Raw genomic sequence first — 60,948 nt, forward strand, 5'->3', positions numbered from 1 at the left:
GTGGACTGAAAAGGGACTAACTAAATAAGAAGAGTTCCAAAGCAAGTCAAGACCTAGCAAGACCGGGCAAGTTTGGTCTTCCTTGAAAGTCTTTGCTCTATTATCGTTGCACGACAATGAGCAAAGAGGGGCAGCTGTAGAAGCCCAAATTGCCCGGGCCCGATTATATCAAAATCCAACCAAACCTCTAAACCCACTAAAACCCTTAACCCATGACCGATTTACATCTACCCAAACCCATTACAAAACCCAAATATTAAACCCAATTCAAAAGCCTATTAAGCCCCCCCCAAAAAAACCTAACCCAAAAAAAAAACCTAACCCAAAAAAAAAACCAAGAAACCCTAGCCACCTAGCCACTTTCCCACTTATCCCATTTTTCCTCCCATTTTTGATATCCATTGTCTACCACCACCACCTACAAAATAGAAAAAGAAATAATAGAAAATCATGTAAAAGATGGCTATAAAAAGCCATTCAAAAATCGTATAAGGGAAGGGGGAATTTTGATCAATACAAAGAATTTATCTTCAAAAAATACCTAAAGGTGATTTTATCTTCTTTATTTTACTCTTTTTTTATTTTTTTTATTTTTTTCCTTTTTTTCGAATCTATTAATCTATATATATACATCATAATAAAAAATATAATAAAAATATATATACAAAACAAATATAAAAAAAATTACCTTTTCGGGCCACCACGTGCGGTGGCCGGCGCCGGCGACGGACGGCGGCCGATGGTTGGCCGGTGACCGGCCCCTGGCCGGATTTCCCTTCCCCCCTCCCTTCTCTCTTCCCTCTCTCTTCTTTTTCATTTATTTTTCGTATTTACCTTGGATTTCATATTATTTTGCTATTTAATTTAGCTTTAAATATTAATCATGTTATATATGTAATATTGTTATCACTATTATTTTTATATATTGTTATTATTATATTATATTTAGCTATATATATATTTTCTTTATGTTCCGTTTCTTACTATTATATGCATATATATCTATTATTATATTTATTATTAATATTGTTAGCATTAGTACTTTTACTTAATGTGTATGTAGATATACATGTACATATTAATAGTTTTTTATCATATGTGTATATTGTATATATTATATTTATATTAAATATATATTCTTAATGTTATTAGTTGTATACTTCTTGTATATTTCCATGTATATATTTTATATTGTCTCATGTACATACTCCGAAATATTATTATACATATACGTATTTTTAATACCATATTGAGTATATATTATTGTATTTATTTTTATTCCGATTATACTTATTATTAATGTTAGTACATATATTTCACCATAAGTGTATATATACCTTTTTGTGTATATAATATTATTTTCGTATATTTAATTATTATTCTAAAAAAGGGTTATAATATGTACATATTTATGAAGTATTATTAATAGTATTATTTTTAAACATCATTGTTATTTCTAATATATATATATTATGTACACTTTTTATTTCTATTTTATTTTTTTATTTGTCAATATTAATTATTATTATTCTAATATTTTGATATTTTAATATTTTATATTATTCACATCACTATTCGCATTTTTTACAATAATATTCTTAGATTTTTTACTATCATTTTAGAAACTTTTTACATTTTAATTTTAAGAATAAGGCAATGTACCGATTTTAACATTAAGTCATCGATTTCATCGCTATGTTGGGTGAAATTCGTCGGCTTGTGTTAAAAAACGGGACACTCTTTCTAAAAAAATCGAAAACTAAAAATTCTCATTTTTCAATCGGATCACGATTAAATATTATATTGAACTCGTATTTTTGAAAATCAAGTCAACACATGTTTATGAGATACCAATTTTGGGCGTCGCGAGGGTGCTAATACCTTCCTCGCGCGTAACTGACTCCCGAACCCCAATTTTTCTCTGGACTTTCACGTAGACCTAAATTTGGCCTTCTTTTTGTTTTAAAATAATTTTTTTAGGTGTCCGATCACACCTATAAAAAAGGATCGGTGGCGACTCGCTTTGTTAATAAAATCGAAAGTTGGTTTTCAAATATTTAATAAATCGCCACAATTAGCGACCAAGCGAAACTAAATTTTTTTTACGTCGCTACAATTGGAATTCAATTAAGCATCCAAATTTCAAAGTCTAAGACTTATAAAAGTACAATTGAGTGTAATGTATTTGATTAATTTGCAAGCTATTTAAAATGGATCATCAATTAATCTCGTGTGTTAATCTGATGGTTAAGATGTTCATTGTTTCAGATATAATTTGAGTTCGAATTATGCTAATTGCATTGTTGTTAAGGTTTTACCCTGCTTTTATAATTCACCAAAAAAAAAGGGTCATCAATTAGTGGTTGAGTCTAGTTCAAATTATTTGAATTTTATTTTTTGGATTTCTCAAATCCTCCTTAATAATTTTATATGATTTTTTTATTTCTTTAGACATGAGTTTTAAAATATATTTTAACAAAACAAGCATTTTCTTAGATTTTTAATATTATTTAGTGAAGTTTAGAATTTTTTTTCATAAATATTTCTATAAGAATTAGATTTTCAAGTAATTATTTATTGTTATATCATAACAATTAAAATTAATTATATATTAGATAAAAATTAGAATTCAATTGGTCTAAGGTAATTACAATTTTTTTGAGTACTTAAAAGTTCGAATTTTATTATACAAAATCACTTTGTGTAAATTTCGAGTTTCACGATGTGTAATTACCATACGTGAGATTTATCTAATTATATTGAATTTTTTTTCATTGATTTAAAATTTGTACTAATTTTATTTTATTTTGCAACACCTTTATATAATCTATTCTTCTTTACGCAGATTATGATTTAGGATGGTAGATATTTGTTGGTGAAAAAGAAAATTTAAAATATACAATCTGAAACCATTTGAAATTGAATTATAATATTATTATTTTCTACATAAATTTTGGTCACCATCATTTCATATATTTTCTAATTAGATGATTTTATAAAGGTTTTATTTATGATTTAAATTTGAATATATTTTAATTATTAATTTAATTATATTTTATAAGTATTAATTTTAATTACAGTTATTTAAATTATATTATTTATAATTGAATTATGAATATGATTATTGTACCTGCAATTTATTAAAATAATATCAAATTAACTCTAAATGAGAAGATTTACTAACTACTTTCTTTTCTTCCTTTTTTTTTATCTTTAATTGATAGTGGATATTTAGAGTCACTATCAATCTATACTGTAACATTTGATTTTTCTTTTGGAAAAATTGTGAATCTCAATTACAATTAAAATATATGTTAAAAAGCCACTAGCATGAAAGAAAAAAAAAGAAATTATAATAAATATAATTGTGAATCTCAACTACAATTAAAAAGCTTATTTAATACTAATAATAAAAAATACAGAAAGAAGAGATGTGGTATAATACCTAAATCATCCTCTTTTTATTGTAATGAAAAAATAAAAATTGTGCTACTTCTATAATTAATAGCATTTTCATCTTTTACTTTAATTAGAGTTAATTTGAGCAAACTCAAGAGATTTTTTGCCATCATGTGCGTTTCCGAAAAAGCTATTCATGTAATTTGAAAACACAAATTCTTTATAACGAGCCACTCCATCTTTCTTCACCACTTGAGGCAATGGTGCAACCTTTTGAGTTGGTAGTGGGCTTGTAAATATTGGTATCGACACTCTTGATTTTGTACTTGTGGTGCGGACTCTATGTTCAGCACTTTTGTACCTTCCATTACTCCATATCTGAATAGAAACAAATTTAAAATACAATAATTAGGAATTAGATTAAAGCATACTATCGTTTAAGTTACAAATTCTTAAAATTGAAAGAAGTATCAAAGTAAGTTTTAATTTGCACCTGTAACATATCGCCAACATTAATGACTAAAGCGTCGGGAATAGGAGGAATCTCTACCCATTCCCCTTTCTTTTCCATGTCTACATCTTCCGGAACCTTTACATATAAGCCACCAATTCCATCTTGTAGTAAGATTGTAAGAGTACCCATATCGGAATGACGTCCTACACCAACTGTGAGTTCAGGATTAGGACATGTCGGATAAAAGTTCATGTTAACCATCTTCTTTCCGATGAATGCATCAATTTTAGAGTCATCTAGTTCCTCTCCAAGATTTCCTAACAAAGCTTCGAGCAAATTCCTCACCATCTCATGTGATGTCTTCAAAAATTGAAGAGCAACATCCCTACAAAGAGAATATATATAAATATTTACAACAATCTATCTTAATTAGGTTTCAAAATGGCAAGGGAAAGGGAAAAGAAAATGCAGAGTATATATAGTTCATTACCTGCACTCTATAGGCCACTGTTGAAGAGCTTCATCATCATTGGTGTAAGCCATGCTAATATAATCTTTCCATTCCAATGCTCTCTCCTTCTCAGGCACAAAACTCGTACCATACTTCACCAATGGTGATGGGCTCACCTCTTTGCGATAAACAGCCTTTCTCTCAGCGGGCAGGCTAAAGAAGTTATGTGCAGTTTGCTTAAGGGAGTCGAGTAGTTGTATGGGAACTCCATGGTTGACAACTTGGAAGAATCCAAGTGTCTCAGCAGCTCTAACAAATTGATTGACCACTTCATCATGGTCAGGGCCATTGAGCTTCGACAAATCAATCGGTGGAATCTCACATTTGCTTGCATTTTTCTTATCAATCTGCTCAGCGGTTGGTTGAATGTAAGCCTGGGGCACCTTTGATATGCCAGAATCCACTATTCCTTTGACGCCATTTCCATCTCGAACAACAAAGTTAAAAAGGGAGCTCTCGTTATCGAAACTAGGAGCCATTTGGGTGTAAATGTAAGTATTGTTGTATGTGGTGAGGGGTTTGATTGAAATGAAATTGTGTGGTGGATGGACGAAAGGGAATGGGGTGTATTTATAAAGCATGGATGGGTGATTATTTTATAAGTAATAAAAATTTAATTTTTCAGTTGACCATTATGATGGTCAATAGTTTAGAAATTTTCAACATAAGGAAATGTGCGTTTAGATACAACACTTCGTTTTTTTGAAGAAATTGATCAATCTAATAATACAATTTAAAACATATTACAACTACTTTTGAAAGTGTCTAGAATGTTTAAAAATAATTAATTTTTTATTTAAAATTTTGACGTTATGCTTGTTTGAAAATAATCCAAAAAAAGAGTCTTCATGCATTAATTATTCATAATTTTAAGTCACAATTTAATCAATTTGTGTATTATTACTTTTTTTTATCTGTATTATATATATATTATTTCTGATATGCCTCTTCCATTGCTTACGATAAGCATTTATTTACGTGGGTGTGAAAAGTGTCTTTTGTAGAATTTTGTTGGATAATATTTTCTTATAGAAATTTCAACGATTTTCTAAAATTATTTTAATATTATAAAACGTCTAAACTTTAAATAAATAAGTAATACCAATATATTATAATTTGGAAATATTTAGTAATTTAGAACATACAAATGCATGTGATAAATGCATAATATGAAAATTAATATTAGTAAATCGTGATTTCTTATTATTTTCGGATTTAGCGAATGCCATAATTTCATTGAAAATTATAGTTTTGAAGTTATACAAGCGTTGAATTTTATAATTTGACTTTATTAATAAAATACTTAAACCGAGTTTCAAGGAAAATTGGGAAATTTCAAAACAGATTCGAGAAGTTTGGAGAAAAAATTCAACCAAAGTGAAAAATTATGGTAAAATTCAATATTAATCCATCATATAATGGAAATTTCGACTTTAAATTTTGAATATTTTTCTATTATAGACTTTTCTATAGCTGCTTTAATTTTGAGATTTGGGACAAGACATTGCCTCTCCTGAAACAAACCACCATAGAAACAAAATATCACTTGAAACATAGGATATAGTTAATGGGTGAGTTTTGCTGCGTGCTACTGACACAAGTATTTGTATAAATAACTCCATTGTTTTCTCCAAAAGCAATGGTGGTAATAGTCATGCGTTCTGTTTTCTTTGAAAGTGGTGGTAGTATTAGTAGTAGTAATTTTTAGTGTTTTTTTAATTGATTTCGGGATTTAAAAGAGTTTAGCCCAATTGGATAAATATTTGTTTAGTTTTGAGACTGGTTTTGTGCATCACCATTGTTGTAGTCTTTTGGGGACCTCTCACCTCTAACATTATTATTAACCGAAGTTATGGTCGACGGAATTTGATGGTAATGAGACTAGGGTGCTACTATTAACAATTGATCACGGTTATGCATCCTTACTAGTTTTTTGGTACTCCAATGTCTATCTGATAGCCGCAACATGCAACTTTAGAACAATAGGAACGGACAATTCTGAATGCCTTTGGTCTGCGTGAATCTCTCCTACACTAGGCTGTGAGTGGCACACCGAGTAATTCCAGTGTGTGCTGCTTACCACATAGTGTCTTAGAGGGATTAAAATATTAATTTTCTTCCTTTTTTATTTAAGTAGAACTCTTGTATTTTTTCACTATATAAAAGAACCATGGTAAGTTGAAAAATATATACTCATACAATCGTGGTTACTCTATCAAAATTTAGAGTTTTTTGATTCAGGTAATTGTAGAGAACTAATTTTTTTCACTAGAAAATTAAATTTTAGTAACTAATGATACGATAATAACAAAAAAGATCATTTTTGGTAAAAAATTAAAAGAACAATAAATCTTACTAGATCAAAACAAAAGTATTAAATTTGGTGAAATTATTATCATAGATAATACAAAGAAGGTTTGGTTTTACAAAAAAAAAAATTAAATTTCTGCTACAAAACTCCTTTTTGTAACTAATAGTTCAACATTTCCTTCACTATCAATAAGCTTACTCAGTTCATGCACAAACATACATTGGCATGCACTAAAGCGCTTGCTTTGGTACGGCCTTGGTAGATGATAAAAAAATTGCTGATTATTTATTAGATGTCCAAGAGATTGGGGAGAAACCCAGATAAACAACATAATTGATTGTAGAATTTCTGGGTCACCAACACAGTCATAGTTGGAAACGATAAGCAGACGATAACCATTTTCTTTAACAAGAAGTAATGCATACGTTGCAGTTTGTTTGAGGTGTATAAGGTTGTTGTCGTAGCAATGGTTGAGACTAACTGGATACCTAATATTGAACAACAACTTTGATTTCCTTGCCAAAGATTCTTTAAGACAATGAAACACATTGCATTTGACTTTCATTTTGTTCATGGCCAAGTTCATGCTAATCTGGTGGAAGTTTGACATCAACATGCATCTAACCAGGTTTCGAACTTGTTGAAAAAGCCCTTACCTCATGGTGCGTTTGATGGTCACTTTTTCAAGTTGTCTGTTGTCAATCTCAACAACAACTTGAGGGGACGTAAAACAGATCTCAGCTGATTATTTTAGAAATGTTTTTTTTATTCTAGGTTTTGGAGGTTTTTGTTAGTTTTTTTTTTAATTATGTTGTTGCTTTGGTTAAGATACTTGTTAGTTTGTTTTAATTTTTGAAGACTTTATCTGTGTAGTGGTTAATTTACTTATTAATTTGTTTTAGTTATTGAAGATTTTATGTCTGCATACTCTTTATATATATTGTTCTTTACATGAACAACAATTCAAGGTTTTCGTTTCGCAATCCAGACTTTCTTTACTATTAACAATAGAGAAAGTATTGGATCAAACCACCCAACAGAGCAAATATCCAACTACAACACCTTAAAACTGAAAATCCAGTAGCCTAAATCCTTACACCCAGAAACCGGGCATAGAACATCACAACAAAAAGCATAACAAAAATCCAAAACCAATGGACCATTATCCCATGTATGCCATGAATTGCTTCCTTTTATTGCGTACTCTCCGTGATGAAATTGTTGGTGTCATTTTTCGATATTGGCGAGAGTCTAAAGTTAGTTGAAGAAGAATTTTCTAGATCAATTGGGATACTACTAGTAGACCAAAATCGAAGGGCAATTTAGGTTTTGGAGGACATACATATGTTCAACATGGATTAATTAACAAGCAAAACAAGTATGGTTTTTTCCTGTGGTTTTACGGAAGCTCGTATGGCATCCAACTCCTCTTACATTTGGAGACGTATTTTGCACTCTAAAGAAGTGTTGAGATAGGGCCTAAGACGAGAATTGGAAATGGTTGTAAAGTGATTGTTGAACAATAAGGAAGTGGTGATCAAGGGAAATGCTCCTTATCATTGGAGTTGTTAAAATAGTTTCTGAGATGTTGACCATTTATAGAATGATGTTTATGGTTGTCTTTGAGTATAGTTCATCAATAAAGATCATATCACCTGTGGAAACATATTTTGAAGATTAAATCGAATTTGATCATCCCATCTAATCTCTTGAATAGTAAATATTAAACTAAATTGAAACTCTGATTACTTAACTTTCAAGAATCCATGTTTACGTTACTTGTTAGTATTTTATTATATTTAGTCTATCTTATTACTGTTTTAGTGGGATTGTAATAGATTTTATTATGTTAACAAATCTCGAAATAATCTATCCATCACAACTTACTCTTCTCATATCTCATATATATGATAACGAACAATACAGTAACAAGAATGATCACTTACCAAAAACCAAAGGAGATTCAGCTAAAAATAAACAGTAGGTTCGGCCACAGTAGGGAAGAAAAACAAAGAGATGATGAGAGGAGAAAACACAGGGCGACGACAAAAGTGGTGGAAAACGACAGCAAAGGTGCGGCAATGGAGAAATTAAATGAGAATGGAGAGACTAGAGATTCAGCCTCAATGGAGAAAGAAAAGAAGAAAAATGGAGAAAGAAAAGAAGAACAGAAGGGACGGTACAAGACCAGAAGGGAAAGGATCAGGATTTCAGAGGGAATGAGCGACAACAAGGGAGCAAAAAGAGAGCAAAAGAGGGTGAATAACAAATAAAAATATGCTACATACTAGAGTTTAGAAGCATATGGACGACACACTAGTATTTTTGGCCAAAAATACTGAAAATAAAAAATCAAACTCATATCGCAAAAGTAATTCAATTTTTTTACAACCAAAATAAAAATTTAGGATGTGACACCCTCATTAAATTTTTTTACACTTTCAAGAGCCAAGCCCATATTTCCAATCAATCCCGTCTCTTCACTTGATACTCCCCATGCAAATGTCATAGCCTATCTCCATTCTCAATTGGAGTATTTTCCAATCTTGGCTGCTCAACTCCCCTCTTCTCCAAACAATCCTCATCCGTGCTATCTGACTTGGACGATAAGAAATCATCTGAGTTTGAGTCGTCACCCATGCAGATCGTTTCACCTTTATCAAGAAAAGCATTTCCACTCTTAAGGCGAATAATCTCATCAATTTTTGATGATCATTCCGTAATAATTTGAACATTTTCCCTTACAAAAGAGTTGAAATGCCTAGTAGCAGAATCAACTCCTATGAATTCACCATACCTCTCGGCAATGTTGATAAAGGTTTGAACATTCCATGATTGTAGCGGTACTCCATAGCAAGATATCCAGGCAACCCTATTATGAACTGAAATTTCCTCTGACCATTTGACAATACTCTCAAAAATATTACTTAAACAATTATTTTACTATTGAAGAAATTTAGCAGTATATAAATTCATGGAAGCTGCTACAATTTCCAATTCCGATGATAAAAGTTAAACAAAATTGTCACAATGGAAATTAACGAAAAAAACCGATTATTATTTGAAGAATAATGATATAATCCATTCTTTATTGGAATTACAGATAGAGGCTTCTTTGACGGTGATAGCCGCCGCTATTGTTGAAGACGACCGCTCCAAAGGTTATAAAATTATATTTTTTAAACTTAAAAAAGGAAACCCATTAAACAATTGCTATATATCTCTTCAATAATTGGTTCATGTGAAAACTTTTATAAATATAAATATGTAGTTTGAATTAATCCACAAAATCTTAGAGGTTTGAAGTACTCTAGAAATATAAAGAATGTCAGACTATATATATAAACAGAGTTTTGAATTAACGTTTTTTTATGTATAAAGGTTATATATATATATGAAAATGTTCTTTATTGTAGATTAGTCTTTGATATCTTGTTATATCATTCGTGACTTGAAATTTTAGAAATATTTTTTATAGTTTCAATTCAACCAATATATATTTATGAAACTCTTTTTATGAAGAAAGTGTTAAAAGGATGCAATTTTATAGCCTTTGGAGAGGTCTTGAGTTATAGAGGCTGCTGTCATCTTCAAATAGGCCAACTTCTCTTGAATTCATAAATTGCTAAATTTATTCAAAGCTAAAAATGGTCATACTTTCTCTTCCTGAAATGTTCAAACCATTTGTATCACAAATGTCAACAGAAAAAAAAAAAAGATTTTATAACTTATAATCTTCCATCCATGCACTATAAATAGACCTTGTTGCCTTCGGTTGATGCCATCACACAATTCCATTTCAATCAAATCCTCTGCACATACAAAAGAAATACCACAAAAGCATTACTCACATTTCACACCCAAATGGCTCCAAGTTTGGATGATGAGAGCTCTCTTTTTAACTTTGTCGTCCGAGATGGAAATGGCGTCAAAGGAATAGTGGACTCTGGCATATCAAAGGTGCCTCGGCCTTACATTCAACCACCTGCCGAGCAAATTAATAAGAAAAATGCAAGTAAATGTGAGATACCACCGATCGATTTGTCGAAGCTCGATGGCCCCGAGCATGACGAAGTGGCCAACCAAATTGTTAGAGCTGCTGAGACTCTTGGATTCTTCCAAGTTGTAAACCATGGAGTTCCCATACAACTACTCGACTCCCTTAAGCAGATCGCACATAACTTCTTCGGATTGCCTGCAGAAAGAAAGGCTGTTTATCGCAAAGAGGTGAGTCCATCCCCATTAGTGAAATATGGGACTAGTTTTGTGCCCGAGAAAGAGAAAGCATTGGAATGGAAAGACTATATTAGCATGGGTTACACCAATGAGAATGAAGCTCTTCAACAGTGGCCTATGGAGTGCAGGTAATGAAATATATATGCTCTATATTTTATTTTCCTTTTCCCTTGGAATTTTGAAACCTAATTAATGAGAGATTGATGTAAATATCAATATTCCCTTTGTAGGGATGTTGCTCTTCAATATTTGAAGACGTCGCATGAGATGGTGAAGAAATTGCTTGATGTTTTGATGGCAAATCTAGGAGTGGAACTAGATGACTCAAATATTGATGCATTCATCGGAAAGAAGATGGTTAACATGAATTTTTATCCAACATGTCCTAATCCTGAACTTACAGTCGGAGTAGGACGTCATTCCGATATGGGTACTCTTACAATCTTAATAACAAGATGGAATTGGCGGTTTGCATGTAAAAGTTCCGGAAATTATAGACATGGAAAAGAAAGAGGAGTGGGTAGAGATTCCTCCTATTCCTGGTGCCTTAGTCATCAACATCGGCGATATGTTACAGGTCCAAGTCAATATTTTATTTAACTTTTTTTTTCATATTTATGGAGAAATTTAATAAATGAAACTTTTAAAAAATGGTGCTCTCTAATCTAATACTTAACTAATGCTTTTCTTAATGTTTTTTATTCAGATATGGAGTAATGGAAGATATAAAAGTGCGGAGCATAGAGTACGAACCACAAGTACAAAATCTCGAGTGTCTATACCAATATTTACAAGTCCTCAAGCAACACAAAAGGTTGCACCATTACCTCAAGTGATAGAGAAAGATGGGATAGCTCATTATAGAGAATTTTTATTTTCAGATTACATGAATAGCTTTTTTGGAAATGCACATGATGGTAAAAAATCTCTTGACTTTGCAAAAATTAATTAATTTTCAGATTACATTAATACTATTTTATTCTTTCACAATTAATTTTAAAACAGTATGTTATACCTTCTTTAGTACAATGATTTATTGTAATCTTCATCATATTTTATTTATTTTTGAATAAGAAGATTTACAGTGACGAATAAACTTAATCTGTCAGTATATGAAGTTTTATATTGTCGTTAACAAAATTTGTCTGTATAATTTGTTATATATTGAAAAATAATAATCTGTTGATATAAATGTTCTTATACTAACGGAATTTGGTCGCCGATCAATATAAATATATGGCAGATTTTTTTATAGTGTATTTACACTTTGAACATTTTATTTATAGCCAAATTTATTTGTTCAATACCACCAATGAAATGTGACATGTGACATATAAATATAATATGTTATATTATATAAATGTATAAACACCTCTATATTAAGGGCAGGGAAAAAATTACTCAAACACCATTGAAGAAATTTAGCAGTCTATAAATTGGAGGAAGCTGGTACAATGTCCAATTCTAACAAAAAAAGAAGCAGCAAATTTGAACGAAAACCGATTATTATTGGAAGAGTAATGATATAATTCATTTACTCTTATGGAATTATAGATAGAAGCTTCTTTGACGGTAACAGCAGCCGCTGTTGTTGAAGAAGACCACTCAAAAGTTATAAAATTATCGAGTAAATATAATTATTTTTTGTGTGACGCACATATAAATTTAAAATAATATTATATCAATAATTTTATTAATAATTTATAAAAATTGAATTAAATTAAAATTGTATATGTAAAATTAAAAATATATATAATATTGCATAATAGATTAAAATTAATTTATAATTTTAAGATTTATTCATTTATATTTTAAAATTAAATATTCTATATATCAAATAAGAACCAAATATCAACATTTCTTAAATAAATAATATAACGTACTTTAAAAAAAATTTAAAATTTGGGGCCAAATATAAATAGACTCTTTTTTGGTAAACTCTTTTTTTTGGTAAACACTTTTATTTTGGTCATCAAAATGTTAAATGTCTAATGGCAGTTAACTGTACTCACCACTTCATGTTTACATTTCTTATTTTTGTTATTCAATTTTTAGGTCGCTTTTATTTTAGTCATCTAAAAATAGTTTTTTAAGTTGGGGTAAAAATACAAGAATTATTAAATTGTACTTGTTTATCCTATTGCTGAAAATTTTAATTTTTTTTAATATTAAAAATTTAAATTTGAAAACATCAAAACAAATTGAATACATTGTTGAAAACCTTTTATCCATCGATAATGTAAATTGATTTGTTACTATAATATTAAAATAAATTAATTTAATCTCCTTTTAAATTTTAAATTTTTATTTTATATTTTTCAAATTATATTTAATCAAAACAACTCAAATAAATTATATTTAATAATTGTTTACGAAACTTAAACATCTTTTTATTATATAATATCGAATCTTTCATGCTAAGCTAAAAGTAAACGAAAAGATACTTGCAATTAATTAAATTAATTGTAAACAATTTCCGTCTGCTACCCTAGCAAGGTTTTGTCTGCCGCCGCTGGCAAGAAGTTTTAGGTCTTTGGTGTTTTTTCGTTCGTTTGTTAGTGCTTGTTCTTTGAAGTCTGGCCTCTGCAAGGCGACGTAGGTGCATGCTTAGTGGCTTGGATCTGTTGAAAGGTAGAAAAATTGGGATTCTACACCTGCAAACATGGAGAACGCATTGGCTCAACTCTCAATAAATGAAGAAGAAGACGAAATTATTCAAATTCAACTAGATCTGAGTAGGGAAGAAGAGGGAGAGAGTTTCCTATTAGTGGGTTGTTTTTTGACAGCCAGTATCATACATTTTCCAGCAATGAAAAGTACTTTGGCTAACTTATGGCATCCGGTTAGGGGTGTTCAGATTCGAGATCTGGGGGAAAAAAGGTATTTGTTTCAATTTTTCCATTTTATGGATCTTGATAGGGTTCTCAAAGGTTCTCCTTAGACTTTTAATAATCACTTGCTGCTTCTTTATAAACTACGATTGGGGGAGGATCCATTACAAGTACCTTTAGTTTTGGCACTTTTTTGGGTTCAGATTCATGATGTTCCTGTTGTTTATATTCTGAAAATTGGGCGATCCAGATAGGAAATTTCATTAGTGTTTTTTTGGAATATGATGGATCCAATCTGGGGAAGGAGAATAGGAATTTCATGAGAATCAGAGTTCAAATTGATGTTAGACGCCCATTGAAAAGGAAAAAACAGATTCTATTTTGTGGGAGATGTTCATATGTCAATTTTAAATATGAGCGATTGTCATTATTTTGTTTCTATTGTGGTCGACTGGGTCATAGTGATTCCTTTTGCGAAGATAGGATGATGCTTGGTGTGGAAGCTACTAATATGGGCTGGGATTTAACCTTACGAGCTCAATCCAAAAAAGCTCGAGCTATGAATAGTATCTGGCTACGTGAGGTTGGTGAAGACAAAGTGGATGGTAGTAATGACAGTAATGGACTCATAGTGAATGGAATGTGGCGGGCTGAAAACAGAAAGAGTTGTAGAAGGAAGGTAGACCTAATTCTTAGTTTTAATATAGAGGGGGATTCATCAGCTTCTGGCGAATGATTGAAGAGGGCATGGCCAGGGCAGATGCATACTTTTATGGATCACGACATGGAAGATACAGCTTTAATAGGAGAGGAGGGCAAAAAGAGATCTAGAGTGGAAGAGGATGAGCCAACAGGAACAAATGAGGTGAGCAAGTTAATGCCAAAAAGTTAGAAAACTGGAGATCAAAATCAATTATTATCGGCGGCTACCAGGAGGCAAGCCGACCGATCGCAATGAAAATTCTAAGTTGGAATGTCCGTGGTTTGGGGAAATCACGGACAATTCGGAGGCTTCGGCATATGTTGAAGCTTTATAATCCCCAAGTAGTCTTCTTCATGGAGACTAAATTATGCAGGGTTCAGATGGAGAGAGTAAGGAGGAGTTGTGGTTTTGTATATGGTATCGAAGTAGATGCGGAAGGTACTAGAGGAGGTTTGTGTTTGGCGTGGAGGCATGATATATTCATAGCTCTCTAGAGTTTTTCTAAAAGGCATATTGACGTTCTAATGGAGGATAGTGAAGTTAACGTTAAATGGCAATTTACAGGGTTTTATGGCACTCCGTATGCATAGGACAGAGAAGAATCATGGGCCACTTTGAAAAATCTCTATCATGTAAATGACATTCCTTGGATTGTTGCTGGTGACTTTAATGAGATTATGTATGGGTTCGAAAAGAATAGAGGGCTTCCAAGGGATGAGAACAGGATGGAAGCATTTCGAAAAGCGTTAGAGGACTGCCAGTTGTATGATATGGGTTTTTCTAGGAGGTGGTTTACATGGGAGAGAGGAAATTTGCTAGAGACAAACATTCAAGAACGACTTGACAGAGGAGTAGCAAACACGACATGGATGTTTTTGTTTTCCGAAGCAAAAATTCAGCATCTGGTCCACTCATTTTCAGATCACTGTCCACTTTTAATAGTCACAAAAAAAGAAGTTGAAAGGCGAAAAGAAAACTGCTTTAAATTTAAGGCTTGGTGAATTTTGGAAGATTCATTCGAGGATGAAGTAAAACGGTTATGGGGAATGATTGAAGGAGATTTCCTACAAAAGATGGATATGTTAAGGAAGGGTTTACAAAAGTGGGCACGGCAGCTACTGAAAAATTGGAAAGGGAGGAAAAAGGACTTAATTGAAAGATTATCAGTATTAACAGAAGCTGAAAGGGATGATAGTAATCTGGCTGAGTTGATCGATACGAAGATTCAACTGAACTTCGAGATTGAAAAGGAGGAATATTTCTAGGAGCAAAGGGCTCGTTTGAACTGGCTGAAATTAGGTGATAGGAATACAAGGTTTTTCCATAGCTAGGCTACACAGAGACAGAGGCGTAATCGGATTGAAAAATTGCAAAACGAGAACGGAGGGGAAGCAGAGGATCTGGTGAGCATGGAAGGTATCGCTTGGACTTATTTCCAAAACTTGTTCACAGCAGGGGTTCCAACTAATATGGAATATTTATTATCGGGGATCAATAGATGCATATAGGAGGAAGATAATAGGATGCTGATAGCGTCATATACAGGAGAGGAAATTCATGAAGCGCTGTTTCAAATGGGATCCACAAAAGCTCTAGGGGAGGATAGTTTCTCAGCTCTTTTCTACCAAAGATGCTGGCCTATCGTTGGAAAAGAGGTCGTTGATTTTTGTCTTCACCTACTAATGAAGATATGGAGGTTAGTCTGATCAATTTAACGCGTATTGTACTTATTCTGAAAGTTACCAACCCGACTAATATGACACACTTCTGACCGATTAGTCTATGCAACATCATTTACAAAATAATGGCGAAAGCTATTTCAAACAGATTTATGAGAGTTATCGATAAATGCATTGATGAAGCACAGAATACTTTTGTCTCAAGAAGACTTATATCGGATAATGTTCTATTAGCATATGAAATCCTACACTCGCTAAAACAGAAAAGATTGGGGAAGAAGGGCTTCATGGCAGTTAAGCTAGATATGAGCAATGCTTATGATAGGGTGGAATGGAATTTTGTTGGGGAGGTTTTGAATCGAATGGGTTTTGCGAAAAAATGGATAGATGCCATTATGAAGTGTATGTCTACTGTTTCCTATACAACAGTGGTGAATGGATTTGCGGGAGAAATATTTTATCCGACTAGGGGACTTCGTCAGGGGGATCCACTGAGTCCGTTCTTATTCCTAATTTGCGGAGAGGGTCTATCAAGTCTATTGAGGCTAGCAGTGAGAGATGGGACTTTGAAATGGGTTAAGGTTAGTAGATATAGCCCACAAGTGTCTCATTTACTATTTGCAGATGATTGTATTCTGTTTGGAGAAGCATCGAGAAATGGGGTTCAAGTGATAAAGGAGATTTTAAAGAAATACAAAAAAGGATCGGGACAGTGTGTGAATTTTGACAAATCAGCTATCTTTTTTAGTCGAAATACGTCAGAGGAAGATAGACAATTGGTGGTCCACCAGCTTGAAGTTCGTAGCTCAACAGATTTGGAATGGTATTTAGGACTGCCTAGTTTGGTAGGTAGAAAGAAGAAGGTATCTTTTCAAGCTTTGAAAGATCGTTTGAAGCAGCGTATTGATAACTGGAGTATTAGATATCTGTCACAAAGGGTAAAAAAGTTTTCATTAAGGCCATTTTGCAAGCTATACCGACGTATTCGATGGTCTGTTTTTTATTACCAAAGTCATTTTGTGTAGAATGGAGGGTATTATCGCTAAATTCTGGTGGCAAAAGAGACGTGGGAAAAAGAGATTGCACTGGTGCGCTTGGAAAAATTTGTGCGTTCTAAAAGAATGTGGAGGATTGGGGTTTCAAAATCTTTGCCAAATTAATATTTCGTTATTAGCTAAACAGGGATGACGCATTTTTAGTTGTCTAGATTCTTTAGTTGCCAGGGTTCTAAAAGCAAAATATTTTCCACAATCAGATTTTCTCAAGGCACAGCTAGGGAATTTACCTTCTTTTACCTGGAGGAGCATTTGGGCAGCAAAGGGCCTTCTCCAAGATGGGCTTTGTTGAAGAGTTGGCAGAGGGACTGGGATCTCTATATAGAACGATCGATAGATTCCAGGATGTGATGCAGTAGGTAGGCAAATCAGAACAGAGAACAATGAATTTGAATTAGTTTCGAACTTAATTGATCACTCAACCAGAACATGGAATAAGGACTTAGTGTTCAGTACCTTTCAATTGGAAACTGCTCAAAAGATCTTACAGATTCCTCCTGCCGAAGTGGAGCATGACGATTTCCAAGTATGGAGAGGAGAACCCTCAGGCGTTTTCTCAGTACGGAGCGCCTACAAACTATTACAAAATGCGAGTACGGATCCTACTAGCTCTTTATTATAGACTGAAGCAAAAGTTTTTTTTAGGAAACTATGGGCTATACAACTGCCCTCAAAAATTATTTTAACAATATGGAGGATTTACTGGAATTACATTCCGACTCTCGTTAACCTAAGCTACAGGAGAGTGGTAAACAAATTTATTTGTTCGAGATGTAGTGCTGGCGAAAAGGATAGTTTCCATGTTTTTAAGTAGTGTCCTGCAGTTAGTGAAATATGGTCAAGCCTTAATCTCTCTTGGGCTATAACCTACTCGAATCAAAATATCAGTGAGTGGCTTACTTGGTTTTTTGAAAAAGGAACTAAGGAGCAGTGCCGGGTGTTTTGCTGTACCTTGTGGTTTGTATGGAGCTCTCGGAATCAGTTTGTCCATGAAAGGAAAAATTTGGCAGTTAGGGATCTTGTCAAGAAAATAAGAAGCTATCTAGCAGAATTGGAAGGGATTAGAGATAAGATACCTGTTTCTCCCACCGAAGGTATCCTCAGCCAAGAGAGGGAGGCCACTAGTATAATGGTCCAGTTTGATGCAGCCTTCAACAAACGAAATTTCAGATCGGCATCGGGGTTAGTGGTTCGCGATCAATAAGGTGAGAGATTAGTTGAAAGGGCGATTCTCCATAAAAATATCTCCTCCTCGTTTATAGCAGAAGCTCATGCAGGGTTAGAGGCCGTCAAATTAGCAATTGAAATGAATTTATCTTTAGTAATAATACAAGGATACTCGAGAATAGTTGTCAAAAAATGCCAATCGGAAACAGTTGACAAATCAGTTCTGGGATCAATCATTCGAGATATACAGAGAAAAAGAACCAGCATACCAGAGGTGAGCTTTCAATTTATTTACAGATCGAAAAATGTTCAAGCCCATACTACAAGAAAATAGACTTTTAGCGACGTTTTTTTTAGCCTTTAGCGGCACTTCTAAGCGCCACTAAAACTTTTACGGCGCTTTTTAAAACGCAGAAAACGCCGCTATAGGTAACGCCACAAAAATTTGTGGCGTTTGTGGGAGAAGCGCCGCTAAAAGACGAGATTTTTAGCGGCATTTGTAGGAAAAGCGCTGCTAAAAGTCACGGCTGTTAGCGGCGTTTGTGGGAAAAGCGCCGCTAAAAGTCACGTCTTTTAGCGGCGTTTGTGGTATAAGCGTCGCTAAAAGTCACGTCTTTTAGCGACATTTTTGGTAAAAGCACCGCTAAAAATCACGTCTTTTAGCGGCGTTTGTAGAAAAAGCGCCGCTAAAAGTCACGTCTTTTGAACGGCGTTTGTGGGAAAAGCGCCGCTAATTTTGGCAGATTTGCAATATTTTTTTACCAATATCTAGGCCTTCCTGCATTAAAAATCCAACCAAATAATATAGTATAAAATGCAGCCAAAAATAACAAATTTAGCATAAAAAATACAACCAGAAATATTAATTCTAAATGATACTTTAAATTTAACTAAAGATATATGATTTAATTAATAAATAAAGTATAATTTAAAATATTCTTACAATAATGTTAAACGTGACAAAACTTAAAAACATTCTTACAAAGATGGCGACTTTTGCGATTGCTGAAACATATGCATCATCTGCTGAAGCTGTAGCTACAGGTCATCGTACTTTTTGCTCTGCTCTGCTACCATAGCTCGTGCCTTTGGCTCTCGCTGCAGCCGCTGCCTCCCTCTCTGCTGCCTCCGCTCTAAGTTGTTGCTGGAGTTCTTCATATTTTCGTTGAACCTCGGCAATTTGCTCAACCGTGTTCGCTTGCATCTGAGCTATCTGGTCTCTTAACCTCTGAACTTCAGCTTGAGCTTGATTTCCCGAAGGCATGTATTACTGGGAGTCAGATCCAAAATATTGGGTCGGGGTAACACCAGATCCTTGAAATCAAACCCGACCATACCTTTCAGGACCCAAAACTTCAGTGATAATTCTATTATCAATGTTCTCAAGATTAACAGAACTATCACTCGAAACAATCGCTTCATATTCCGCCTTCTTCTCCTTTAGTTTCTCCTAAAAAATCAATTAAAGAGTAAAAGGAATGCAACATAACTTAACATTATTTAAAACTACTAATGATGAATTGAATTAAAAAATTATAATTAAAGATTATAAATATTTAGAATAAATCAAATATTATTAAGTAAATATACCATAATTTCTCCAGCTTCGAATGTTATAGGAGATCCATCTTTCTTCCTATGCGTAATCTCAAAACTTCCTATGCGTAATCTCAAAAAGCTGAAGGCGTCCAACTTTTTGTCCGGATTTGACTTCCTACAATATAGTAGTAAAAATATTATTTAATAATAGAAAGTTATTAATATTTGAAAGAATTAATAAATTCATAATACCTCGGCCTCAGCTACAGAAGCAAAACTTCTCGACCCTGACGTGTGCGTGAATTTTTGTTTTTGCATGCTGCTTGTTCCAACTCGCTCACGGTCCTACATAATAAAATTATTATTACGTATATAGTAAACACTATATATAAGAGTTTGGAAATACGCAATACCTCTCCTTTCTTTGAATTCCAAAATCTAACCGCATCTTCCCATTGATACCTCAGCATTCCGGCGAGACATTTCTCAATTTTTCCTCGAGGTTTATGGCTTTCTTAAAATATTGTTTCTTTAAAGTGATTTTATTGTCTCTCCATCTTTTACCTAATGCCTCTTGATATAATCATCGGAGACTTCTAAAGCAAATCTCTCCTAAAAAAACATAAGTTTAGAATGTAAATATAAATGAAACTTAAACCAAAGTATTATAAATTACATTCACATTTTGTTACCTTAATATTAGCAAGAGCCTAATTTTTGTTGCTATCAAGCATGTGATGCCATGATTCGTAGTTGATGGGCAACATATTTGCATTTCGTGCTAAAATGCCCAAATAGCCTGCTAAAAGTCGAGCTTCAGATCCAACAGGCTGACCATGAGTATTTCTACTTACTTTAACACGCTCGACAGGATCTAAGTCGTATAAATCTCTAAGCAGCGTACGTCCTCGAACTCTGCGCGTCCCACCACTTTCAGCTGAAAAATGATATACTATTATTATATTAAAATTGACAAATAATTCAATAATAAAAGTCAACACATGTAAAATGAACATAACATTACTTTGAAATTCTTCAGGCTCATCAAGTGTCTCCGGCACATTCGAAGATCCAACAACTATCTGTTGTTCACTATTTCCTTCTTCCGAATTTGGAGTATTCTAGACAATACTTAAATCTCGTAATTTTCTTCTACGCATTTTTCCTGCAATACACATAAAATAGTTAAAGTTTTAGTAACAAATTACAACAATAGTAGTACATATAAAATAGTTAAATTATATAACATGACAAAGATTAAAATTATAATATTACATATAATTAAAAAATTGTAAAATCTTACTACATCATTATTCATAAATATCTTCATCCACATCATGTCGAACCCATTGATGTTGTGTATTAGTACTAGGGATATTTTCATCTAAGTTTTGTTCTGGAAAAGGTAATGTTTCTGATCTTTCGACGATGTCATCCCTACTTCCATTACCCATGTCAAACAAGTCTCTAGGGGTGTTCCGGAGTACAACATACCAACCCTCATCAGTTGGATCTTTCGAATAAAAAACTTGTTTCACTTGAGAGGAAAACACATATGGCTCGTCCATCAATTGGTGTCCAGTGTGAATCAAGCGAGAGAAATTCAACATTGTAAAACCAAATTGATCTTCTTTAATTCCTCGAGCAGTATTAACATCAGCCCAATCACACCGAAATAAGACAACTTTTCATCTGCCATAGTAACCCAAGTCAATAATGTCGGTAAGAAGTCCGTAATACTTCACATTAACCTCAATCGAATTACTGTCCCTAACATTAGCATAACTTGTAATTGAAGAATTAACAACTCCACAATTTTGAGTTCTCCTCATTCTCTCACGATACTTTGTATGAAATCTGTATCCATTGATGAGGAAGGCACTATATCTTTTTATTATTCTGTTCAGCTTTGGGAAAGCCATTTAACTTCGTCATTGACGTCTTTTCCACTCCAAACCTATTGAATTGAAAGTAAATTGAATAATTAACTAAATTTCGGGATTATATGTAACTTATTAACTTTAGTTACATACCGTTTGACTTAACCATTCATGAAAAGATTCTGTGAATAACTTATTAATCTCTCGATGTTGCAATCTTCGAGAGCGTGCACGAGATCTCAAAATTTGTTTGTACACACTATGTTAAAAACAAGTGTAATTGGTTAGAAGATAAACAAATCAAAACGACGAATATGTGAGGAAATTTTAGAACTTACTTGCGTAATGGTTCAACTAAATCATGGTGAAAAAGTACATATCGATGTGCTTGTATCCACGATATATCATCCAATTCTGCAATTTCAACTTTGCCGATTGGCTCTCCATAACTTTGGAATAAATAAGTTTCGGCCAAGTTATGATCATTGAGCCCAGCATTTCTATTTGGTCTATTCAATCGTATTTCAACATCTTCTAAATATCTAGAACAGAATGTCATGCACTCCTCTGCCAAGTAGCCTTCAGCAATTGATCCTTCTGGATAACACTTATTGCAACAATAAGATTTCAATTTGCTTAGGAACCTAAACACGATATACAATATTTATCAAAAGTTGTAACTAAATGTATAGACGCGAATAAATAAATACTTGACAAATAAATTAGCACATTTCTATTGGATACATCCATTGATAAAAAATCGGTCCACCAAGTATTGCTTCGTGAGAGAGATGGATTACCAAGTGCACCATAATAGTGAAGAAAGAAGGTGGAACGATCCTCTCCAAATTGTATAAATTTAAAGCAGCTCGATCTTGTACTTTCTTAAGTTATTCAACGTCTAAAACTTTGCCATAAATAGCTTTCATTATACTGGATAGTTCAATTATACAGGACGTCACATTTTTTGACATGCAGCACCGTAAAGCAGTTGGGAGTAAATCTTGCATCAAGATGTACCAAATCATATGATTTTAATGAATATAATCTTCGATATTTAAGACTCACACATCGAGATATATTTGACGCATACGCATCTGGGACCTTTATATCCTTCAACAGCATACAAAACACATCTTTCTCTTCCTTTGACATTGAAAAAATAGAAGGTGGCAACCGATATTTCCCATTCGGAAGTACTTGAGGATGAAGATCACGTCGAATTCTCATGTCAACTAAATCAAGTCGACTCTGAAGATTGTCTTTTGATTTTCCATCGACATTCAAAATTGTCCCAATTATGTTCTCGCAGACATTCTTCTCAATATGCATGACATCAAGATTGTGGCGTAAAATATTATGCTCCCAATAAGGCAACTCAAAAAAATATTTTTTTTCCACAAGTCTGCCTCATTAGGATCATCCTCTTCGTCAGATTCATCATCGAATTCATCCCTCGATCTTCTCTTTGATTGCGTGTTAGGTGGTTGATTCATTTTCCCATAACTGAAGTTGATATCTTTTAACATAAACAAGATTTTAGATCCAACGATCTGCTGAGGAGCTCCTCTGTACTCTTCAGTACCGTCAAATAGAGTCCTCTAAAATCTAAATTTATGATTTTCATCTAACCACCGACGATGGCCTATGTAAGAGAACTTCTTTCCATTGTACAACCACTTCGAACAAGTTTGCGCAGCACAACAAGGACAAGCATAACGTCCTTTAGTACTCCAACCCTATAAATTAGCATAAGCCGGGAAATCATTAATTGTCCACAATAAAGCTGCACGTAATAAAAGTTCTCTTTTCTTAATACATCATATGTCTCAACACCCGACCATAGTTGTTTTAACTCTTCAATAAGTGGCTGCAAATAGATGTCAATATCATTTCCGGGACCTTTCTCTCCAGGAATAATCATTGATAAAATAAACAAAGATTGCTTCATACAAATCCATGGAGGCAAATTGTAAGGAACAAGCACCACAGGCCAAGTACTGTACGAAGTACTCATGATTTTAAATGGATTAAAGCCGTCAGCTGCTAACCCAAGCCTCACATTTCGAGGATCACTTGCAAAGCTTGAAAATTTCATGTCAAATGATTTCCAAGCTAAATAATCCACAGGATGTCTTAATAATCCATCATCGGTCTGTTGATCATTATGCCACCTCATCGATTCAGCCGTCTTTGACGACATGAAAAACCTTTGAAGTCTTGGTATTAGGGGAAAGTATCGCAAAACTTTAACTGGCTTCTTTCTTAACTGTGCCCCACCTTCATCTGCATTCACATCTTCTGTATTCCCATTCATCCAACGAGACTTGCTGCAAACATTACAACACTGTTGGTTCTTCTGATCACCCCAGTACAACATGCAGTCATTTGGGCAACTATGAATTTTATCGTACTCAAGGCCCAAATCTTTTATTAGTCTCTTCATATCTTGACAAGATTGGGGGATTTTTGCAAAAGGAAACATCTCTCTCAGAAACTCTAGAAGCATTGTAAAAGAATTTTCAGTCCTCCCTCCCAAACATTTTAAGTGAAATAAACGAATGCAGAAGGACAATTTCAAATATTTTGATCCCTCGTAAAGTTTTTCGTTCATTTCATTAAGTAAATTGTAGAACTTTGCCGCTTCTTCATTTGGCTCCTCATAAGGTGCAGTTGTTCCCGTTTCGTCAAAAATATTTCCACCAATATTACAATCATCGGATGCAATAAAGTCAGATGGAAACGATTGCTGACCATGATTGTGCATATTAAATGCATCCCGCAACATACCTTCCATGTCATCTTGTCTAACATACTGATGGTAATTAGTATCAGGATAAGTCAGATTAATCGTTGAAGAAGTTCCACTAGATGTACACTCTCTATGGAAAATCCATTTTTTATACCCCGAATAAAGCCATCAACAATTAGATGTTCGTAGACAACTTCACGAGTATGCCAATTGATGTTGCCATACTTCTTACATGGGCAAAAAATCATATTCTCTTGGCTTGCATTTTGAAATGCAAAATTCAGAAAAGTTTGTACTCCATTTCGATAGGTGTTACTTACCCTTGACAATTTCATCCAACTCCTATCCATTTCGTAGTTCTTGAATTCTAAAGTTAACAATAAATTACATAGGTAAGTTGTTTATTATGTAAGTCTTGATATGATATATTTTTATGTTTTATGTAAGTTATGTAGATTATGTAAGTTATGAAATTTGAACTTTAAACTATATGCTTTTAAGGAAATTATTAGATTACACTACATGTATTAGTTAAGTTATGTAAGTTGTTATGTACGTTATGTGAGTTATGTAAATTATGTGAGTTATGTAAGTTATGTAAATTATGTAAGTTATATGAGTTATGTAATTTATTTAAGTAATGATCAATATTAATACTATTTTGATAAAAATTAGTTATAACTTTTAAAGACATTTAAAATTATTAAATATTAAAATCAAACATTATTAATATAAAAAAATAGTAATTTGAATATAGTAATTTTTTAAGATTCATCATACGTGGCGTTGTTCCACCTAGGGAGGATTCATTATATCTTACAGTTCGATATAAGGCAACCCGTCAGGTTTCCAGCCTATATACTTTGAATCTTTAAAATATTTAAAATAAGGTTGGAGAGAAGGTCAGCTATTGTTGTAATTTTAATGGACAAGCAAGCTACATGGTAATAAATATTCAATAGTAATTTTTAAGATTCATCGTACGTGGCGTTGTTCCACCTAGGGAGGATCCATTATATCTTACAGCTCGATATAAGGCAACCCGTCAGGTTTCCAGCCTATATACTTTGAATCTTTAAAATATTTAAAATAAGGTTGGAGAGAAGGTCAGCTATTATTGTAATTTTAATGGACAAGCAAGCTACATGGTAATAAATATTCAATAGTAATTTTTTAAGATTCATCGTACGTGGCGTTGTTACACCTAGGGAGGATCCATTATATCTTACAGCTCGATATAAGGCAACCCGTCAGGTTTCCAGCCTATATACTTTGAATCTTTAAAATATTTAAAATAAGGTTGGAGAGAAGGTCAGCTATTGTTGTAATTTTAATGGACAAGGAAGCTACATGGTAATAAAATTAATTCATACTTATTTATACTTAAGTTGAATCAAATAATAATTAAGTTGAACCAAATATAAAAACTTATTCATACTTATTCATACTTCAAATAATAGATAAGCTACAAGAATCAGGTCTGGTTCAAGTTTATTTAAAGGGCTGCAATTCATACATTTAAAGGGCTGCAATTCATACATTTGATTAATGTTATGAAATAAATGGTGTGCTTGTTTTTCTATCCCATAAGTTGAACTATACATCATGGTTAAGTAAGCAAAATTGTACAAACACATACAAGCATATCTAAATAACCAAATTTCACTTGCAACATAACCAATTCATACATTGCTCACTTGACTAACATTAATTATTTTTCATGTCATTTAATGTTAGGATTTCGACCCGATTAAGAAAATAGCAGAATAAATTGAGAAATTGAACACACAAATTTAACGTGGAAAAAACCCTCCAAAGAGGATAAAAAACCACGGGCAAAGATAATTTTACTATAATGGCAAAAGAACAAAGAGTACAAAATATGGAGATAAAACTAAACCCCGAAAACAAAGAACCCACAAAACGTAAACACAAAATTCTCTAAATGTGTTATGAGTTCTAATCTCTAATGGGTATGTTTTCTAATGTTGTAAAAGAGCCTATTTATAGGCTAAATTCATAAGTAAAATAATAGTAAAATAATCTAAACTAATCAGTGTTTGATTGAAACAAGTAAAAGAGTTTAACTGAAAGACTATTTTTCAAATTTGACTGAAAATAGGAGTCATATTTAACAAATCTCCACCTTGACTCATATTTTCACAATGCCATCTTTGGCAAAGCCCGCCACGAGCCTATCTTGAACTATGCAGGGAATTAACTGAGTCGAATTTGTGCTTAGAAACTGGAAGACTTCTAGCTTTTGACTTGTACACTGCCAAATCAAAACTAACCCGGATCTGATTTTCACGAACACAGTGCCCTAACTTTTCAAAACTTGCATCTAAAAGAGAACCTCTCTTCAACGAAACAGTCATTCCTTTTTCCCTCCTATGACCAAGTTGCCTTCGCTCCAAACAAGTTGACTTCAACTCCGTAACGGACGAGGGACGTCCGATTTCATCGGTCACTGTATAACCTTCCAGAATATAAAGACTGTCGGTTCTTTTACCTTTTAACAAAACGAGAGCTCCATGAGATACTTTAATACTGCTCGACTCGATGTTAATTTTGCATCCTTTCAAGTCTAAAATACTTAAGGAGATGAGATTCTTTCGTAAATCAGGTACATATCTGACATCTGAGAGTGTCATAATCGTCCCATCGTGCATCTTAATTTTAACAGTACCAATACCAATTACCTTACTAGATGAATCGTTTCCCATGCGCACAACTCCACCTTCAATTGAACTGTATGTGGAGAACCATTCTCTATTGGGACACATGTGGAAAGAACATCCTGAATTTAGGATCCACTCGGACGTGAGCTTGGTGTTATCACTTGTTGACACTAACAAGAAATCATCCCCATTTTCATCGGCCAAATTAGCACCAGCTACATCTTCCTCGTTACTCTCAGCAGCTTTTTTTATTTCGCAGTTTATAACAATTTACTTTGACGTGACCTAACTTTTTACAATAGCGACACCTTTTATCTCGTTTCTTTGATGCTACCAAAACGGAAGCTTGTCTATCTGTCTTGCTATCCAAATGAAGCTCATTGTCGAGTTTGTCTCTACTCAACAAATGACCCTTCACATCTTCGAACGAGAGTTTGTCTCTGCCATAAATCAGGGTCTCCCTGAAAGACTTGTATGAAGGGGGTAAAGAGCACAATAATAGCATAGCCTGATCTTCATCGTCAATATTAGCCTCAACATTCTTTAAATCACTTAAAAGAGTAATGAATTGACTGATGTGATCTCTAAGAAGCTCACCTTCGTTCATGCGAAACGTAAATAGACGTTTCAACACTAAACGGTTAGCCAGAGACTTAATCGCATAAAGAGTTTCTAACCTTTTCCACAAGGTAGATGAGGTCTTCTCCATCAATACCTCCTGCAATACCGTATTCGTGAGGCACAACTGGATTGCAGATAAAGCCTTTTCATCAACCTCTTCCCATTCTGTTTTATTTAGATTCTTAGGCTTTTTCCCGATAACAACCTTTTTCAAGCCTGACTGAACTAGAATTGCCATCATCCGAACTTGCCACAGATTAAAATTTGTCTCACCATCGAACTTCTCAATTTCAAACCTTGTTGTTGCCATCTCTGAACAGGCTGATCTATGAAAATTAAATTAGCTCTGATACCACTTATTAGGATTTCAACCCGATTAAGCAACGAACAAGAAAATAGCAGAATAAATTGAGAAATTGAACACACAAATTTAACGTGGAAAAAACCCTCCAAAGAGGATAAAAAACCACGGGCAAAGATAATTTTACTATAATGGCAAAAGAACAAAGAGTACAAAATATGGAGATAAAACTAAACCCCGAAAACAAAGAACCCACAAAACGTAAACACAAAATTCTCTAAATGTGTTATGAGTTTTAATCTCTAATGGGTATGTTTTCTAAGGTTGTAAAAGAGCCTATTTATAGGCTAAATTCATAAGTCAAATAATAGTAAAATAATCTAAACTAATCAGTATTTGATTGAAACAAGTAAACAGAGTTTAACTGAAAGACTATTTTTCAAATTTGACTGAAAATAGGAGTCATGTTTAACATTTAGCCAAATCAAAACATGCCAATTTCATATGCTATAAATCATGCTGAAATTTCATATACACAAGTAAATCAATTTATATATATTCGGTCATTTAATAAGACTTCAATATAACAGTTAAAACATATTCATTCTTGCCATCGTAAACCAAACATAAATAGTCAAATATCATAGCCGAACATACAATAATATATATAATCATCAACCAAATATAACAACTCATCACTGCCATTTCCCAAACTAATAAATAAACAAATTACAGTCAAAATGTAATTCAATAATAAATCATACCCAAAACACATCCAACAACCATACTTAATTCACTTGAGCCGAATTATAACAATCACAAATGCATATCATACCAATTAACAATCTTACCAAGATGAGCTAATTATAAACCATACTTATCATTACTTCATACCAAATCATATATCTAAGTAAAATGATTTTTTTCAAAATCATGATAAAACTATTATTTATGCGAATTTTGAACTAAAACGTACCTTAATAATTTCAACAAGCTGGTCTACTCCACTCTCACCAGGAAACAGAGGCTACAGTTAGAAAAATAGTATTTGTTAAGTAATTGAAAGTGAAAATGCATATAAATAAGCAAAAAAAGTATGCAATGAAACACGTGCCCGATAATACCTAGAACTGATGTAAATATTATGAATGAAAAATTGTAATATGCATATAAAAATTTTCATTCATAAAATTCAGGTTGAATCAACACTTTAGCCCACATAGAGATTGCTTTACTCCAAATTTGCAGCTATTTTCTATTCTAACTAAATGCATATTACTCAAGCAGCTAACGTTTTAGTCATGTTTCCTACGATTATTGACCTTATCTCTTACTGAAAGCTTGCTCAACTAAACTAATGAAAATGTTTTTCCTGATACCAACAGTCAGACGCAAAGGCCAGAGAGAACATCAAGAACCTTGTGATTCCAAATCAACATCAAAGATTATGGGACATACAAATCTACTTAAGATAAGTCACAGTGATGAGAGAAACAAGCCCAAACATAAATTTGATGGCAAAACAGAAGATCATAAGAGAAACCAAATAAAACAAAGATGCCAATTATACGATGAAAAGGCAGGTTTTTTTATTTCTAAGCATAGAGCCCAATCTTTTTAAGGAAAAAATGTATGAAAGTCCTCCAGGAGCACAAGTACAGGATAAGTTAAAGGTTCAAGCTTCAACCATCCAAATTAACCAAAAGAAACAGAATAATAACAGAACAAATAAAAATGGTTAAGGGTAGAAGAAAATTATGTTACACTACAGCAACATGAACAGAAGAAAATCAAAGATAACATTATTGAAGCAACTGAGCAGGCTAAAATCAAAGAATTTAGTTCGTATGACCACATCGAGTTGCCAAGCAATAACTAGAAAAAGCCAAGAATATCAATTAATAGCTCATTCGAAAAGGACATATTATATAAGGGAAAGAAGTTCCATTACAATCACTCAAAAGGCACATGCATTAAATGGGTCGTTTAAGATAGACGTTGGATGCCAAATACACCAGTACTAGTTGCGAAGGCATTTATACTTTACCCTTTTTAACATATAATTTCTTCTAATGCTCTGCATTTAATGTTACTAGATAGCCAAACATGATGAGAATCAAAAACAGACGTCAGATAATAAAATCATGGAACTCCATAATTCTAGCAAATTCACAGCACGGCGGCAATAAAGGACCCACCAAAGTCTTTTAAGCATTTTCTTTTTTCCTTAAAATGAATAAACAATCAAAACATTTTAAATGTACGGGTGAAACCGAGGCAACATAGAGGAAGTTGCAACAAACATAGATACGCCATAAATGCAAGTGCGATATCCAGGCAACATATCAAGTAACCGATCCAAATATTACAATCCTATTATGATGGCCTTTCGAGTTGTGTCCATGCAATATTTTGTTCTAAAGCTACAATTCATGATAGATTCAACTGTAAAATTTCCAGAACATGTAAAAAGATCTGATTCGTTCACAATATATCACTCCAATAATCGGTATGAACTTTTCAAAATAGAAAACGAGCTCACAGGATGCCGAAAACCACAAGTCGGATTAATACAATTCCCAGCCAACAAATACCAGCAGTCCCTCGGGTTGAGCCTGGCAACTTCACTATGCCGATACTCGCAATCTAGTCCCTGATTTAAAAAAAAACAAACCAACAAGAATAAAACAAATTAAGAACAGGGTCATCCTAAAACAATGGAAAACATCAATCCATAAACCCAAACAGAATGAATAAAATAATTAGATTTCTCCAGATAATAAATTCATGTCTATACTTTATATGTACACATCAAGTTATTCATATTAATTTTCCTTTTACCTTTGGTTTTCACGTTTAATACTTTGAGAACGCAAATGGTTAACTGTAAGTAATACCCATAAAAAAAAATCCAAACAGACTCTTATTACATTAGAATTCGCAGCTATTGAAAAATGGAGAAAATATATGTAATAAATTAAACAAACGCAAAAAAAGAAAAGAAAAAAGAAACATATATATATACACACACCATCTTTCATATGGAATATTAATTTTTTTAAAACAAAAACAAAAATTAACCCTAAATATCCAGATCCTTGAGATGCAGTGACAGAACGGAAATGCGAGCTGAAAATCAGAAAGTGTGAAAGAAAAAAATATACCTTCTTGCAAGCGAAATGGGGAAGAAGACACGATAAGTACTTTAGGGATCTGGGACTAAGGAAAAGGGGGGAAAGGAAGGGGAGAACGGGGAAAATGTTTATTGTTATTGTCTGGGTAAAAAATAAGGCAGCAAAACGACGATGGTTTGACTAAAATAATTTGACATTTGCGGCGTTTTCACTGTAGCGCTTCTAAAAGGGTATGCTATTGCGGCGTTTTATCAAAACGCCACTAATAAACCAATAAAACGATGACGTTTTAATATAAACAAAATTATCTTTAGCGGCGTTTATAAACTAGTGCCGCTAAAACGAACCTATTGCGGCGCTTTGCACAAACGCCACTAAAAAATCCCATAAAACGGCGCCATTTAGTTTTAAAACATGATGATTTTTTGCGGCGTTTTTCCAAAAATGTCGCTATTGCATACCTTTTGCGGCGTTTATGGAAAACGTCGCCAATTCCTTTAAAAAGTTTAAATTATTTAATATATAAATAAAAAACAATATAAATTAAAAAAATAAGTTATATAGCCAAAAAACTTTAATTTTATTTTAAATAATGGTATTTTAATTTTTTTTCATTTAAATAAATAATTTTTTTAAAATTTAACTAATATTTAAAAGAGCTACATAAAATTTGAAATCTAGAAAATTATTGAAATTTTGAAATCATTAAAATTTGAAATTATTTAAGATATATAAATTTAAAAAATCAGTCATACACCCAAAAAAACTTTAAAATTAATTATTTTAAATAATAGTATTTCAAATTTTAATTAAATTTTTTAACACTAATTATCCTAACCCTTAACCCATGTCCCCTGATCTTAACCCTAAACCCTAATTAAACCCTAAACCATTAACCATTAATCCCTAAAATTTAAACACTAAACCCTAAACAATGTCCCCTTAACCCCTTAACCCCTCAACCTTAAACCATAAACCCTAATCTCTAAACTTTAAAAATTAAACCCTAAACCATATCCCCTTGACCCCTTAACTATCAACCTTTAACCCCTAGACCCTCAACCTTTAAATCTTAACCCCTAAACTATAAACCCCAAATCCACAAACCTTTAGCCCTTGAACCATAAACCATAAACCATAATCCCTAAATCCACAATCAATAATCCATAAATCTTAAAATAATATTAACCTATAAACCATAAACCCCTAAACCCATAATATTCCCTAGACCCGCATGCATAATTCATAAACCTTAATTAAAATATTAACTCGTCATAATCAACAAACCATAAACCCTAAACCATATATACCCTAAACCATGCATAAACCTTAAACTATAATAATGATAATTAATTAAATATTTTGAAATTAATATCATCTCTTTTACGATTATATAAGAATTTATTTAATATATAAATTGACAAACAATCAGTCATATATATACCCAAAAAGCTTTAAAATTATTTTAAATAATATATACTATATAATTTTTTTTTCATTTTTAACATATATTTTTATATGTTTTTATTTTTAATTTTTTCTACGTGTCATTAATTTAGGGTTTATAGTTTAGGGTTTCAAATTTAAGGTCTATATATAATTTATGGGTTAGGGGTTAAGGGTTAGGAGTCAAGATTAATGGTTAGGATTTATGGTTAGGGCAGTATTTAGAGTTTTAAGGGTTTATGGTTTGAGACTTAGGGTTTAAAAGTTTGGTAATTTAAGGGTTTAGTGGGTTAGGGTTTAGAAAATGGTGTAGTTAATTTATATTGTTTATAAAGTCAGTTTCAGATATGATCAAAATTAAATCGAAATCAAAATAAAAATTCGTTATAATTAGGTCCTATCCAAAATAGATAGTTACATATCTATATCAATTTGCTACTTTTTTTATTTATTATTCAATAAATAATTTGTTATATTTTTAATATATTAAATTTAATATTATCTCTTTTACAACTATATAATAGATTATTTAATATATAAATTAAAAATATTAATTATTCTAAACCTTAAACCCTTAACTATAATCTCTAAAACCCTGAATCATAAAACATAAACCATGAACCCTAAACCAACCCTTAAACCCATAATCTATAAATCTTAAAATAGTTTAGATCTATAGCGGCGTTTTTCCAATAAGCGCCGCTAAAACTTAAATCTATTACGGCGTTTTTCTAAAAGCGCCACTAAATCTCAAATCTATAGCTGCGTTTTTGAGGAAGCGCCGTTGTTGCCACTATCTTTTAGCGGCGTTTTTATGCAAATGCTGCTATAGGTTGACCTATAGCGGCGCTTTCTGAAAAACGCCGCTAATACTCAAACCTATAGCGGCATTTTTTATAAAGCGCCGCTATTGCCACTGAAGCTCACAATAAACGACGCCGTTCTGCTTAATCTTGTAACAGCGTTTTTGTAAAAACGCCACTATAGGTCGACCTATAGCGGCGCTTTCCTAAAAACGCCGCTAATTCTCAATCTTTAGAGGCGTTTTTTGTAAAACGCCGCTAATACTGGATTTATTCAATTTTTAGTGACGTTTTCTATTCAAACGCCGCTAAAAGCGCCGCTAAAACTATATTTTCTTGTAGTGCCACAATATAGCGAAAGATGCATTACAGAGGAGGGAAGGGGATTACCTGGTTCGAGAAGGGAGAAATCATAGTGAAACTGATCTGGAAGGAAGATGGAGGGAGCATCCGACTGATCTTTTGAAACGGTGAAAAGAGGAGTCATGATAGTTGGATTTGGTAAATCTGGTGAAAAGCTATCTTTGGAACTGGTGAGGCTTTTGACATGAAACGACGATGGGAATAGATGCTGGCCAGGCTGTCTGATGTGATGGGGCATTAATTAGGTTTATTGGTTTTTTTAATTTCATTGTTATTTGTTTGAAGTTTCCTGTTTTTTCCTTCATTTTTGTCTTTTAGTACATAGGGTTGTCCTATAGTTAGTATGGGCTGCCTGTTTGTATTTTTCTCTCGATGAACACTAGCCCAAATAACATTGTTTGGGCTTTTCTATTTTTTTTAATCTAAGCCTTGTCACCGATTTTCAAAAAAAATTAAATTAATTGTTTGTTCTTTGTTTGGGTAAAGAAGTAATGAAAAAAGTATTAAGTTTTGTTTGGAATGGAAGATAAAAATAATTAATTATAAAGATTTTCTTTTATTTTTAGCGGAAGATTCAAAATCAAATAATAATAATAATAATAAGATTTCGTAAAACTATATATTAATGACAAATTTTCATTGGTTATTTTTTAAAAAATTCAAAACATCAAAATAATTTAAATAAATTGTTGAAAAAATTTTATTCATTAATAATATCAATCGATTTGTTACTATAATTTTAAATTTTAATATTTAAAATTTTATATTTTAAAATCTAAATTTAGAATTTTGGGATAAACAAGTGGGTAATTTTTGTATATTATTTTAATTACTATTATTTTTTCACTTTAATCATTAATTTTTTTACCCAATCAATACTTTAAAAAAAGTATTTATTGAGTGACTAAAATGAAAGTAACTTGAGAGTTGGGTGCCTAAAGTAAAAGTGTAAACATGATGCGGCATATAGAGTTAACATCCATTAGTGATTTCACGCTTGGGTGACTAAAATGTAAGCATCTTTAAAACTGGATGACCAAATTGCAAAGTTTTCATTTTGGTTACTCAAAATGAAATCTTGGGTGACCAACTAGGAAATTTTACCCTTTTTTGCCATGCCCCCTTCCCTGCTGCCCTGGTAGTCACTGGACTTTGGTCTCCTTGTCCTAAAATTTGTCCCTGTCAATCACAGTAAATTGGTTTTTCGGTAGCTCATTTAATCTCTGTTGTCTTTTTTTTTTTTTTTGGTTTTTCAATGACGCATTATGGAAAATCAAATGCAGTACAACAAATTAAAAACAAGAAGCATAAAATAATTGAAAACCCAGAGGCCTAAACAGACAAATTTTGTCTGCAGAAAAACCATGGAGCTCCTACCTCTCAACTATGGAAACAAAACCCTGCCTCTCAAATCCCCTCCCTCTCCCAAAATCACTTGTTTCAGAACCATTCGAGCTTGCTCTCCCAGACAGGACCTCAAAGGCCGAACTGTTGCAGTAAGCACTCCCCCCCCCCCTTCTTTGTATTACATTGTTCATTTTATCTCCAAATACTCTCTTCTTTCACTAAGCTCTTAATCACACTATAAGATTTCAGTGGTTGAAGGCAAAAACCCAAAGTTCATAATGAGCTTAAATGAGTAATCCTGATGGTGCACTTTAGATATGAATTGATGAACGAAGAAAAAGGGAAATGGAATAATAACAACTTTAGTCCCTCTCAACTAACAATAGTTTAATTTATTGTTGGTAAAGTTGTTTCAGTCATTTTATTGTGTCTTTGTCATATTGTTAGACAATGAGTTTTTGAAGGAATTTGTTAAATACAACAATGGTTCATATAACAGTTGAATTGCAGGTAGTTGGCTTGGGAATATCTGGAAAAGCTGCTGCAAGGCTTGCTCTTGCACGAGGTGCTTCGGTTGTAGGTATTGATCAGGATGAGAGTTTGAGTTCGCTAGAGGTATATTATTGTTTATCCCTTCATGTTCTTAAATTTGTTTTGGTCACTTAAACTGGTTCCTTGTACCCCATTTTAATGCTTAACTTGCTCTTGGTTACAGCATGATCCTTCTTTTATGGTATTGAACTCTACTGGGTTCAAAACGGTCCTTGGAAACTTTGATTGGAATCTGCTTAACGATGCAGATGTGGTGGTTGTTTCTCCTGGAGTTCCCCTAGAAAAATATGGCCTTTCATATTTGTTACAGTCGGTAAGTTCGTGTCTTAATTTCAGCATCTATTTTCTTGAGAAATAAGAGTTGGCAGGCCTGAAATTTTATGAATTATAAGATGGGGTTAAATAATCATGTCATTTATGTATTCTACTTCTCTGATGCTGTCATACGTTCATTTATGATTCATTTCCATAAATAACCTTAAGCAAATGAAGATACAATAAACTTCTGCGTTTTGGCACCTTTGTTCCTACAAATATTCAATGATTTGTTAGTTCCCATCTTCCTGCTATTTTTATGTTTGATAACTTGTGATAACCTTTTCTGGCTATTAGCAGGGAAAGCAGGTCATGTCCGAGTTGGATTTTGCAGCAGAAGCGCTCCCAAAAAGTGTCAAAATTTTGGCAGTGACAGGGACCAATGGGAAATCCACTACTGTTACTTTTGCTGGACAGGTTTCTCTACTATTCTAGTTGATTTTATATATATATTTGTATCGTAGTAACGCATTACACTTGTTCTGTATTCTTGAGATAATAGGTCTCATCATGTTCCTCAACGTCTAAGACATGTTGCTATAGAAGACCAGTGAGACAAATTAGAAGCTGAAATGAACATGCATGCTGAAAATGGGCTCTGTTTAGCATTAGTAGAACACTGCCTCTAACATTTATTTTCTTTAATCAACACCTACTTAGCTCTTTTATGTACGGAAGTCGTGTTATCCATGTCATAGTCAGTTGTTGTGGAACAAGGTTATCTCATTACCATTTCCTTATTGTATAAAAGAATTAATTCATGGAGCAAAGAGCAATTGAACCTGCGACTTACTCCTCCATCTTGTTCATATGGGGAAGAGACATCATTTAAACTGATAGCCATGTCACTATCAACAACATAAAAAGTTATAGTCAATGGGGCAGCTTTATATACCTGTCCTTTCTAGCCATCACATCTTGTGATATGAGCTTACCTACAGTCTTCCCGTGTTTTATTTTTACCCTGATCATTTGATGGCAGATGCTTAATCATTTTGGTATTGATACATTTGTGGGGGGAAACCTTGGAACTTCACTCTCTGAGGCTGCAATTCAGCATGTGACATCGCCCGCACAAGAATGTAAGCTTAAGGTGAGTCTAATTGATCTTTTCTCTCTTTCCTTTTTCTGTTTTGTTTGCTTGTAATATACATGTCAACATTTTCCAGGTTGCAGTAGTGGAAGTCAGCAGCTATCAAATGGCAATTCCCTGTGTGTACTTCCGTCCTTCGGTGAGTAGACTTGGGAGATTTCTTGACAAAACTGCTGAAGTGCTTTAATTTAATTTTTTTGACTTTAATCTGGTGATATAAAAATTCTTTGTAGGTTTCTGTGGTACTAAATCTTACCCCTGATCATTTAGAAAGGCACAAGACAATGCTTGATTATGCAGAGCACAAGTGTCGTCTATTTTCTCACATGACCAACGCCAAGCTGGGACTTCTTTCATTTGGTATGTTCCTTTTTGCTGCCATATAAAATAAGTAAATAACACTTATTCTCCAAAGGCTTAAGTGTTGGACTTGTAAGTCCTTGATGCGTCTAAAGCTTACTCTATCATATGGAGATCGTAGTTACCCTTTCTTTTTAACAGCCAATCAAATAATTCCTTCTAGGGAACCAGCACTTGGATGAAGCAGTTAAGAAATATTGGAACAAATTTAATCCTGCTTGGATAGGAGCTTTCCCTGGTTTGGAAGTAAGAAATACTACTCTACTTGCAGTTGTTGGACAAACTTTATTTGCTAAGAATCACAGTCGTTTACTTAGATTCACTCATGGTTTAAAAATTGGTATGAAAAGTATTGTTTTTATTATTCGTTGTGATTCATTTGAATTTAATATTGCTGGCAATTGCTTGCTTGGAAAAGATTGATACGGAGGCAAAAATTGCCACCTTCAAAGTTCCTGACATAGGAATTGAGTCACAATTGCAACTTGGTAGCATGAGAGCCATGGGGAAGCACAACTATTATAATGCTGCAGTGGCCGCATTGTCTGTGGCTGGACTGGATGTCAGCGTACATATTGAAGACATCAATTCAACAATTGAGAAACTGAGGCCACCGCCTCATCGAATGCAAGTTGGTAAGTGCCAATACATTGTAATACTTGGACATATTTGGATTACTAATTGATGTGTGGAATTTTCATCTATAATAAGCTAGAGATTATAGGGATTTTATTTTCCTTAGTCAAGGATTTTCCTAGGTTGAGCCCGAACTCGTGGTTTGCTGTAACAGCAGCCACACCCGTCTTGGAACAATCATGATGTGGCTAGACCTAGTCTTGATAGAAACCTTTTTAACCTTGGACCTCTACCGTTCTTACAGTTGACCTTGATTGACTTTTTAGAAATTTTGGTGGTTCGACTACTCTTCTAGTCCTATTATACTTGTAAAATCCCTCATCAATCTACTGGCTTGATGGAAGAATATGGTGGTTGTAACTTTTCTGCCACGCAAAGTTTAATATCTTAATACTCTTGTATTGAGAATAATAAACAGAAAAAGCTTCTATTATCACAAGCAAATGCTAAAATGGCATTAAGCTGACCAGTAATTTGGTGTTCATATTAGAGTATAAGATGTGTCTAGTGTAAGAAAACAATTGCCATCTAAGAAGTTGAATGGCATATGATTTACTTGTAGATGCAGTATTTTATGAAGGTCTTTTATTATTATTATTATTTGGTTTGCTTACCGGCTCTCCAGCCTCTTAATATATGAAGTTAATTACAATTTTTATATTGAGTTTTTGAGTGTTTAAACTGCAAATTCTTTATGACTTGAACTCCGATTGTTTCCTTGGTACCTGAGCTTTAAGCAAGACTATTATTTTCTGATTCTTGGCATTCATCATGTAGTACACAAGGATATTCATGGGGTTACATGGGTTGATGACAGCAAGGCAACAAATGTTGAAGCTACGTATGCAGGGCTTATGGGTCTGAAGGGACAAAATCAGTGATTCTACTTGGAGGCCTTGCTAAGGTTCGGTATTCATCATTTCCTCTTAATATAATTTTATTCATAACTGCTTTGGTGCCTTCACTGTGGTGTTTGCTTCCTTTTTCTGTATCATTAAAGTTGAATCCGAGCTCTGTACATGGCTGAACTTTGACTTTGCTTACCATCCTAAACATGGTTTCCCCTTTACTTTTATTGTTCCTTAATTCTCTCTGGACCCATTATAGGCATTTGCTCGTGTACTATAACCATGTTAAACATAGGTAGATTGATTTTTATTGTTTTTTTTTCAGGTCTTAGTCGGACAAGTGTCAAATGGTTTTGAAGAATTGATCGAGCCACTAACAGGCCATAGATGTGTAATAACTGTACGTGAGATGCTTCTTCTTGACACATGCAAGTTTCCTATTCAAAGTTCTTACTTCCTGTGTTCTCTCCTCTTATATTTTTATGCCTTGTTTCTAAACTGGTTTTTGCATGAATGCCCAAAGTTCGGGGCTTCAGGAGCCATGATTCATCAGGAGTTGTCCGGTAACGGTCTCGACATTCCTTGTATTCAAGCTACAAACTTGAAGGATGCAGTCGAGCAAGCTAGGAAGGTGGCAAAACATGGTTTGTTCTCTTCAAAGATTTTCGGTTTGATATGTTTGTTTAGTCATGTAGTCATATTTTGCTTCTAGTTCTAGCAGCCAACATCGACTTTCAGGTGCAGCCCTAGTCCGTTAGATGGGGATGTTGGAAATGATAACAACATTCATTTTATTCACACATTGACATTGAAACAGGTGATGCCATTGTGCTAAGTCCAGCTTGTGCTAGCTTTGATGAATTCAGGAACTTCGAGCATCGAGGGATGGTTTTCCAGGAATTGGCCTTGTCTTCGTAACACGTTTTCAACAACTCTGTTATAAACCATATGCATTGGATAAATCTGTTAGAAAACTATGGATTTTTGCCTAAGTTTAAGAACCATAGAGCATAATTAGTTTTCAGAAATAAAATATATCCTATGTACTTTTTATGAATCAAATAATAGCTTAAGCCATCTTGAGTTTTGGAACTATTGATGTATATTTAAAATGGATAATCAAATAACCAATTTTAGGAATTGTAGACATAAGTTATTTTTTATTCAAAAAGAATGTAGAAAGAATAAATGGAAACATCATAATCTTTTACTTTGTTATCACATGAGAGCATTTGTCCTAAAGCCAATAATTTATAATAGATGTCCTAAAAACCCCAGTAGTTGAAAGAGTAAGTTGGCACAAGTCTTCCACTTCAAGCAGAGTTGGTTTTTGCAAACTCAAGAGATTTTTTGCCGTCATGTGCATTCCCAAAGAAGTTATTCGTGTAATCTGAAAACAAAAATTCTTTATAACGAGCTACTCCATCTTTCTCCACCACTTGGGGTAGTGGTGCAATCTTTTGAGTTGGTTGCGGGCTTGTAAATATTGGTATTGACACTCTTGATTTTGTACTTGTGGTGCGAACTCTATGCTCTGCACTTTTGTACCTTCCATTACTCCAAATCTGTACAAAAACAAATTAGGCATTAGACTAGAGTCTTCTATTCACTAAAAGTCTTATATCTTAATATGATTTCTTGAAATTAAAAGAAGTCCCAAAATAAGTATCGATATAAACCTGTAACATATCACCAATATTGATGACTAAAGCACCAGGAATAGGAGGGATTTCTACCCACTCTCCCTTCTTTTCCATGTTTACATCTTGCGGGACTTTTACAAACAAACCGCCAATTCCGTCTTGTAATAAGATTGTAAGAGTACCCATATCGGAATGGCGTCCTACACCGATTGTGAGCTCAGGATTAGGACATGTTGGATAAAAGTTCATATTAACCATCTTTTTTCCAATGAATGCATCAATCTTGGAGTCATCTAGCTCCGCTCCTAGATTTCCCAGCAAAGCTTCGAGCAATTTCCTCACCATCTCATGTGATGTCTTCAAATATTGAAGAGCAACGTCCCTACAAAGAGAATATTGATATTTACATCAAGTTCTGTTAATCAGGCTTCAAAATGCCAAGGAAAAAAAAAAGAAAGAAAAGAAAGCGCAGGACATATATAGTTCATTACCTGCACTCTACAGGCCACTGTTGAAGAGCTTCATCATCATTGGTGTAAGCCATGCTAATATAGTCTTTCCATTCCAATGCTTTCTCCTTCTCAGGTACAAAACTCGTTCCATACTTCACTAATGGGGATGGACTCACCTCTCTTCGATAAACAGCCTTTCTCTCTGGAGGCAATCCAAAGAAGTTATGTGCAGTCTGCTTAAGGGAGTCGAGTAGTTCTGTTGGTACTCCATGGTTGACAACTTGGAAAAATCCAAGAGTCTCAGCAGCTCTAACAATTTGGTTGACCTCTTCATCATGGTCAGGGCCATCGAGCTTCGACAAATCGATAGGTGGTATCTCACATTTGCTCGCATTTTTTTTATTAATTTGCTCGGCGGGTGGTTGAATGTAAGCCTGGGGCACCTTTGATATACCCAAGTCCACAATTCCTTTGACGCCATTTCCATCACGGACGACAAAGTTAAAAAGCGAGGTTTCATTATCGAAACTAGGAGCCATTTGGGTGTAAAATGTAAGTATTTCTTTTGTATGTGCAGAGGGTGTGATTGAATGAAATTGTGTGGTGGATGGACCAAAGGGAAACGGGTGCTATTTATAGTGCATGGTTTTGACGCCAACGGCAGCCGCTGTTGCTGAATAAGACCACTCCGAAGGTTACAAAAACATTAAATAATTGCTATATATATATCTGTTCAATATTTAGTTCATTTGTAAGCCTCCATACATATAAATATTTAGTTTGAATTAATCCACAAAATCTTAAGAGGTTTGAATTGACATTTTAAATGTAGTACAAAAATTTCAAGATGAGAACGATGTAAGAAGATATCATTCAACAAAATTCCAAAAGACATTGTTTGTTGAGACTTTGCATGGATGAGTTATTGTCAATATGCACTTCTTGTATATTATTTATAATATTACTGAGATTTTCCTCTTTGGAAACTTGGTTCTATTTTCGCTTTCCAAGAAAAGACCGGTTGGCATTATTTATGTATTCAACGCATGACTTCTCCAAATTTATAATTTACATCATTCTTGTCTTCAAAGTTATATTGCTTCATATTTTAAATTTTAATTCAATCATCTAAGATTTTGTGGAATAATTCAACTAATATATATATATTTATATCATATAATCAAATTTAATAAGATCGTGTTTAGAAAACCACTCAAGGATTTAGGTGTAATTACTTGTAATTTAATAATATTTGAGTAATCATTGTAATTAGTAGATCTCATTAAATTGGGTGTGTAGTTGAAGCACCCCAATTTCTAATTCTTAAGGGTGGGAGGGAGAGAATACGTTAGAGTGTTTAGGAGAGTTTTGGCCAAAATTTTCTTATATTATAAATCCTAAAAATTATATTATAAAAATAATTTATGTGTATTTTATAAAGTTATAATGTTTATTATAAAAGTATTATATTATATTCATTTATAAAAATTTATTATCAAGAAGTATGAAAATAACTTATTTATGTATGCATGTTATAGGTTATAAAAAAATACTTATTCATAAAAAAAGTTTTATAATTTTTTTATCATAACTTATTTATAAAAAATATTTTTTTTAAATTATGATTAAAAAATCATATTATTTATAAGAAAGGTTATATATTATAAATTTATATTACTTTTTACTTAATTTACCTATTATAAAAAAGTTATAACTTAGAATAAGTCTTTTTCTAAATTAAGTTTATATAATTTTTTATAATCAAAACTATAGGCTATTTGCATCGCGGGTATGATACCATTTGAGAGAATATAGTCAGACATGAGCATAAAAAACAATTTACGGACTCTTTATTTTGAGACATTCAAGGCTTTTGATATGTGGTTGAGAGGATATTTGTTGTTCTAAAAAAATATTTCACATATTAACAACATCACCTTAGTATAACATTAAAAAAACAATGTTAGATTGTATTAGTACGTTGCATACTTCATAACTTCATTCATAAGTGAAATTGGAATAATCCATACTTCGAATAATACATGGAAGAAGGAGGTCTTGATAATATTAATGATACAGATTCATATGATGATGACGAACAACTCAATCAACAAGGATGATCAAATGATGATAAGCAACATATGTTAAATATTAAAGAATGAATAATCTAACAAATATACACAATTAAATAAAATTGTATATAATATTTATTTATTTATAAATTAATAAATATCTTGAGTTGATATTCTAAAAATATTTATAAATATCATCTAAGTTCAAATTTAAGAATATTAAGTTATGAAGTATTATATGATAGAGAAATTAAATGTATTATATCAATATTGTTGAAACTTGAAAGAATACTTTGTTATCAATAATTAATGTTTTGGCATTTTGTGAATATTTTTTTGATATAATTGGTATTTTGTGAACTGAGTTTTAGTTGAATAATTAATGTTTTGAATCAATATAATTGTTGTCGTTATTAATAAAGATGATAAGAATTTAAACACGTTCAATATATTATTATTTTCTGGAGTTGTGGACAATAATAGGAATTGTATTAAAAAAATATTTTGATATTTGCTAACTTTTTTGTCAGAATTGGAAGAATCCATTCTAGATTTTTGCCTGCTTCTTTTGAATTCACAAATTGCTTGATTTCTTCAAAGGTAAAAATTGTCATAATTAAACGCCCAGTATCTGGTCCTGCTGAAAATTTCAAACCATTAGCATCACAAACGTCAACAGAAAATTAATATTTTATTACTTATAATCATTCATCCATGCACTATAAATAGCCTCCTTGCCTTTGGTTGATGCCACCACACACTTTCATTTCAATCAAACCCTCTGCACATTCAAAGGAAGTACCCTAACAGGTTACTTACATTTTTCACCAAATGGCTCCAAGTTTTGATAATGCGACCTCCCTTTTTAACTTTGTTGTACGAGATGGAAATGGCATAAAAGGAATGGTGGATTCTGGCATATCAAAGGTTCCCCAGCCAGGGATTTAAATTGCGGTCGCGGTCGCGTTTTCGGTCGCATTGCGTTTATCGCGGTTGCGGACATAACGGATGCTATTGCGGTCATTGCAGGTATCGCGGTCGTGAATTTTACATTACTTATTGTGTATTGCGGGTATAGCGGGTTTCGGCAATAGCGGTTTCGGACGGTGCCGCTACCGCTATATAACGGCCGCTATTTCGGTAACGGACCGCTATTTAAATCCCTGTACCCCAGCCATACATTCAACCTCCCACAGAGCGAATTAATAAGAAAAATGCAGGCGTATGTAAGATACCACCGATCGATTTGTCGAAGCTCGATGGCCCCCAGCATGACAAAGTGGCCAACCAAATTGTTAGAGCTGCTGAGACTCTTGGATTCTTCCAAGTAATCAACCATGGAGTTCCGGTAGAACTACTTGAGTCTCTTAAGCAAACCGCACATAACTTCTTCGCATTGCATCCAGAGAGAAAGGCTGTTTATCGAAAAGAGGTGAGTCCATCCCCATTAGTGAAGTATGGGACGAGTTTTGTACCTGAGAAGGAGAAAGCATTTGAATGGAAAGACTATATTAGCATGGCTTACACCAATGATGATGAAGCTCTTCAACAGTAGCCTGTAGAGTGCAGGTAATGAACTATATATGTCCTGCGCTTTCTTTTCTTTCTTTCTTTTTTCCTTGGCATTTTGAAGCCTGATTAACAGAACTTGATGTAAATATCAATATTCTCTTTGTAGGGACGTTGCTCTTCAATATTTGAAGACATCACATGAGATGGTGAGGAAATTGCTTGAAGCTTTGCTGGGAAATCTAGGAGTGGAGCTAGATGACTCCAAGATTGATGCATTCATTGGAAAGAAGATGGTTAGTATGAACTTTTATCCAACATGTCCTAATCCTGAACTTACAGTCGGTGTAGGCCGTCATTCTGATATGGGTACCCTTACAATCTTATTGCAAGATGGGATAGGTGGTTTGTATGTAAAAGTTCCCGAAGACGTAGACATGGAAAAGAAGGGTGCGTGGGTAGAAATTCCTCCTATTCCCGGTGCCCTGGTCATCAATGTCGGTGATATGTTACAGGTTCGAATCAATATTTTATTTTAAGGTTTCATTCATATTTATGGAAAATTTTAATAAATTTGTACATGCTAGTCTAATACTTAATTTCTTTTTTTAAATTTCTTCAGATATGGAGTAATGGTAAGTATAAAAGTGCAGAGCATAGAGTACGTACCACAAGTACAAAATCTCGAGTGTCAATACCAATATTTACCTGTCCACAGTCAACACAAAAGATTGCACCATTGATTCAAGTTGTGAAGAAAGATGGAATAGCTCGTTACAAAGAATTTATATTTTCAGATTACATGAATAGTTTTTTTGGAAATGCACATGATGGCAAAAACTCTCTTGAATTTGCAAAAATCAACTCCGCTTGAAGTTGAAGATTACATGTATAACTTTTTTTTACACATGGGCAGATGTTTTTATTTGACAATATATTAAACGATTATTATCTTTCACTATGATCTCCCTCTATCTCCTTTTCCTTTAATCAAATTTAATTACATTGATTATACTTAATTAATAATTTCAACGTATTCATAACAGTTTCTATACTTTCAATATAATCCTTTATTGATCTTTATAACTGACGCAAGGTTAAACTTTTTTCATCCACATTTTCTTGTGAAGTCTGCTTGTTGTTTGTCTTGTGGAAAATTTGCATGCAACATCTGTATTTTACTCTCATCTCAAATCATTAAAGAGCTTATAACAATGAGGTCTAATGTGACCAACATTACCCTTTTGGCAATCCCATGGAGTGACCTCTTCTTCCTCCATATTGTTCTTGCTTCTGATTTTACCTGTTAGAGTAGTTGAAAGAAAGTTAGTTAGTTGTTAGTAGCAGTTAACTAGCAGTTAGTTTGTTAAGACTGTACAGCCACTCTATAAATGCATGTATTAGTGCTATGAATGAAATATCTTGAATTTCTCTATCGTTCTCTTTACTATAACTCTAGTATCATAAAGATAGTTCAACATGGTATCAGTTGTTCAAGTTCATCTAGGGTGGTAGTTGATTCATGAGTCTCTCGTCGAGTCTGTCTACAGTCCAGTCTGCAAATCCCATGACGACGTCCGGTCTTGCTGATGGTGTTGTTGACAGTCAGTTCTTCTCCACCAAATGAATCAGTGTCCTCCTTGATGATTCCAACTATCTTTTATGGTGGCAGCAGGTTCTCTTAGCTGTTAAAACTTACAAGCTTCAATGGTTTCTTAATCTCAGTACTGTTCCACCATCTCAAGTAGTTACAGGAGAGGATGGTATGTCTCAAGAAAATGTTGAGTTCACTCGGTTTGAACAGCAAGATGGTGCCATTGCTTCTTAGCTTTTGTCCTCGGTGAGTCAATCTGTTTTACCTCATCTTATTGGCTTGGATACAAGTGCTCAAATTTGGAATGCCATTGTGTCTCTCTATGGAAGTAAAACTACATCTCGCCTGATGTTTTATCGTCGAGTGCTACATTCCCAACTTAAGGGGGATCTTCCAATGAAAGAGTTCTTGATGAAGATTAAGTCCTATTGTGATAATCTTGCTAGCTGTGAAGAGATTATCAGTGAACGTGAGCATGTCACTGCAATCCTCAATGGGCTACCCTTAGAGTATGAGTCAGTTATCTCGATTATTGTGGCTAGCCAACTTCTCTACAGTGTTCAGAATGTCACCACCATGTTAATAGATACTGAAGCTCGACAGCAAGTATAATGACTGAAGTTCCTGCCTCAGCCAATTTAGTCTCTCAACGAGCGTCAGACTCAGATAGCAACAGTTGTTCTTCATCATATCGACCTTCCACTACTCGAGGTCGCGGGCGTGGTTGTTCTTCTGGAGGCCGTGTTCAGTGCCAGTTGTGTGGAAAACTAGGACACCTTGTTGATCGTTGTTACCATCAGTTTGATGCTTCATACAAAAGCATGGGCTACAGCCCTCCACCGCAAACAAATATGTGTGTTTATGGTCCTGGTTCATCTCCCTAGATGCAGCCCTCTGTGCCTATGATGCCTTCTATGGTTTCATTGCCGCCTGCACCTTGGCCCCCTTCACCAGGCTGGTCTTATCAAGCACCACGTCCACCGTCTTAGACAAATCCGTTTATGAGCAATCCTTTATAATATGCTACTGCATCTCCTTCTACTGTCCCACCGTCTAATGCTTATCTTGCCACAGCTGAAACAGTCGGTGACAACACTTGGTACCCTAACTCTGGGGCCACTCATCATCTTACTCACTCAGCTTCTAATCTTGGTGAAAGTTCTTCTCAATATAGACCAGGTAAGGTCTATATTGGAAATGGTAATGCCCTACCTGTACTATGTTCTAGTCAGTCCTCTATGCTTACTAGATCACGGCCATTGTATATGAAATCTTTATTATTTGCTCTTGGAATAACCAAAAACCTGCTCTCTGTGTCTAAATTTACACTAGATAATCAGGTCATGTTTGAGTTCCTACCTACACAATGTCAAGTGCAGGACTTGAAAACCAAAGAGGTGCTTCTTTATGGCTCGGTGCATCATGGGCTTTACAAGTTGCATTTAAAAGCTGCTGCAGAACGTGATTCAGTTACATCCAATGCTCATTGCTTCACTACCAGTACCCGTGTTCCTCTAAGTGTGTGGCACTCTAGGCTAGGACACCCTTGAAAAGTGTTCTGCTCAAAGCTTTACAAAGTTGTAATACGCTAAATGATGTCAATAAAGAAAATTTTGCATGTGTTGCGTGTCACCTTGGCAAGGAACATAAGCTTCCCTTCTCCAATTCAGTATCTGCATATTCTGCCCCTCTGTAGCTGGTAGTGGCAGATGTCTGGGGACTAGCTCCGATAACCTCAAGGTATTATGTAACCTTCACGGATGCTTACACTCGGTACACGTGGGTCTATTTTTTGAGTAGGAAAACTGAGGTTCTTACTATTTTTCCTCAATTTCATAAATAGGCTGAAAGAGTGCTTGGGGTGTCTCTTCGAACCTTACAGACGGAGGGAGGGGGCAAGTTTCAAGTGTTGAAGCAGTATCTTACTCAGCATGGGATTACACAGTGCTTTACATGTCCCTACACCTCAGCTCAAAATGGCTTGGTTGAACGAAAGCATTGTCAGATCGTTGAAACAGGCCTTTCCATGCTGGCACATGCGTCCATGACCATTACCCACTGGAATGATGCCTTCAGCTGTGCTGTCTATCTTCTTAACTGCTTACCTACAGCTCCCTTAGCCTTTGTCTCTCCATATGAGAAGCTGTTTCAAACCAAACCCAGCTACTCATTTCTTAGAACATTTGGCTGCCTTTGCTTTCCAAATCTTAGGGCCTATAACAGCCATAAGCTTTTGTTTCGTTCTACTCCTTGTACTTTCTTGGGTTACTCACCTCTTCATAAAGGGTATATGTGTCAAGCTAGCAATGGCCGAGTTTATATTTCTCGACATATCACCTTTCATAAGTCTGTGTTTCTCTTTGCAAGTATCCCTACCAATCATTCCTCATCCAAGCCATACCCTCAATACAGCTCAAAATTACTTGTCTTATCACCTGACAATTCTACACAAAGTCAATCACCCTGTGTCAACCTACCCATCACAAGCTTACCCAACTTCCCTACACCTAGTCATAGTACCTCTAATAGCCAGACATCTCACCCACCTCTTTCTAGCTCTACTGTCCATATACAACCCTTCCCTACTGCATCCAGCTCACCAGTTCTTACTCAACCAATAGCTAGTGTCCTAACTGTTGTTTCTCACAACTCTCATACAATGATTACTCGCAGCAAAGCAGACATATTTAAGCCAAAGGCCTATTTGAGCACCGTGCCTTGTTCTGATATTACTGTTGACATACATGCAGCCATGTCGCATAAGTGTTGGGTTGATGTTGTTGTTAGTACAAAACTCCGGTAAGGAAAAAACTCGAACACACGATCGAAACTCGAAAAGAAAAAGAAGAAATAGGACAGGCTCCAAGGCGTGTATCAAGCCACTATCTTTAAGGTTATATTCGCCCCCACTTATCTTCAGTGTGCAAACGAGTTCCAAGCAAATTAACCTCGAGGATACAATGAAGCCAATGACTATTTGCGTTTTGCACTGACGAGAATAGTCCACTATGCACTGAGTAATGTATAACAAAAACTCAATTTCTACAAAGGATTTCTGCAGCAATACTTTATAGAATAATCTAATAATATTAGAAAATGAAAGAAGAGAAGAAATAATATTAGAATTTGTTGATCTGATTTCCAAATAAAATCCCATTCCTATTTATAGGAATTTTCATGTCTCTTCATAGAGACATCTTTCAATAGGTGTCTTTATGAATAAATAAATAATAATAATTATTCATTTAATTTTGTAACTATTCAAATAATATTTTTTGAATAGTTATAATTCTTTTTTAAAAAATCAAATGATATAACTTTTGACCAATGACCAAAAGTTTTATCTTTTGATTAATTACACCCATTCATTTATAGTTATTGGGATACTATAAATATTTGAAAATATTCCAACAATCTCCCCCCATTTTCAAAATATTTAGATTTTGATATTCTTGGAAATCAATTTGCATAAATAAAGGTGTCTTACGATTGAACCTTCACTTAGTGAAAACATGTTAAAGTTAATCTAAATTGTATGGTAGACTAAGCTTTGAACCAACTATTCCATTTGATTAACTGAACACATCTCACACAATGATTTCAACATCAGTCAATGCATAGTATCTAGGGACACTATTATAGCCATGTGTCTATGTCCTCTTTTCATGAGTGCTGTCAGAGCCAAGCCCTTAAGTTCCTAGAAGCGGCCACACTTCCACTCACATAGGTAGATCCCATCAAAAGTGTTCCCGTAATTATAACACTCTAACATATTTATGTTATGGGTCCATTAAGAGTACATTACTCATCCTTCCCTTATCATTACGGGTACCTAGCACTTTAATCTTAGGATGGATTTATTTATAGTGCTAACAGTCACATACTAATGATGTACTTTGTCTCATTGAACTCAAGACTTGACGTTATACCAAGCGTTGAGTCGAGTTTCCATCATGGGTGACTCTAATTAATAGGCTTGAGTCCCATCCCTTTTGAGGTCCTTTTTACTGCATCTCTAGCAAGATTTTTTGTCAAAGGATCTGCCAAATTTTCACTTGACCTCACATAATTAATAGTGATCACTCCATCAGAGATTAATTGTCGAACATAACTATGTCTTAATCCACTGTGTCTAGACTTTCCATTATATACTTGGCTATATGCCTTTGCTAGAGTAGCCTCACTATCACAACGGATAGAAATAGGTGAAATTGGCTTAAGCCATAAAGGTACATCATAAAGCAAATTTCTTAACTATTCTGCTTCTTTAGATGTAGCGGCTAATGCAATAAATTCTGCTGCCATGGTGGAATCAGTAATACATGTTTGTTTCTTGGAACCCCAAGAAATGACTCCTCCACCAAGAATGAAGATCCACCCACTAGTAGATGCATGATCTTCCAAACTTGTAATCCAACTAGCATCCGAATACCCTTCTAAAACTGGAGGATATCCATTATAACACAATCCATAGTTAATAGTTTCTTTAAGTACCTAAGTACTCTATTTAAAGCTTGCCAATGCAAACTACTTGGATTACTTGTGTATCTACTCAATTTTCCAATAGCATATGCAATATCTGGTCTTGTACAAGTCATTATGTACATAAGACAACCAATTAGACTTGTATATTTCAATTGATCAATTTTCCTACCAGCATTAGATACTAATTTTAATTGAGGATCCATGGGTGTAGATGCTGGTATACAGTTGAAAAGATCAAACTTTTTAAGCATATTTTCAATGTAATGTGATTGTGATAAAGCTATAGTGCTTTCATCTCGGGTTATTTTAATCCCAAAAATAACATCTGCTACACCCATATCCTTCATAGCAAAGTTGTTTGACAAGAATTTCTTTGTGTTTTCTATTTGTTCCAAATCCGTGCCAAAAATGAGCATGTCATCTACATATAAGCAAATTATAACACCCTTTCCATTATCAAATTTACTATATATGCACTTATCGGATTCATTTATTTTATAGCCATTAGCTAAAACAATCTTGTCAAACTTTTGGTGCCATTGTTTTGGTGCTTGTTTAAGCCCATATAAAGATTTAACAAGCTTACATACCTTATGCTCTTGTCCTGGAACAACAAATCCTTCCGGTTGCTCCATGTACACTTCCTCTTCCAATTCACCATTTAAAAATACAGTTTTAACATCCATTTGGTGAACAACCAAATTATATATAGAGGTAAGTGATATTAATAGTCTAATTGTAGCAATTCTTGCTACTGGAGCATAGGTATCAAAGTAATCAATACCTTGTCTTTGTGTAAAACCTTTTGCTACCAACCTTGCTTTAAATTTATCAATGGTTCCATCGACCTTCATTTTCTTTTTGAAGATCCATTTACAACCTATTGGTTTGGAACCTGGTGGAAGATCAACTAAGATCCAAGTTTGATTTCCCATTCCATTTCATCATTTATTGCTTCTTTCCAAAAAGCAGAGTCTTGAGATTTCACTGCTTCTTCAAATGTAATAGGATCATATTCGGTATTATAACAATAAGGTATCTTATTGCATATACTTTCACCTTTTCCTTCTACAAGAAACATAATGAAATCTGGTCCAAAATCTTTGACCTTTTTAATCCTCTTACTTCTTCTTAATTCTTGACAAGATTCATCATTATTATCAATTTGTTTCAATGGAATCTCATTCTCATTTGAAGAATGAATCAATTGTTGTGGTTGTAATTGTCTTGATATAGAATTAAATTTATTTTCATCAAAAATAGCATCTCTTGATTCAATAACCGTATTAATTGAAATTGAATCATTTGGTTCAATTACTATGAACCTATATACCTTGCTATTATGTGCATAACCTATAAATATGCATTCAATTCCTCTTTCACCTAACTTTTTACGTTTAGGTGTTGGAACTTTTACAATAGCTCTACAACCCCAAACCTTTAAATAATTAAGGTTTGGTTTCCTTTTCTTCCATTATTCATAGGGGGTTATTTTAGTTTCCTTATTAGGAACTCTATTCAATATATGACAAGCTGTTAGAACAGCTTCTCCCCAAAAACCCTGTCCAAGACCTGAATATGATAACATTGAATTTACCATTTCAATCAAGACTCTATTTTTCCTTTCAGCTACACCATTTTGTTGTGGTGTGTAAGGGGCTAAAACTTGATGGACAATTCCAGTAAGTTCAAAATAACTTGGATTATAGTATTCTCCACCTCTATCCGATCTTAAGCACTTGATAAATGATTCACACTGAAGTTCAACTTCAGATTTATAAACTTTAAATTTATCAAGCGCTTCATCTTTTGAATGCAATAAATATACATAACAATATCTAGAACAATCATCAATAAAAGTAACAAAATATTATACATAACAATATCTAGAACAATCATCAATAAAAGTAACAAAATATTTCTTTCCACCTAATGTAGGAGTATTATGCAAGTCACATAAATCACTATGTATCAAATCAAGCAATTTTGTTTCCTTTTAACCTTAGGGAAAGGATTTCTTGTAATTTTAGTCAACATACAGGTATTGGATTTTTCAATATTATTATTAAAAACAGGAATTAAATCTAATTTATACATGTCATTCAATTTTCTATAATTCAAATGACCTAATCTATAATGCCACAAACAAAATGATTCAACCATATAAGCAGAAATAGTATTTTTATTCTTATTGATAATATTAAGTTTGAACATGCTTTCATACATATACCCTTTTCCCACAAAAATTCCTCCCTTAGACAAAATAAACTTATCTGCCTCAAAAACAAGTTTGAAACCAAACTTATTCAACAGACTTCCAGACACTAAATTTTTCCTAACTTCTGGTACATAATATACATCATTTAAGGTTAAAACCTTTCCAGAAGTGAATTGTAGTTCAACAGACCCTTTGCCTTTAATTGTTGCGGTGGAAGAATTTCCCATGTACAAGACATTGTCATTTTCACATTGTGTGAACTTTGTGAACATGCTTTTGTCTTTGCACACATGTTTGGTTGCTCCGGTATCAATCCACCATGTATTATCATCTTGTGCCATATTAATTTCAGATATCATTGCAATGAACTTTTCGTTATTATCAGCCTTAGAAGATGATTTCTTCTTTAAAAATCGACATTCATTCTTGAAATGTCCCGGCTTTCCACAATGATAGCATGAGCCCTTTTGTTTCTTTTTGAACTTAGGTGCTCTATCAGTCTGATTGAACTTTCTCTTGAATGGTTTAGTAGTCTGTACTTCCCCGTAACACGTACTTTGGCATTTTCAGAATTTAGGTTCTGATCTTGTTTTCGATACTCTTCTTCAATACGAAGATGATTTGCCAAAGCCTCAAGAGATATTTCCTCTTTCTTATGTTTTAGACTTCTTTTAAAGTCTTTCCAAGATGGAGGAAGTTTGTCTATTATGGAGGATACCACAATCATTTCATCCATTTTCATATCATATTGCTTAAATTGATTCAGCATCTTTTCAATATCACGAAATTGTTCCATAACAGAACGACCATCAACCATTTGATAATTATTGAAACGACTGACAAGAAATTTCTTACTTGTAACATCTTCGGTCATGTATCTTGCCTCCAATTTGTCCCATAATTCTTTAGCGGTGACGTCGTTTTGGTAGGTGTCGAACAAACCATCAGATAAACCATTCAATATGTGGCCCATGCACATGTAATCAGCATTGTCCCATTTTTGTCTTTCTCAGGTTGCAGCAACAGATTCATTTTCATTCTCTTCAGGTCTTGGAGTATCCAAAACATAAGCAATCTTCAAAGTTGATAACAAAAAGTGCATCTTTTCTGCAATCGTCAAAAATTGCCACCATCAAAACGATCAAGTTTAACAAAGTTGGAAGCCAACTCCCTTAGTGTTCCACTTTCATGTGTTGTGGTAGTCATCATGAATTATAACCTTAAAATTGTTAGTACAAAACTCCGGTAAGGAAAAAACTCGAACACACGATCGGAACTCGAAAAGAAAAAGAAGAAATAGGACAGGCTCCAAGGCGTGTATCAAGCCACTATCTTTAAGGTTATATTCGCCCCCACTTATCTTCAGTGTGCAAACAAGTTCTAAGCAAATTAACCTCGAGGATACAATGAAGCCAATGACTATTTGCGTTTTGTACTGACGAGAATAGTCCACTATGCACTGAGTAATGTATAACAAAAACTCAATTTCTACAAAGGATTTCTGCAGCAATACTTTATAGAATAATCTAATAATATTAGAAAATGAAGGAAGAGAAAAAATAATATTAGAATTTGTTGATCTGATTTCCAAATGAAATCCCATTCCTATTTATAGGAATTTTCATGTCTCTTCATAGAGACATCTTTCAATAAGTGTCTTTATGAATAAATAAATAATAATAATTATTCATTTAATTTTGTAACTATTCAAATAATATTTTTTGAATAGTTATAATTCTTTTATAAAAAATCAAATGATATAACTTTTGACCAATGACCAAAAGTTTTATCTTTTGATTAATTACACCCATTCATTTATAGTTATTGTGATACTATAAATATTTGAAAATATTCCAACAGTTGTTCATGCTGAACTTCAGGCACTTGAGCACAATAATACTTGGACTTTGTGTTCCCTTCCTTCACATCGCAGAACCATTGGTTGTAAGTGGTTATTTAAAGTAAAAAAAAAAGCAGATGGTACTCTTGATCGCTACAAAGCCCAACTAGTTGCCAAGGGCTTCTCACAGCATACAGGCATTGATTTTCGAGATACGTTCAGTCCGGTAGTTCAAGCTGTTACCATCAGATCTGTTCTTGCTGTTGCAGTAATAAAGAAATGGCAATTGGGACAGGTCGACGTCAATAACGCGTTTCTAAATGGAGAGCTGACTGAGGAAATTTTCATGGATCAACCTCTTGGATTTGAGGTGTTTGATTTAGCTGGCCAGAAGCTGGTCTGTCGTCTAAACAAAGCGCTATATGGACTGCGTCAAGCACCTCGTGCATGGTTCCATACACTCAAACAGTATTTGATTGACATGCTCGGGTTTCATACTTCAAAAGCTGATCCCTCACTCTTCATACGTACTTTTTCTGATAGTCAACTGTTGCTTATGGCTTATGTGGACGATATAGTCATCACTGGCAGCTCCGATGCAGCTATAGATAATGTGGTTTGGCAGCTTCATAGCAAGTTTGCACTTAAAGACATGGGCCGGCTCAATTTCTTTCTTGGCATAGAAGTTCACACTACGTTTCAAAGGATGTATCTCAATCAAAGAAAATATGTTCAGGAGATTTTAACTAAAGCAGGTATGACAGGTGCTGCTGCAACACCAACACCCATGGTGTGCATGCCGAAACTGGTGGCCTCTGATGAGAGTCAGGCTTTTCCAGATGGTATCTATATAGAAGTACTGTGGGAATGCTGCAATAGTTGTGTATTACAAGGCCAGACTTATCGTTCTGTGTAAATAAGCTCAGTCAGTATATGAACTCACCTAGTGACAATCATTGGAGAGCAGTTAAACGCGTCTTGCGCTACTTAATTGGGACATTGGAGTATGGATTGTGTTACTCACAAGGGCAGTGCAAGCTTGTTGGTTACTCAGATGTAGATTGGGCATCTTCGGTTGAAGACAGAAGGTCCACTACAAGTTATGTTCTTTACCTTGGGAAGAATCCAATAGCCTGGTGCTCCAAGAAGCAGGCTGTGGTGTCCAGATCATCCTCAGAAGCAGAATATCGCAGTCTCGCCAACTGTGTGTCTGAAGTGCTATGGGTTAAACAGCTTCTGGAAGAAATTAGAGTTGACTTAGAATAGACACCAGTGATCTGGTGTGATAACACTTCTACAGTGTCCATGTCTGCAAATCCGACTCATCATGCAAGAGTCAAGCATGTTGAAATTGACCATTATTTCGTTCGAGAGAAAGTTCTTGATGGAACTCTTCAGGTAAACTATGTTCCATCAGCCAATCAAGTTGCTGATGTCCTTACAAAGCCTATTCCACCTAAACAGTTTGCTGAGTTTCGACATGCACTGCAAGTCACTCTAGTCAGTACTATTGATAGCAATGATCTTTAGGAGAGGAAAGAACCAGGAGAATGTTAGAGTAGTTGAAAGAAAGTTAGTTAGTTGTTAGTAATAGTTAACTAGCAGTTAGTTTGTTAAGACTGTACAACCACTCTATAAATGCATGTATTAGTGCTATGAATGAAATATCTTGGATTTCTCTATTGTTCTCTTTACTATAACTCTAGTATCATAAGGATGATTCAACATTACCTGGTGGCAGTGTGCATGAACACACGAGTCAACACATGAAAAAGCACATAACCCTTTCATTCACATTTCCACTTGTTGTATTATTGTTAGATAGTGATTGATTTGAGCTTGCACCATTGACTTCAAAACCATCGAATGAAGTATCGAATGAATTATGTGTTGTATGATGTGAGAAATTTATGAAAATAATTTGAAAGATAAGATGAGGGTGAAGAAAGCAACAAAAAGGAAGCCTAGTGTTGAATCAAGTCCAATGGAAAATTCAGATTAGGAGTCTTTCATAGTCAATTTTATAAGGCTAAGGAAAAGTGGTAGCAATTGTATCGAATTGATACGAGTAATATAGATAGTTGCGGGTTTATGCTTTGCTAAAGGAGTCGACAAGGTGTAGCAAATGGTATATGTTGTTTTGTTGTTTATCTAATCATCCCATGTTATTTTTGTTAGATATTATGATTTATGTTCAGCTTATTTCTAATGCTCTATATCCCTTGAAATTATTATGGAAAATGTGTGTATGTTTAGTAGGTGGCAAGTCTATTATATGTCAACTGTCGTCAAACATAATATTGTGTGGTCTATTATATTCTTTTAAATATATTTTAAACATTTATGCCTAAAGAAGGTTCGGTAAACAATCTCAACTTTTTGTTGTTTAAGGAAATTAATAGTGAAATTTCATATGTGGTAATTATGGAATTGTTTGAGGATTGCCTATAGGGGAAACACCAGTAGAACAGATCGAGTTCTTGGCCTTCAAAATGAATTTTTTTTATTTAATCATTTTAGAAATAATAAAATTATAAGTTAATTTAGTGTAAAATATTTTTAAAAATAATGAATTATAAATTAATACATTGTAAAATCACATTTTAATCTCTTATAAAAAAATAATTTAATTTTGATCGATTTAAAAAATTTTAATTTCGCTTCGAAACTTTAATATTAAAATTTCATTAGAAATTATAAATCTAGAAAAGTGATGCTACACAAATTCCATATATATATATATATATTAGTTGAATTAATCCAAAAATTCTTAGATGATTAAATTGAAGTTTAAAATATGTAGCACTGGACTTTCAAGACAAGCATGATGTAAGAAGATATAATTCAACAAAATTCAACAAGACTTTTTGCTGACCAACGTTGTTCCCTTTTTTCCATATTGAGGAACCTGTCGTATATTTGTCTATATACATTCATGGTTCAAGACGAAAAATAATTTCAACATGAAATGTTCATCGTGATAATTATGGTGTTGCTGAAGAATGCCAATATTATAATTGCAATTTTTAAATTTGAAAATGCTTTCCAAAGCCAAAATAGAACCATGTTTCTAAAGGGAAAATTCTCAGTAATTATACAACGAAGAGCATTTTCACAATAACTCATCCACTAAAAGAATCAAGGAAGCCAGTGGATTGCATTTCAGTTTTTCTACTAAAAAAAAGAGTAATTAATCTTTATGTATTTCAAAATATGCGAATTATTCCCTTTGTTAAATTTTTTTATTAAATTATAAAATGTTGAAAACTATTTTTTTATAAATAAATTATAAAAATGGTCATCCAATTATGCTTTTAATTCTGTTTTGATAATCTAATTATTAATTTTTTCAATTTAGTCACTATTTTTTTAAAATTAAATATTTTAATTACTCTGAGCTTATGTGGGTCTTTTTTTTATTGGTCTAGTAACAATATTAATCCTCTAATGTGTACAAATTCTATCAATTTGATCCTAAATATAAAAAATCAACAAATTTAGCACTCAATATTTACAAAATTTTTCATTTTAGTTTTAATTCTAAAAGTTCAATAAATTTGACCATCAATATTTACAAAATCTATCATTTTAGTCCTGACACTAAAAAGTAAAAAAAATTATAAAAAAATCATTTTCAATACTTTATAACCCATCGGCTAATCCATGTGAGATATTAAAATAAGAAAAAAAGTAATCTCTTTCAAGTCATTTACAACAATTTCTTTTACTATAATTTAAGCTTCATATTGGACCAAACCAATTGATTTGGAATCTATTTGGAGTAATTGGTTGCATTACTATCCAAATAGATAACGTTTTTAATGCTTTTATTTTTTTCATCTAATTTTTTGTGTTTTATCCCCATTTTTTAGAGTTCTATTAATTAACTGATGCGTTAAATACATAAATAATTAATTAATTGCTAACATGACATATACGTAGATTGTCATGTGGATGTCACGTCAAAAAATTAAAGAGATGTTAACTTTTCCATCCATTTTGGGGTGATTTGATAAACAATGCAAGTTTATGGGCTAAAAAGACAGAAAAATTAAATGAAGGGCTAAAATAATTTTTTATGTAAAATTGGAGGGGCAAATAACTTATTATACTTTTTTTTTTCTTTTTGCCAGTAAGGGTACTAGCAGGTTCAATATTATTAATTTCCTTTTCAATTTCCGTAAACTTCTTATAATATTGAGGTTTGAACTGAGTTGTATGAAATTGTATACTTTTTAAGTGCTTTTGTGTAGGCTCAAAAGTTAGGTTTTAACCAATTTTCTAAGCGCACAAAGACTTAAATGACAAACATTGAAGTTTGAACTAAGCAAAATATATGGACACAGTTAGCACTTAGTAGGCAAATGCTGAAATTATTAGCCATGTGGTACTTTTAAAACACAAATTTCGGCATCCCTAATCATTCATCTTATTTAAAAATATTGTCTTTTAAAAAAAAAAAAAACTATTATGCATCTATCTTATTGTAAGTGGTTACATAAGTAATTACACATCAAAAAGATATATAGTATCGCATTGGCATACTAAGGATAATTATATTTGTGCGAATTCAAGAGATTTCTTGCCGTCATGAACATTTCCAAAGAAGTTTCTCATATAATCCCCAAAAATCACCTCTCTATAACAAGCCATTCCATCTTTTTCTACGACTTGTGGAAGGGGTGCAATTTTCTCACTTGGTCTTGGTGATGTAAATATTGGTACCGATACTCTTGATTTTGTACTCGTTGTGCGAACTCTATGTTCTGCGCTTTTGTACTTTCCGTTGCTGAGTACCTAAAACAAGAAAATGAAAAAGAAAAATCAATAACCTTGTAATTAAATATAATAATAGAGACTTAGAAGATATGTTTGATTTCAACCTGTAATGCATCACCGATGTTAATGACCAAAGCACCAGGGACCGGAGGGATCTCGACCCACTCTCCTTTCTTTCCAATGTTAGCGATTTCTTCTGCAACTTTAACATATAAACCACCAATTCCATCTTGTAGTAAAATGGTAAGAGTACCCATATCGGAATGACGTCCGACACCTACTGTGAGGTCCGGATCAGGACATGTCGGATAAAAATTCATATTAACCATTTTCATGCCTATGAGTCCATCAATCTTTGTGTCATCTAGTTCAACCCCAAGATTTCCCATCAAAATTTCTAGCAATCTCCTCACCATGGTCATTGATGTCTTCAAGTATTCAAGTGCCACTTCCCTGTATAAACATAATTTGTTGAAAAAATCAAAATTAATGATAATATAACTCCACCATTTGTATATCAAATAATAATTCTATATGAGGCAATTCTCACCTGCACTCTTTAGGCCATTGTTGAAGAGCTTCAGCATCATTGGTATAAATCATGCTAATATAATCCTTCCATTCCAATGCTTTCTCTTTCTCCGGGACAAAGCTAGTCCCATACTTCACCAACGGGCTTGGACTCACTTCCTTCCGATAAACTGCTTTCTTTTCCGATGGTTGACCAAAGAAGTCATGCGCTGCATCCTTAAGCGACTCAAGTAAATCAACCGGCACACCATGGTTCACAAGTTGGAAGAATCCGAGAGTTTCAGCAGCCATAACAATTCCCTTGACCACTTCATCATGGTCAGGTCCGTCGAGCCTCGAGAGATCAATCGGTGCTCCCTCATGTCTAGTTGCCATTCGCTTGTCAATTCTCTCTTTTGGAGGTTGAACATACGGTTTCGGCACTGTCGATAACCCTAAATCAACCATTCCTTTGACCCCATTTCCATCTCGAACGACGAAGTTAAAAAGAGAGCTACAATCGTCTAAACTTGGGGCCATTTTTTTGTGTGTGTGAATTGAGAAGGCTAATCAATTTTGGTAATGAAAATTGATAGTGCAATGGAAATAACAATAGGAAGGGTCACCATATATATAGTAAGAGAAATGGTTGAAATTTCTCAGGTAATGGGGAAATATAATGGGAAAATGTAGAAAATTAAAAAAAGTTAATGCTATATTTGAAGAAGTATAGTATGGATTGAATGGAAAAGCTATGATTTTCCTTAGACTTCAATAGCATTCTTAGTCGGACCCAAGGGGGGCTTAGGCGTGGACCATGACTTAATTA

At 33.7% G+C, this 60,948-nt stretch overlaps 5 protein-coding genes, 1 long non-coding RNA gene and 2 pseudogenes across 6 annotated transcripts; 3 read left to right on the forward strand and 5 right to left on the reverse strand.

The window, feature by feature from the left end:
- Positions 1–3,379: 3,379 nt before the first annotated feature.
- Positions 3,380–4,901, reverse strand: LOC107932661 (scopoletin 8-hydroxylase). The gene is made up of 3 exons (XM_016864720.2): positions 4,344–4,901; positions 3,893–4,238; positions 3,380–3,777 (listed from the first exon to the last, which is right to left on the reverse strand). The coding sequence occupies exons 1-3, from the start codon at positions 4,841–4,843 to the stop codon at positions 3,526–3,528; spliced, it is 1,098 nt and encodes a 365-aa protein (XP_016720209.2). The 5' UTR covers positions 4,844–4,901; the 3' UTR covers positions 3,380–3,525.
- Positions 4,902–10,473: 5,572 nt separating this feature from the next.
- LOC107932664 (scopoletin 8-hydroxylase-like) lies at positions 10,474–11,892 on the forward strand (annotated as a pseudogene).
- An 8,245-nt stretch (positions 11,893–20,137) lies between these two features.
- Positions 20,138–26,295, reverse strand: LOC107932665 (uncharacterized). Its single transcript, XM_041074247.1, has 4 exons — positions 20,910–26,295; positions 20,578–20,822; positions 20,299–20,497; positions 20,138–20,230 (listed from the first exon to the last, which is right to left on the reverse strand). Exon 1 carries the CDS (start codon positions 24,560–24,562, stop codon positions 23,411–23,413), a length of 1,152 nt encoding a protein of 383 aa, XP_040930181.1. The 5' UTR covers positions 24,563–26,295; the 3' UTR covers positions 20,138–20,230; positions 20,299–20,497; positions 20,578–20,822; positions 20,910–23,410.
- A 2,800-nt stretch (positions 26,296–29,095) lies between these two features.
- LOC107932649 (uncharacterized) lies at positions 29,096–34,103 on the reverse strand. The gene is made up of 3 exons (XR_005899090.1): positions 33,894–34,103; positions 30,663–30,773; positions 29,096–29,147 (listed from the first exon to the last, which is right to left on the reverse strand). It is a non-coding gene; the product is annotated as an uncharacterized lncRNA (long non-coding RNA).
- Positions 34,104–35,011: 908 nt separating this feature from the next.
- On the forward strand, positions 35,012–40,109 carry LOC107932639 (UDP-N-acetylmuramoylalanine--D-glutamate ligase). Its single transcript, XM_016864705.2, is given in 14 exon segments — positions 35,012–35,362; positions 35,724–35,828; positions 35,929–36,078; positions 36,381–36,497; positions 37,063–37,173; positions 37,250–37,312; positions 37,407–37,533; positions 37,697–37,779; positions 37,952–38,168; positions 38,947–39,033; positions 39,036–39,073; positions 39,343–39,417; positions 39,541–39,661; positions 39,835–40,109. Coding segments are annotated over 14 exon segments (1,527 nt in total). The 5' UTR covers positions 35,012–35,230; the 3' UTR covers positions 39,936–40,109.
- A 118-nt stretch (positions 40,110–40,227) lies between these two features.
- On the reverse strand, positions 40,228–41,670 carry LOC107932640 (scopoletin 8-hydroxylase). Its single transcript, XM_016864706.2, has 3 exons — positions 41,152–41,670; positions 40,697–41,042; positions 40,228–40,582 (listed from the first exon to the last, which is right to left on the reverse strand). Exons 1-3 carry the CDS (start codon positions 41,649–41,651, stop codon positions 40,331–40,333), a joined length of 1,098 nt encoding a protein of 365 aa, XP_016720195.1. The 5' UTR covers positions 41,652–41,670; the 3' UTR covers positions 40,228–40,330.
- A 2,316-nt stretch (positions 41,671–43,986) lies between these two features.
- Positions 43,987–45,603, forward strand: LOC107932663 (scopoletin 8-hydroxylase-like; annotated as a pseudogene).
- A 13,678-nt stretch (positions 45,604–59,281) lies between these two features.
- On the reverse strand, positions 59,282–60,721 carry LOC107932662 (scopoletin 8-hydroxylase). The gene is made up of 3 exons (XM_016864721.2): positions 60,160–60,721; positions 59,714–60,062; positions 59,282–59,627 (listed from the first exon to the last, which is right to left on the reverse strand). The coding sequence occupies exons 1-3, from the start codon at positions 60,657–60,659 to the stop codon at positions 59,385–59,387; spliced, it is 1,092 nt and encodes a 363-aa protein (XP_016720210.1). The 5' UTR covers positions 60,660–60,721; the 3' UTR covers positions 59,282–59,384.
- Between the last annotated feature and the right edge of the window lie 227 nt (positions 60,722–60,948).

The sequence above is a fragment of the Gossypium hirsutum genome, chromosome A01, assembly GCF_007990345.1.
Source record: "Gossypium hirsutum isolate 1008001.06 chromosome A01, Gossypium_hirsutum_v2.1, whole genome shotgun sequence".
Taxonomy (NCBI): domain Eukaryota; kingdom Viridiplantae; phylum Streptophyta; class Magnoliopsida; order Malvales; family Malvaceae; genus Gossypium; species Gossypium hirsutum.

Coding starts and splice junctions, on each gene's coding strand:
- LOC107932662 (XM_016864721.2), bottom strand. CDS start 60,659: ATGGCCCCAAGTTTAGACGATTGTAGCTCTCTTTTTAACTTCGTCGTT. Junction 60,063..60,159: donor CAATGGCCTAAAGAGTGCAG/GTGAGAATTGCC, acceptor ATGTTTATACAG/GGAAGTGGCACTTGAATACT. Junction 59,628..59,713: donor ACATCGGTGATGCATTACAG/GTTGAAATCAAA, acceptor TTCTTGTTTTAG/GTACTCAGCAACGGAAAGTA.
- LOC107932665 (XM_041074247.1), bottom strand. CDS start 24,562: ATGGAAGGTATGTTGCGGGATGCATTTAATATGCACAATCATGGTCAG.
- LOC107932640 (XM_016864706.2), bottom strand. CDS start 41,651: ATGGCTCCTAGTTTCGATAATGAAACCTCGCTTTTTAACTTTGTCGTC. Junction 41,043..41,151: donor CAGTGGCCTGTAGAGTGCAG/GTAATGAACTAT, acceptor TTCTCTTTGTAG/GGACGTTGCTCTTCAATATT. Junction 40,583..40,696: donor ATATTGGTGATATGTTACAG/GTTTATATCGAT, acceptor GTTTTTGTACAG/ATTTGGAGTAATGGAAGGTA.
- LOC107932661 (XM_016864720.2), bottom strand. CDS start 4,843: ATGGCTCCTAGTTTCGATAACGAGAGCTCCCTTTTTAACTTTGTTGTT. Junction 4,239..4,343: donor CAGTGGCCTATAGAGTGCAG/GTAATGAACTAT, acceptor TTCTCTTTGTAG/GGATGTTGCTCTTCAATTTT. Junction 3,778..3,892: donor ATGTTGGCGATATGTTACAG/GTGCAAATTAAA, acceptor GTTTCTATTCAG/ATATGGAGTAATGGAAGGTA.